Source organism: Aristolochia californica, unplaced genomic scaffold (genome assembly GCF_029961685.1).
Source record: "Aristolochia californica isolate CCGP_79_NKW_82.1479 unplaced genomic scaffold, dmAriCali1.0.hap1 SCAF_14, whole genome shotgun sequence".
NCBI classification, from domain to species: domain Eukaryota; kingdom Viridiplantae; phylum Streptophyta; class Magnoliopsida; order Piperales; family Aristolochiaceae; genus Aristolochia; species Aristolochia californica.
In genome coordinates, this window is record NW_027181815.1 from 12,192,499 (window position 1) to 12,264,587 (window position 72,089).

The 72,089-nt window shown below is 37.9% G+C and overlaps 3 protein-coding genes across 4 annotated transcripts; 1 reads left to right on the plus strand and 2 right to left on the minus strand.

Moving 5' to 3' along the window:
• Positions 1–390: 390 nt before the first annotated feature.
• On the minus strand, positions 391–14,515 carry LOC137950574 (protein trichome berefringence-like 7). 2 transcript variants are annotated; one of them, XM_068797123.1, is made up of 4 exons: positions 13,383–14,515; positions 12,058–12,216; positions 919–1,221; positions 391–729 (listed from the first exon to the last, which is right to left on the minus strand). In XM_068797123.1, exons 1-3 carry the CDS (start codon positions 14,192–14,194, stop codon positions 948–950), a joined length of 1,245 nt encoding a protein of 414 aa, XP_068653224.1. In that variant the 5' UTR covers positions 14,195–14,515; the 3' UTR covers positions 391–729; positions 919–947. The 2 variants fall into 2 exon arrangements, with proteins under 2 accessions (XP_068653224.1, XP_068653225.1); XM_068797124.1 differs by lacking the exons at positions 391–729; positions 919–1,221 and adding an exon at positions 2,422–2,457.
• Positions 14,516–20,976: 6,461 nt separating this feature from the next.
• LOC137949784 (serine carboxypeptidase-like 42) lies at positions 20,977–27,554 on the minus strand. The gene is made up of 10 exons (XM_068795970.1): positions 27,090–27,554; positions 24,967–25,074; positions 24,725–24,817; positions 23,806–23,898; positions 23,634–23,719; positions 22,825–23,103; positions 22,358–22,491; positions 22,099–22,191; positions 21,900–22,017; positions 20,977–21,417 (listed from the first exon to the last, which is right to left on the minus strand). The coding sequence occupies exons 1-10, from the start codon at positions 27,319–27,321 to the stop codon at positions 21,256–21,258; spliced, it is 1,398 nt and encodes a 465-aa protein (XP_068652071.1). The 5' UTR covers positions 27,322–27,554; the 3' UTR covers positions 20,977–21,255.
• A 42,427-nt stretch (positions 27,555–69,981) lies between these two features.
• Positions 69,982–71,049, plus strand: LOC137949399 (purine permease 3-like). The gene has a single exon (XM_068795461.1). The coding sequence runs from the start codon at positions 69,982–69,984 to the stop codon at positions 71,047–71,049; it is 1,068 nt and encodes a 355-aa protein (XP_068651562.1).
• Positions 71,050–72,089: the final 1,040 nt, after the last annotated feature.

The following is a 72,089-nucleotide window of genomic DNA, read 5'->3' on the forward strand; positions in this document are numbered from 1 at the left end:
AGAGTAAGCATTGCATGCCTCTCCCCTCCCTCTGCCTTCACATTGTTGAAGAATCTTCCCTTGTTGTTGAAGTGAATAAGGGGGGAGGGAGGCCCAATCCCCTCTCTTATCTCACCCAAGGACGAGCTTCACCCTCCCCACTGTTGATTGAGGGGATGGCCCCTCTCTTGTCATAAACCCAGTTCACTAAGTTGACAAACCTGGTCTAGTCAACCTCAGTTTTGACCAATGTTTGATATAAAAAATTTAGAATTACATTTAAGATAAGAAACAGTATTCAGAGGGCAAAGAGGAGCGACCATCCTCTCCCTCTTATTCAGGGAAAATCAACCATTATCTAAGAAATTTCTTCACACTGTAATGCAGAGGCAGAAAACAAAAAAAAACTCCTTCAAAAAAGATAATTTCATTATCCGAAATTCCATATCAAGAAAATCTGTACATAAGAATTGCACAAAAATGTTAAGCAGCAAAAACAACTTTCATCACATACACCTTGATAAACGCAGTTGGAAAGAAAAGACAAAAATTGGTACCATACAAAAAGCTACAACTCAGGGACTGAATTTCGGCCCTCTTGAATACATACAAAAAGAATTTCCAAAACTGTAACTGGCGACTCAAAATTCATGCAATTTCAGAAAATAATGCTCCCGGCAGCTGCTGGTGAATAAATAAGAACACCCAGCAACTCGATGTGCCCATCAGCAGTGTTCCACAGCCTACACACTGAAGGAACAAAAAAGAATCAGGAAATGTTTAGGTCATCAGAAAACCTTCTTGATCAGGGCATTGCAAGCCTGAATAATCTGTTCTCTACAATTTCTTTTTTTATTTTCCACAACAGTATAGTTAAACCTCTAAAACAAAAGGAAATGTTAAACAGCAAAATAACTTGACAGGTTTTGAGACACTTACATTATTCATCATCTGAAAATATTTCCTTTCTATGTTAGAAGGTATGAAAACATCAGCTCATTCCAAGCATCAGGTACTCCGGGGAGGCACCAATGACTACAATCAGGTGATGGTGTATCACTCCACTCACCGACATGTGCATCACTTCGATAGGATGACATTGCAGTGACATGAAGAACAGTCACAGGAACCTTCATATATGCTATAACTTCAGAGATTATTGCAGACACCTCATTCCAGTTATTTCCCATGGGCTCTGACAAAGGATACTGAGTAACTTTGCAGGACCGCAAATCTGGATTACTGATGAAGAAATAGAAAAAATAATGTTATTGATTGCAAAAGTCTAATAACACGAGATTTCCCTAGTTTAAACAATTAAAAGAAAAAGAAAAACATTACTTTACAATCAATATTTGCAAGTCTGCACATTCACCCCATATGCTAAAAGGTAATGGTCACCCTGGGATGATAAGATGTTGCTCACTTTAATCAGTTCTCTGTTTCAAATGGTCACTGAATTACTTTTTTAGCTTCTTAGGAGTTAAAATAACCAACAAAAGAGCTGCTCAAGATAGCATATAATAATTGTCTTTTTTGTTTCCCTCTTAATGTCGTTAGGACCAGACACTAGCCCAGAAACCTGAACGAACAGGAACTGAAATCCTCTTTAACTCTTACAGGAAAACCAAACTAAATCCAAACTGAACAAAAAACCATCAGATTCATGATTACACCAAATAATTAAATTAAAATATCTGTTTATCAGTAGGAAATTAATGAATTATGAATGAAGTCCCCTTTTTCCTAATTAAGATTGTTTCCTTTGAGCTTGCATAGATTTTTTTACCCATCAACCTTGTAGACTCTGAGAGTACTCTTTCCTAATCTTCAGTTCCCATTTAAAATTAAGTTCTAGATAGATGAAGCACCTCACAGGACTTTGACTTATCTCAAATAAACTTCATTAAGAGAAGAAGATTGGTGGGAAGAAACAACTGCACTCAAACAACCAAAACCAAACAAAATATAAAACTGAAAAAAAACACAAAAAAGTAAAACAAAAACAAAAATCAAGAGGAAAGACGAATAGAATCTCCAACATCAAGGCATTGTTGGAGAAACCTATTCTTCACAAGGGAATCAACCAACAATTTGGCAGCAAGTTACAAGTTGAATAATTCTGTGAAAACAAAAGTTTAAAAAGCTTGTTGAGTTCTTTTTGCATGTATTCCAATGCATTATCAAAAAAAAAAAAACTAATTATAGTCAAAATTGACTTTAATATGAAGCAAACACCAAAAATCTGAATGGACTAAACTGAAGGAATCTAATCTTATTTGACAGTTGTCCAAAGACATACATCCAAAGATGAGATTTGAGTCAAGAATGGAAGCAGTCTTCTATAGTGAAGGGTGACCAAACCTGAGATGTAACTAATAAAAAGATATTGTCAATTGCAAAGCTGATTGAGTTGGCTGGACTCCTTCCAAATAGTACAATCCTTGTCTTCATGTTTTTTGCCTATTTGTTTGGAGTCTTGGAGAACATAAGAAAATGGAAAGCATAACAAATATGTGCTTTGGTCAGTTGACTAAACAAACAATTAGTTGACAAGAAAATCAGTATGAGAATCACAAAAGAGAATGAAATCAAAAGAGTAGTTTGCACTTCTCCACCTTGAATATTGTGATCCATCAACAGGTATGACAGACAAATAAGATGCAGATTTACATAAGGAAGAGAAAATAGAGAGTTACATGTCATTTGTGTAGAGGCACTAGAGTCGAACACGTGAATCACACCAGTAAAGTAGTTTGCACTACTCCACCTGGAATATTGTGATCCATCAACAGGAATGACAGAAAAATGAGATGCAGATTTACTTGAGGGAGAGAAAATAGCATGGTTACATGTCATTTGTGTAGAGGCACTAGAATCGATAACACGTGAATCACACCAGGAAGTATAAATAAAGTGCAGGAATACCTAACTGCACAACTCGTTGAGTTCACTTATGACTTGGCTGAATGAACTTGGAAAAGTTAGGAATTTCGCCTAGTTTCCATAATGTTTGAACTTTGCAAGAGAGAGTGGGAGAGATTAGGGTATAGAGACCCCTTTTTCCCTATTCATAACTTAAACAATGTTCAAAATTACATTAATGTCTGAACAACCCAAAAACCCTAGGAATCTACTTTTTACAGGGAAACACTTCCTTAGAAAATTAGGAAAACCTAATTAACTCAATATAACTTGTATTACTCCAACTCAAGCTGGAGTATATAGCTTTAGCTTATTATAAAATAGGTGGCATGATTCCCCTTTATAAGCATATAGAAATTCATCAACTTGGTCTTCAAAATCTGTAGGTTGTCATAGCTTTGCGACTTCTACTTATTTGTGGCTTCTGTGCCGTCTTCAGCTTTTGAGTTTGCACGTGTGGATGAATCCAAGGCTAAACTTCATTAGTACTCACACATTGATACTTCTCTGCCCTCAAACTAGGTGACAATGATTCCCAGCTTGATAATAATAGACACTTTTGATATTTCAACATTTTTCTTCTTTCATCTCACCCTAAATAATAGACCATCTCTAAGTGTTCAATTTGACAAAATAGACAAAACAAATATATTGAAGAAAAAGACTCACAATAAATAGATGGCACAACCTAAGCAAATGTAAGTGTTGAAATACAGATGGGCATTTAGGGTTTAGGGTTTAGGGTTTAGGGACTCCTATCCCCGGTCTTGGAAAATTGATGATCTCTGTTTTATCCATATTCATCCCCTGCGGTCTCTGGCTGGAGCGCAATCAAAGAAGATTCAATGCCAAATTCAGTACTCAAGATAGAGTCATTGAAACCATCTCATGCAATATTGCTACTTGGCTTCACTCTCGAAAAGCCTTCACCACTTTCTCGGGATCATCCATCAGAAATAATTGGAGGAGGCTAGCCCAACTCCACATCTCTTCGAAGCCCCCTGTCATCTGCGAATGGACCCTGCCTCCTGCTGGAGTCCTTAAGTTGAATTTTGACGGATCTTCTCTTGGTCATCCTAGCTTAGCCGGTTTCGATAGCTTGATTCGTGATTCTCTTGGGAACCAGATCGTCTCCTTCTTCGGGCCTCTGGGTATTGTTGACTCCACGACGGCTGAGTTTCAAAGTCTTCTTAATGAGCTTCATGTTTTTCGCGATCATTGCTTCGGGGCCGATCTTGATTGAGGGAGACTTTAAAGTGGTGATCAATTGGTGCGAGAATGCCTCTTCACCTTCATGGCGCCATTGGGATGCCTTTTTTGAAATTTTGGATATTGTCAATCTTTTTTATTGTTTTTGGTCTCTCATTCCTAGATCAGCGAATTCTGTGGCTGATGCTTTAGCCAAGCAAGGAACCTCCTTGCAATCTCTTGTTGTCAGGAGTTAGCTCCTTTTTGCTCTCTTAATAAAATCACATTTCATCAAAAAAAATACAGACGGGCATTTTGGTCATTTGACATTGTCATGTAGGTGTCATATTCTTCCAGCATGATAGTTTACATTTCATATACTTGTCTTTCAAATTTCATTAAATCTGATATGTACAGAGAGAGATACAGGGATTATTGAAATCATGGGCATTTCTATCCTTTTAACATGTGATGTATTTAAGAGAATCAGTCTCAATTCCCAAGACTAATCAATGCAGCCTCCACACAGCTACTTTCTTTATTCTCTCTTCTCTCATCAATTTCTCCTCTCTTCTCTCTTATTTTCTCTTAATACTGCATGTTTATCATGGTATCAGAGCAGTAACGTCCATTCATTGGGGAGTTTTCATCAAGCCTGAGTTCTATTCACAGATTTCTCAACTTAGAGGAAGGAATCCACTAGATTTTGGTACTGGTAAGGTAAATGTTCATCCTTTTCCTTTTTTCTACTGCCATAACCGTTTGATTGATGGCTATTGCTACTTATTGAGCAGCTACTATGCCTAACTGTCCATAGAGGACCTTTGCTGAAGCCTTTTTGGCTTCCTTACTATCTGCGCAGTCATTTTTCTAATTGGTGCCAAGCGTGCTGGAATGCCAGACGTTTGGTAATTTCTCCTCCAACCAGGATAAAATTACTATCTGCGCAGCCATTTTAGGGTTTGCCTCATTGTTTGTATGCCTGAGTCATCAATTCATCCTATGGTATTGTGTGTGTCTAGATGTTTGATGACTCAATTGAATAGAAATTGGCATATTGCTACGAGGTTTGAAGTTGGTCTGACCTAATTTGACATGTGGGACCCACATTACCTGATTTTAGGAAAGAGTAAAATCGTTTTATTGAGTTAGAAACTTATTTGGGGTATCTTACTAAGATCATTTGAGGCATATTGCTAAGTTAAGATGACTGAATCCAGCAAAAAGGTGCTGCCCTGAGATAATTTGAGGGGTCTGATAGTAAGGATTCAAATTCCATACAGATAATTTCCATTAAGTTAAATGGATCAAACTATGTGAACTAGCCTCTTTTAGTTCTTACTAAAAGTCAAACAAAAAGCAAAGTACATCAAGGATGATCCTCCTACCCCCATTACTGAAGAGAGGTAGAAGATAATCAAGTCCTAACTTGGTTGGTTAATAGCACGGAGCCCAGATTCAGCGATCAGATTTTGAGTTGTGGAATACCTTGTCTTCAATTTTGTCTCAAGAAAGTAATTTAGAAATTCAGCAATTACTTCAAAGACTAGGTCAATTGACCACAGATACTACTACTGCCTCTACTACTATTGAGTCGGATACCTTTACATTAGCAAGTGTCACGATGGCCAGCACAGGTATGTTAGCACTGCATGTCTCACTCTCCCTCCTTGATCATCTATTCAAGAGCCCTTACTTACATGTCAGGTATGAAGTCATTATTTAAGTCCATTAGTCTTTTAGTCCTTCTTAGTCTTATCATCAGATTATTTTGGCAGATGGCTCTACCTCCCCGATTCAAGGGGAGGGTACTATATAACCCACTTCCGACATGTCACTGAATTCAGTTCTACTTATCCCTAATCTTCTTGTTAATTTACTCTTTGTTAGGCGCATAACTAAATCTCTCAATTGTCCACTAACGTTCTCTCCTACTTGTGTGTTTTAGGACTTGTAAACAAAAAGGACGATTGGTTCAAGAAATGAGACGGGAGGACTTTATTCGTTGGATGAAATACATACTACACTAATTACAAAGGAATCACCACTCCTGTGGCACCTATGGTTGGGGCATCCATCACCAGCAAAACTCCTTAAAGTCCTTTCTATCCTTGTCTACTGACGTTTCTGTTGTTAGGAATTAGACGCCCTAATTCCAAACTAACGAAAACAATAATAATACACACGGGAGAAGGGAAAAATAAAGCACGAAAAAACACAACAAGATTTATACAAGTTCGCCTCAAGATGAGACTACGTCCTATCTTCCGCTACTGCAGTAATCCACTATAAAGATGAAATACTTTACAAGAGAAATCGCACACTTACAAGTGTTTTTCTCTAACCTCTCGGGCTGCAACTCGAGATGTTCCTCGGATTAAGATGATTAAAACCCTAATAGAGGTGCTCCTCCATTATAAAGAGAAAATTAGGGCAACCGCGATACAAGAGTAAAATTCCCAAACTGCCCTTAATGAAATAACAGTTAATATATCGTGGACCGGGCGGGGGCTCCCCGCCCCCCTTCCAACCCCCACGGCGACCTGACCGCGCAAGTCAATCCGCGACCAACTCAACGTAGGGCGTTAATTAGGCTCCACAACTTAACAATCTATATGAGGTCCATGTAGAGTCCCTAGCCCATTTGGTTTTAAGTACTTTGTGTCTTTATAGATGACTTCAGTCTAGTTACATAGATGTATCTTCTAAGAAAAGAATCAAAAGTCTTTCATGTATTTGTGAATTTCTCTAATGAAATAACAAATCAGTTTGGTACACATGTTAATGTTTTTCGTATTGATAATGAGCTTGAATTTCTTAATCAGCAGTTTGCATCTTTTGTGCTTTATGTGGAATTACACATCAAACTACAGTTAGCATCGTGTTATTTGATTAACTACATGTCTCCATCTGTTTACAAAGACGAGCGCCTATGCATATCTTAAAACCCAAGTATAAGTTATTTGATGTTACTCCTCAGGTCTTTGGGTCCACATGTTTTGTCCATTTATTCAGTGCTTCTACTGATAAGTTGTCTCCTCGGGTTGTTAGTGTGTTTTCTTAGGTTATTCACGTCATCAGAAGGGGTATGAATGTTATGATCCAAATACAAGAAAGACATGTTTCCTCCAATGTTATATTTTTGAGAACTCCCTGTACTTTGCACCTTTTATAGGATCTCAATTTTCATTTGAACCTTGTATGGATAAACCCATTCACTTTTAGCTACCTCTCCACCAATCAAGTATATAGTCAATGGTCTCATCGTCTATTACCCCACCAGTGCCTTCTGACATTCCAGCACATGAGCTCGCCTCTCAAGACCAGCCATCCTCCTCTTTTCCTACAGGTCCGCCTTCACCTGATATGAACCTTCCTATTAGCCTTCATAAAGGCAAACAATCTTATACGTCCCATCCTATTTCTCACTTTGTGTGTTGTAATTTCTTGTCCCCTTCATACAAGTCCTTTACAATGTCTTCTATTCCTAGTTCGGTGCAGGATGTTATAGCTTCACTTGAGTGGAAACATGTTATGGATGGGGTGATGGATACTTTAGTAACAAGAGGCACATGAAGTCTCTGTGATCCACCTTCTGGGACAATTGTTGTGGGGAGCTATTGGGTTTACACCATTAAATACAAGGTAGATGGAACTATTGAGAGGTCTAAAGCTAGACTGGTAGCCAAGGGTTATACGCAGACATACGGGATGGATGTGTTGTTTGAAACAAAGTAGTCATTAATTCAGTTAGATGTGAAGAATGTATTTCTATATGGTGAATTAAAAAAGGAAATGTACATAGAACAACCTTCGGGGTATGTTCCTCAAGGGGAGACAACTAAAGTATACCACTATGAACTTAAACAAAGTCGTAGAGCATGGTTTGAAAATTTTCGTAGTGTGGTGATGCAATTTGGTTTTTATAGAAGCCACTGTGATCACTCTGTGTTTGTTCTAAAGAGGAAAGCAAGTATTGTCATTTAAGTTGTATATGTTGATGACATTTATCTTATCTAGAAGTGACCCCAAAATAATTGAGAAAGTGAAAAAGTACTTGCCTACACATTTTCAAACAAAAGATCTAGGACAGTTAAATTATTTCCTATCATTGAAGTGGCTCGGAGTTGTTTCGTCTCAAACAAAATATATTGTACACATGTTGAGAGAGTACGAAATGCTAGGCACTAAGCCAGTGGAGACTCCCATGGAGGTGAATGCTGATATTCATGATTCACATAGTCCTATACTCAAGGATAAGATAAGAGTACAAATATGTAGTAGGAAAATTGATATATGCTATAGTAACTAGGCGTAATATATCCTTTATAGTGGGAGATATGAGTCAACTTATGGAGAATCCGAGAATGGTATATTTCGAAGTCGCTCTGAGAATTTGAAATGTTTGAAAGATGCTCCTAGAAAAGGGCTAATATATACTTAAAAATGCATAGGTTGATGTATTGGAATACTTTGATGCAAATTAAGAGGTCTACTACTGGTTACTATTGCTTTGTTGGAGGCAACCTAGTTAGTTGGAAAAGCAAGAAACAAAATGTAGTGGCAAAATCTAGCATCCAAGACGAATACAGGGCAATGGCTCACATAGTCAGTGAACTTATGTGACGCTAGGTTTGTCCTCGTTGAATTTGGTTTTTCTATTCCAGAATCTATGGTTATGAAGTGTGACAATCAGGTTGCCATTTTAAAGCGAATAACCCAATGTTTCATGAAAGAACAAAACACATTGAGGTAAATTGTCACTTTATTAGAGATGTTGTTATGCAAGATACAGTGATCACTCCATATGTAAAATCTTCAAAGCAACTCAAGAGTTGTGTTTACTAAACCACTTGGAAAGCAAGAACGCTTTGGATATGCAACAAGTAGAGACTCTTTTATATCTACATTGTAGCTCGAGGGGAAGTGTCAAAATACAAATACGGGTATTTTGGTCATTTGACTTTGTCATATAGGTGTCATAATCTTCCAACATGATATTTTACATTTCATATACTTTGTATGTCAAATTTCATTCAAATATGATATGTATAGAGAAAGTTATAGGAATTATTGTAATTAGGGGCATTTTTGTCCTTTTAACCCTAATTACTTAAGTGATGTATTTAAGACAATCAGTTTCGATTCCCAAGACAGGTCAACGCAGCCTCCACACTTCTGTTTTCTCTATTCTCTCTTCTCTCTTACTCTCTCTGAATACTGCATGTTTATCAATAAGACATATGGGTGACACAAATTTTAGAAAAAATTCTAAACCAACACATTGTACAATTTCAAGCATAAAATAGTAATAACAATCACTAAGTAGAAACACCAGTCACTTAAAGAGGGCAGTGAAAAACCCACTAAAGGCAATAAGAAGTTACCCAAACACAACATCACCCATATATAACAAAATAAGAAGACAAACCCAAGGAATTCAAATTAAGGTAGACACTCAATTCCCAAAAGTAGAGGAAAAAGTTTCCCTGACAGAATTTGGTCCGTAGAAAATAACTAAAAGTTTGAAAAGAAATAAAGAGTTCCAACACAACCTATAAGGAATTGATCTTATCAAATAAAAGAAAGTCCACTTCACAATTTCAAGATGGCATGAGAGGTAGAGAGAAGAGAGTATGCACACAATACAAAAAACTTGGGGAGATAATCAATATTGATATAAGTGCATGAAACAAGATTTATCCAAAGTGTGTAATGATATGAGACATCAAAGTAGAACTACCACAATAATAACATCAAAACTGATATTTTTTACCATGAAATTTGATCCAAAGTGCATGATAAAGACATCAACAACAAGACCACCAAAATTAACCAAAATAAAAACTGACTACAAAATTGACCACAAAATCGACCATAAAATGGACCATTACATTGACCATGAAAATTAACCAGAAAACCCACAAAACCAACAGACAAGAACATTGTGACAGAAAAAAGGTGGTCAGGATCTTTTCCCAAAATCTGACCATGGAAATAGAAAAGCGATGGAGAAGAGACAAAAGTAGAGATCTTCATCCGAAAAGAGTTAGACCTACTCTAATAACAATGTAAAGTCAAAAATAGAAAGTAATAATCACTTTTCAAAAACAAAAGTAATAAAGTGATAGAACAATTTGAAGAAACAAAATGATAGAAAGAAAAGGAGAGAAACACTTCTTTTCTTTCCAGAGAGGATGCTAAATTAGGGGAAATTTTCATCTACCCTCCTTCATTAGAAAACCTAACAGGTTACCAAATGTCAAAGTACCACACCAAATAGAAGACAATAAACCCTTTCTCAGTCATATGACAATTTCACCCTACATACATAATTCAGCAATTATAATCATAATAATAAATCAGTGGAGCAAGTGTTTTGAGTAGTAACACATAGCAGAAAATGCTAGTTGGAGATATTGGAGGTTTTAATATTGGAAACTTGTGTTGCTGTTAGAAGTCTTACTTTATTTATGACAATTTTATGTGAAGTTTCTTAGTAAATAAGAGTTAGAAAGTTTACTGTTAGTAGGTTTTGTATAGTAAGGTAATTTCAAAGTTAAAATCTTACTTTTGCAAGACAGTGAGCTTTAGGACTTCCAAATAGTTAATTTTTCTCGAGTGTTTCTGCATTCCCTTTTGAGCTCAAACTTCATTACTGAAGTGCCTATAAAACAGATTGACTGGTGGTTCTGATCCGTTCAAATAACACCTAAAAGCTTCTAGTAATCTAGCTTTGAAAGTGCCCTGTAACAAACATCTGTTAATTTTAACTAGTAAAAAGAAATAATTACCCTTGAAAACTTTTAAATCGTATAAGTGTTAGGTAGGACCAATATCCCAGGTCATGCAGGCTAGGGGGCAGGAACCTTCCCTAATGCTGCTCAGCAAGAGGAGTTCCCCTTCCATCTGCACAGACAGGCAGGGGAAGTTCCCCTGCCTTCATCAGCAGTAAGGAAGCCTGACTCTGTTGAAGCATGTGATGGGGGCCTCCCTCTGCTTGCCTGGCAGGCAGAGGGGGAACTCCTCCCTTCCAAGCAGCATCATGAGAAGTCCCACTGGCGCTTTAACTTTTAACAATTTTTCTAATTTAGCAAGAGTAATCATCGTTTTGTTAGTTTAAATTAAAAGAAATAAGCTAAACGAGTACAAGTGATTCCAATCATATTATAAGGGAATGTAGGCATCAATTTAAACATTAGGGATATGCAGGTATTTTGTCCCTTTTTAGGGATGTAAAGGCAATTAAACCAACTTTTAAATATGTTACTTATACACCATTGTACCAATTCAACGAGTGGATGAAGAGGTTAGGCAGGGTTTAGCCAGAACTGGCCAACCCACAGCTTTTTGGCCTCTCCATTTTCTACAACATTGATTATGCTTCATCCTAAAATACAACTCAAGGAAAAATAAAAGTAAGATGTGCTGTGTCTTACCTTGTTTTTTTTTTTTATGACTTTGATGTTAAACAGTAATTTTATGTATGCATGGACTCTTTGACCTGGACCCATGAATTATCAATTTTTTTAAAATGGGACTCTCATACATTTACAATATACATAAGGGTACAGATTTGCACTCCTGTATAAAACATGGAACAACAAGAATACCCTCATTTAGGTGTATCTTTCAATAATTATTATTTCCGATTAGTGGCTACTGGTATCATGCTGACAGCGGCCAATGTTGTTTTATCCCATGTGGATATCTCTTTGGAGCTTTAAAACCAAAATTTTCATTTCTGATTTATACATATTTATATATATACAAGAGAAACATTTTACTTTGTAACAAGGTTGATGTTTTTCTTATTTTCAATATAATATCTCTAACATTTCTGAGAACACGTGATAGATATCAAGAACCTACTCGCTTTAAATCCACAAGTTTTTTGGTTTTAGAAAATAAATTTTAGAATAAAAATTCTTAATCAGCAATCATATGAAACTGTGGTGTAAATACCTCCAGTGAGAAGGTTCAAATGTCCGAAAGAAGACATGTGTTCTATTGGTGTTGACCATTGTCTCAACCCATGATGCCCAAGTACTTAAAGCAATTCTCAGTCCAGTGGCAATTGGCATTCCTAGCCTCAGTGTTCCATTAACCTGGAAATATAACCCCCTGTGAAGAACATTTTAGAAGCATTTTCTACAAATCATTACATGAGGACAGTGAATGCTGAAGCGAATAAAGAAGCAAAAAGCCATCAATAGTCAAGCTCTTGGCAAGCATGATGATTAATTATTTAAGTTCACAACACATGTCAAATTTAGAATTTGGATACAAACCAAGGAAAGTGAGATTCCACATTAGCAATTGTTTTGCTATAACGGATTTGTAGCCTTTCAAAAAGCTAAATGATTCTCTAAATGGCTCTAGCTACACATTTTTAAGCTTTTTCATTAGATGATGCAGCAGAAAGTTCATGTTTTTAAGTAAGATGTGGCTAATGTCTAAAGAGACAAGGATTTTTCTGTTCAATTTCTTTATTTTTTAATTAATTCCAATGGAAAATTCTTACTATTGATAGTTCTCTAAAAGGCAACATGAAAATGAAAACACAGAACATGAAAAGTTAAACATCACTATATTACATACACTCTCATGTTCATTTACCAACAGATGATCTATACTCTGTCATGTCCAATTGATAATAGGAAAGAAATTAATTCATGATAAACACTATTGTGTAGCATCTCCAATTTAAGCTTTTAAGAAATAGATCAAATAGATGTAATCATGTAAGAAGGTGGAAAAACCTGTTTGGCCTAGTCCTACTTTGATCTTTGTGCTTGTATCAGACTGTTCCTCTTATTGTTCTCTTTATTTTCTCTACTAATAGTTTCAACATAGTCATTTTACTACAGCATGGATTTTAAGCTAATTGGAGGCTGTACAAAGTCTGATGGAGCCTGAATAATGAGGATATATGAATCGAAGCAGTGCCGTAGAAGAACAAAATAAAACAAAGCATCCTAAACAAGCTCATACAGGGCAGAAAACCAACAAGGGATGAAGCTTATAAAATATAATGGAATGCAAAAGAGGGTAACATCAAGACTGATACTTCAAACTCGGTGCATCTAAAGCAGGTCAAAAGGATCATGTCCAAAATATGATTTCAAATTCTGGCACTTAGAATCACATTCCTACAACTATTAGGTAATAAACGGCTGTTGCAAAATTTGACTTAGGGGTTCAGAAACACTTATTTCAAGTGATACAAGAAAGAGCAGTAATTTACAGGGGAAGTCCTATACATTTGTCACTGAAAAGAGGGAACTTACGCATTGAAAAGTTTGCCCGGATTCCACCACTGCCCGGAATTGAAGATAAGGATATCTGAATCAATCCACCTCCTATTTATACTATCCAAAACATCTAACTTGAGGACAGAACGAACTCGCCTTGGTCCATGTTTCGGGGACCTCCCCTCCTGCACCAAAAACACCGATCGGAAAAATTCGATGGTAAGGTTGAACGAGCTGAACCGAATACCCAGAAACCTAATTTGCTTTGTGATCTTATTGTGATTGACTTCGTAAACAGTTCTCTTATCCTCCACCCCAGTCATAAGCAAACAAATCAAAGACTCCCACTGAGTCCTGCTCATTGAATCACCAACAAACACGACCCTTTTCCCACGAAGCCGTTCCAGAATTTCTCGAGCATTGAACCTCGGGATTTCGCAATGGCTAGGCTTCCACCTCCATTTCTGGTAATCATTATCTTCCCGCCCATTGCGCAAGCAATTGAATCCCCGTTCGGCGAAGGGACATTCAGTACTGTTGTATAAAGGATAAGTGTCATCTCGAACCCACTGACCGTCCAAAATGTCGCACTGTCCCACGGCACCCACGAAGTCAGAAACTCCATATCGGTGACCGGCTGAATCACCGAAGTTCGGGAAGACGTAGATATATCCGCATCCCAGAACCATCAGGACTGAAATCACAACCCAAACGATGACAATAACATTGAAATAGCGGGAGATCCAGCTCTTCCGAGGGAGCAGAACCCTTGGGCTGTTAAGAGACGGATTTCTCCGGCAAAAATGGCCGGAATGGCTTCGACTAAAACTGTTCACCATCTCAACCATCGACGCCGAGGAGGGACATCACAACCAAGGCCGACGTCATTACCCAGATCTGCCTCAACCTCCCACTCCCATCAGTCGATTAATCTACGAATAGCTTCTATTAGAATCCACTATTCGGGGGGGAAAAAAAGACTTTCAGCGAATGGGAGCTTGAAGAATAGATCAATTTCTACACTGAGCAAAATGAGATAGCTCAACTGAATGTGAAATTAAAAGAGAGAGGACAAAGAAGTAAAAGAGTGCAGAAGCTCGGGAAGGATCTTCTTTCCGAAAGAAGCAGCTGATGGAGAGCCATTTCGCGTGGCAGCAGGTAGGCAGTCGAATCAGGCCGATGACGGGAGGGGTACTTGGGGAATTTCATTGCCATGTCTGTATTTTGTTAATAGGTTTTATAGCGACTTGCAGGGAGATCTCAGTTTCTGAGAGTAAAAGTCAAGGGGGGGTTTCATTTCGAAGTTCTAAGTGGAAAATTCAGGGGTTCTTTTACCTCTTTCTTGTCCATTTTTTTCCTCCATGAGAAAGGACTAATGACAAATAAATCCTGTCTTTGCCATGGAAAAGTATTGTTAGCAGATCTTTTGCTGTTGTGGTGTTATAATCAGGCTGAAATCAAGCTTTTTGTTTGAGGAAGACAACGAAAAAATGCATGATATGCAAAACAGTATAGAAGCTTAACGTCATAGAATTATGGCTCACAGTCACAGATGATAATACGAGTACAAGGCGTATTATTATGGAATCATGAACTTTGTGTAATCCCAGCAAAAAGCTTTGTACTTCTTCAGCCGTCGGAGGCATGGAAATTTTTCTTTCCTCTTCATCGCCGGCAAAGTTTTGGGAGCCGTAGATCATAAAAATTTATCGTTGACAATCTCTCTGCTGGGGATGCATCTATTTCAATATTTTTTTTTCTAAAAAATAATATTATATGTAAATTATTTTTAAAAATTAAAAAGTAAAAAAAAAAATTGATTTTTTTTTAAATTTGGTAACAAGTCACTAAAGTAGTTTTATTTTGTGCTCCATAAAAATGTAAAAAATGGAATTTGATTAGGACTGAACTAAACTGATATTTTTATCTGCCCTTTGTTGGACTCTAATCATAGCTCCTTAAAATGGAAATAAAAAACTAAATTTGGTGATGAAATTTCATTGATTTGTGTAAACTCATAGAAATCAGTAAGTTTATAGGCATGTGTGCATTAATCACTATAAAAAAATGGTAAATTGTACTAATATTTCATGTTATACATACTTTTATATATCTTCCAAACTTATATAATTTGAGTTAGAAGTCGATTACATAAGTTATCATAACGTTTGTTACATAGAAAGGAAGTGTTATTAAGTATAAGGCTCATAATTTTCCAAAGAGACAACCGTGTTGTTCCCTTGACCAAATGGTAATCACAAATGGGTATAATTAGAAGCTCTCATTAGCAAACTGCAATAGAAAAAAAAAAGTGAAATGAATTTAGTACCTTCATTTAAATATGTCCTTTATTTTTAAAACAAACTTTAAAAATCCTATGTCAATTGAAAGAGCGATGACCTAATTTTAACCTCCGGCAGTGCCTAACAAAAATGAACGAAAAAGATAGGAGTAAATAACTACACATATCTGATATTAAAATAATGATATTGATGTTTGAAGAATAAATTTTCTTCATTTTTTTCTCATAGTCCATAAAGTATGAACTCCTTTCAGTAGTATTAATTCCAAAACCACCATATCTGATATACATAGTCATGAAAAATCCCAAAAATAGCAGTAAGTGAGTAACCATCGTCAAAGGCTTAAGCCCCAGTTTTTAATAGGCTGACACACAATAGTCTCACTTGTTGACATATCATCTAATTAAGTGGTAGTTTTATAAGTGTTTATGTTATGTGACATTTCTCAAAAAACTCTTTTACATTGAATAATTTATACATTCATATGATTCTACAGAGTTAATCATTTAATTGTGATCATTAGGAAGCAGGTTGATACTAGCAAAAATAGGGCAATTTATCGATACTTTTTTTTATGTTAAATGATTGTACATGAAGTGTTAGAAGATGTCATATCATCATACAATATTGTGTGAATATACTTTATAAGACAATGACCACTTGATTGGATAGTTGAGCATTGAGTCTATGATCTCAATCACATTCTTATCTTACTTCTCATATCTTAAGATTTGACTCAACATTTTTGTGAAATGTGCAATTCTTTTAAAGTGGAAACCATCACATAGATAGATTATATAATACATTTAATCATTTTGGAGAATTCATGCATTGTATAGAGTTAGAAGGTTTTTTATTTCAAGAGAATTTCATCCCAAGGGCAAAGTGCAAAACCGTAATTTTGAGAAAGCAATAAAGTTGGAAAATTATTGACTATATTCAAAAATATAGATACTCTAATTCTCATAAGTAGTTTTATAAGGAACAATTTTAAAAATAAATTTATGAATTATTTTTTTTAAATAATTTTTAGTCTAAAACTTTGAGAAAATTGGTTCTAATGGAACCCACTTGTTGGGTGTCAGATTTGGAATCAAACTCAGTTGTTAGACATGTCTCATCTAACTAACATCTAAGTTTGAGTGAGAAGTGGAGATAGATGAAGAATTCTAGAAGTGAGAAAATGAGGACTCCTGGAAGTAGAGATTTTTAGGTCTGACAAGGATAAACTCATAATTTTTTTTTTGAAATCAACCAAAGTTCCTCAACACATAAATAATACGGTAATTTAATGCAAAATCAAATCAATCACAATTAACATGATTTATAGTGGTTCACAACTTAAACTTAGGTTGTTACATTCTCAAAGTGCTTATACCTCATAGCTTAATCCACTATAAATCAATCAAACAACATCTATAATTCCTACACTTGGGACTTACAAACAACAACTAGGAACACTAGCTCAAACTCACAAAGGGATTTTCTGCTTCCAATCAGCTCATACAAAGAAATTGATTAGAATTACAACGCAAATGATACTTACTTTACAAGTCTATCTCAAATTTGTATCCGGAGTAGGTTGATATTACAATACTAGGATAAAGAATGAAATACACCCAATTCTAGGTGATTATACCAGTGCAATAACAGTTCAATTGTAATATGATTTTAAAGATTGTGACCAAATATATGCTACTAAGACTGTTTTCAAATGGAAATCAATCAAATAATGCACCAAAGGTGGCAAGTTGAATAAGAATAAATTGAAAATGTCTAGACATACATCCAACAATCATAACTAAGTATAATATGAAGATTTAATAATCAATAGCACTAAAATACTCGATTTAAATGAGAAAAAAACAAATCAAACCTCCTTTTTTAAAGCTTGGGAAGTACAATTCAATTCAAGTTGAGTGGTAGAGGTTGAAGATACATTAATTGACTGTAGCAATACATTGGAATATTGCTTGGGGTGAAAATCATTTCAATAGAAGTTCCTCCAACATTAAAAAAATGAGTGGTTTTATATAAAAAATGATATTTTATCATCTAAATAAAACTGATAAAAAATTATAAACAATTATAAAAAAAAGTTATAAAAATGTTCATTTTAAGTTGTTGATTACAAAGATAAACATTTATAAATTTTGGAGACTTAAAAAGTCTGGATTGAAAGCTGCAAGATGGAGAATTGGAAATTTTGACCGCTTATAGTTGACTACTAGGTCAATAGTAGTTGTTTGTAGTTTGCTTATAGTTTAAATTGAACTCAGGGATTCAACTACAGGTTTCGAAGTTGAATGTTACTACTTTTCCTAGTGGATGTGCATTTGGTTGAATGCATAAAGGTCAATTATTTGAGAAATTGTAGAACTTACTATTTCACTGGTAGTTGACTGCTAACAGATATGTAGTCGGCTACTTGACATTTTTCTTCATCAAGGTAGTCAATTGCTCCTTTCTGGTGAACTGTTGAAAATTAAAAATAATATCCAATTTATTTTAGTTTACTACTTGCTAGTGTGTAGTTGGCTGCTTAACAATTATATCCATATGGGTAGTGACTACATGTTAGTGAGTAGTCAACTTCTTGGTTGAAGCTTTCTTTCCTAGCACTAAGTCCAAGTGTTGAACCATTCAATTGCTACTTATGTAGTTGACTTCTTGGCCTCTCTAATATCTAAAATTTTATCAGTTCTACAAAAAAGTGAACTCATATGTCATGATTAATTTCTTTATTTTATTATTATCAAAATTTTGGATTAATTAGGATTTTGAGACAACCACACGTCAAAGATAGACGAGGAATCCTCTTTAAAATGTGATAGTAGATGGGATCATGCCGCTCCCAGATAGAGAGAAGCACTTGTTATCAAGGAGAGGGACTTCAAGAAAAGGAGGAGGAATTTCACCAAAGAGGTAAGTGACTTTTAATTTTGTAATTGAAAAATTTTAATTGATTGTAAAGATTCATAAATACTATTAGGATAATAGTAGAGATCATAGCTAAGATTTTATTTTTATTTTTTACTTTCAAATTTTGGTGGGAGCAAGAATGTTTTTATTGGAAATATTTTTATGTATTGATTTGGGTGTTTGATTAAAATACCTATGCATGAAATGAATTTTTCCCCTAAATTTTCAACTAGAATCATAAGTTTTTTTAGAGAACTTTTGCTAACAAAAGTAGATTGGAAGTGAGCAATTGTTGGCTTTGGTAGAGCACAAAGGGCCACAATTTGGCCAAGGACTCAGGCCTCCGCCATGTAGGAAGGTTCATAGATAGGCAACTATGGTCGTGGTTGCAATGCTTAAGCAACTTTGTATGAGGTCTAGCCAAGGCCTATAGATTGAAGCACGTCAAGTTTTTGCATTTAGTTAATGAGGAGATTCAATATGTGGTTGTGGTTGAGGTGAGGGAAGATCATGAGGACTCTTCACCACATATTGGCAACCTCTCCCATGATAGTTGGGCAAGATTTGACAAGCAAAGGAAACCCTAATTAGGGTTTGCCAATTGCATCCGGAGGCTAGAGGTCTACCTCTAAACAATCAAGATAAAAATTTCAAATTGACCAATTCAATTAGGTTCATATTGATTTAATCTTGTAAGCAATTAAGTCCTAAAAATGGTTGTTTCCAACCCTTTACTTCAACCTTGGGCAAAATCTTTTAATCAATTTATTTTAAATTAATTAATCATAAATAAATTACTATCCAAAAATCATGTGCACATAAAAAGTGCATTAAAGTACATACAATTAGGTTTTAAGCTTACCACAATAAGTTAGTTAAGGCTAAAAGAAGGCATTTTGTTTCTTAATTACATGTTTGTGGCTCCTTTTAAAGTTTGTGTAAAATACATTGTCAGCTTGAAGCATCTTTTAGACATTTCTATCATATTGAAGGTATAACAAAATTTTCTAGTACATAATTATTTAGGGATTATTTATTATCATAGGAAAACAAAATAACAAAAAAAAAATCATGTTCTCTTGACCAATTTTCAATCCAAAATTTTTGAAAAATAAGTTTCATCATTTTTTACATTTTTGCCATTATAGTTAACTGGAAAAATAGTTACATTGTTTGCACAACAAAACAAAAAGCTTTTTTTTTTTGTGAATGATTGTATTAAATTGAAATATTTAATTACATTATAACCCTAGTTATGTATTATCTTATTTTTTAAAGAAAATTACCTCATTAACAATTTGATACAAAGAGAGAGGAGATAGTGGAGATATTATCGACCCTTTAGGAGAGATATAGTTGGATGAGTTACATAGTCACAAAAATAGGAAATGTGTTAGGTCCAATGAAGAATAAACTTAGAGGAGGAGGGGGAGAGGGAGCAAATAGGTTTGTTAATTTTGTTGCGATTTCTCGATTCCATTTTTAATTCCTTTCATTTAGCCCTTAAATGTGCTTACACTTTGATTTAATTACATAATGTAAATATTAAAATTAGAGTTCAAGTATGACTATACATACATCACGTGATGAATACATAATGATTTATAGTAGGTCACATTCTTCTTAGTGTATTTCTACTCCACTCTCAAGGTATTATCATTTCAAGATCTAATTCACATATGATGGTTGTCAAACGACTCTTACAATACATTGCTCGTTAGGCCAATTATAATACTACCTACACAACTAACCATGACAACCAATTTATATCCAACCTATGGCCACAAAGAGATTTTCCAATAACTAACTAACTAGTCATACCTAGACCCTCTAGCAACACAGTAGGCACACCAGCCTAGATTCACATGAGGATTTTTAGCATTGCCTGCCTATACAAATATATATAACTCACAACAACAAACAAGACTTGACAACCTTTCCTCTCCAACCATGCAAACCCCTCTTCGACCATGTGAAGATTGTCTTGCTTTGCTACATCTTAACCCAACAATGAAATAGATGCTCACTTACAATTAAACCCAAATATAGAAGATTCAATAAGATTAGAGAGAGAATAGATGTTAAGAGAAGAATTAAGAAAAGAGACTGAAAGTTGGAGAATTCAATTGAATTGATTGGCAGGTGAGAGCGGCTCATGGCAAATTGAAGTTTTTCCTATTTATCAATAACAAAAAGACAACAAAAAATACCTTGTACCCTAATTCTCAAATATAATCAATGACCTAATTATCCTCATTACCAAATTCTCTAGCTCATCAATAGAAAAGATAGGGCAGGTTTGAGAGAGTGTGCACCATAATGATTAAGTGAGAATTATTTTCCCATAGAGAGGTTTTGCATTAACAACGACTAAAAAATATTTAACCTTTAAATGATTCCTTCAGTCTTATTCATAATTTATGATTGCAATCAATTTGAATTCAAGTTCTCCCTTCCAACCAATTACAAGAACCAATTACCTACTACCTTAAAACCATCTTGTAAAAAAAACACTAGTTACAGTTGACATCCTCATGCCATATAACGTTTACCGTGTAAGGGTATTGTGAACTCTTGAAGCAATCCAACACTACCATAGCTTCGATTAACATGTCTACTTATTTTAGTTGCGAGTAAAAGTAAAAACTACCAAGAAAAACATGTTTGGTGGATTGAGAGGTCTCTCAGTCAATAAGATGAGTCGTGTTTGGCAATCTTCTACCACTTACAAATGATCTGAACATGTGTAGGGCTCTTGCAGGCTGTGCATAGGGAACCATGTGAGCAGCACCTCTTACAGTAGCAAAAGTCAGCAAATTCCCATATTCAGTTGCCCAACCAGCAACCTTGAAAGAAAAAGCAAGACAATGAGAAATAGAATGAAACACTAGAAAATACAAAAGAGTCCACTTGGTCAATCCCAATGGTTTCAAAATGCAGGTCCATTTCACTGTGATAGCCTTGAAAAAACCCAACTTTGACAAATTTCAGATTGTTATGGGTGACCTCTAAGTTAGTGATAGCCTGTCAACATCAAGTCTCCAGCTCAATTTTCAAAGATTTTTTTTTTTCAATGGACTTTTCTACCAAATTTTGGCTGAAAACAGATAAAGACATGGACTGGTTATCAAAATACAAGAACCAGAATAACAATGTCATTCTTCTCCACTGAAATAAGTGCAAGTACTACTAGATTGTCCCAAACCATTTTCCAATTGGGATGTTCATATAAGAAATACATAATAGTCACGGAAGAAAAGGTAGGTTGGTTGTGCGATTGCACGTTTTATCAATATCATAAGAAACAAAGAAACTTCAGAGGGTATACCTGTCCTTTGTGAAACCAAGCACCGTAAGGAACAGTAGTCTTGAAGTCTAAATCATGGGCTAGTTCACGAACGAGTGTTCGAGAACCCAATAAAGGGACAACAGAATCTTGATCTCCACTGTAGTTGAAAAGGAGCAGAACTTAAGTTTCAATATCCCCAATAATTGATCCTCTAAACAATTCTCAGAAAAATGCTCACCTGAAAACCAGAACTGGTATATCATGTTGAATAATGGTCTTAAGCAATGGAAGGATGTTGATGTTACCATCTGTATCACTGTAGTTTAAAACACTGCAACATTTGATTGAAGAAAAGGAAACAGTTAACTCATATGAGCAAGCTTCAGTCATTTACTTCACAACAATTATAAAGAAAATGAAGATTTCCAAGAATGGATGAAAGGACTCCATAAACCCTAAACCCTAAACCCTAAACATTAAAGTACTTCAGTACTTACCCGCTGCACATTGACCAGATATATGGTAAGTTTGTTCTGTTTGCATGTAGAGCTTTCTGAACCTCAGGAAGATTGAGGTAGAAACGCCTTTCATAAGTCATGCACACATCAACACCCACACTTTTCTGGGTTGCCTGTCAATAAGGTTGGTTTAGTGATCTGAATAAAAGCGTTAAAAAATCACCAAATAGAACTTCAAAGAACTGGACCCAGAAATGAAAATCAATAACATAATTCTTGTAAGTTACATCTGCAAGTTCTCAACAAACATTTTGTCTTGAGTACACAGATTCTAGGACCACTCAAATAGCTTAATCAGATTCATGGTGCATGTGTGACATTTCAGGACCCACAAGTAAGTGAAATAATGCAAATTATGCAGGGTATATTTTGGACTACCATCCAGTGCTGTTATGCAATCAAAATTGAAACGGCAGAGAACTTTTTTAAATGATATAAGCACTTACATATTTTTTCAATCTCAGCTCTTGCTCCACAATTGATGGGTAGCAAACATCAAGTATGACATCATATGGATTTATGTAATCACCAACCACCTGATTTGCCTCAGCAATTGCATTGTTGCACTTAGTGGTTACGTTATGAGAATTGCTGAAGACATAGTCATCAAAATCGCATTCATTCATTATGACAAGACCAATCTCATCCGAAATCATCCCATGTGACCAAAAGTATTCATAAGTTGAAGGAATATCTCTGTCAAGCTTGAGAAGTGGGTTTCCAATCTATTTCAGCAGCAAAGCAAAAAAAAAAAAAACATTGTGATCAAATTGAGATAAACATACATAATTTGTAACATATTGCACACATACAAGATGGTTTTTAGTAGATTCAATAAGTAAAATGCTGAAAGTGATAATTTTGTCCAAAATTGGGGGGGTGATCTTGTCATGCTTCCATGGAGAAATCCTAATATCTTCTATGTATGGTCAACAACACCCAAAAAAAAAAATAAAGGTATCATAATTTGTTCAGTAAAAGAAAGTTTTTTGAGTGCACATAAAAGCACCTGCATGCCTCAACTACCAAAATATACATTCACATTATACTTGCTCACATGAGTGGATCTACCTCCCTAGGTCCTTGATGTCAAGCAAATCATACATATCAACTTTGGCAAATTAAATTTACGTCAACTTTAATAGATCTTACAGCAGAATTCATGCATTTGCATGCCACACTACAGTTCCTAAAGGTTAATTTCCCTTAGTTATTTATACAATAAAAGTTTCATTAGTTTCACAGAGTTTCTTACAGCTACTCCCTTAATGTTGAACTTGAAGCCAGTTGAATATTTATTGTGGTTCAGCAAAGCTACAGCCAACTGGGGTATATAATGACCTACAAAGATGTCCATGTGTCAGAAAACACTCAAATAGAAACTCAATCAGTTTACAAAATTACATAGCTGATATTGCAACTCTGACCTGCATAGCTTTCTCCTGTTAGAAACAGGTCTTTGGATTTGAACTCGGGAAATTTTTCATACCATCTCATCATAAAAACATGCATGTCATTGGCTGCAAGAATGATGATCGAAACAAGATCAAGATAAACACTTTGTTTTGGAAATTACTTCTTGACTGTAAAACAGGAAGTAGAAAATATGATCCATTTTATGATGGATTTGAGAATATGAAAGACTGACGTTAATTTGGATGGTGTGTGATGGAAACACAACTGGTTCAGACAAGAAGACAAACTATGGGGATTATCTTCTGATGATCTAAACCATCTCATCCGATTGGATTCTTCAAGTATGGGTTATGCCCCAAGAATTCCCAGTGGGACGGGAAGGACCAAACTACCATCACTTTCTTGGCCAAGGGCAAGATTGGCTTGGAGCGAATAATAAGTCATCACATCTGACTATAAAGACTGTACCAGAAAGATCAATGGGTAAATGTCAGAAGGAAGGAGGGTCCACCAATGGGAATCAAATCTCCAGCTTCTTCAAGAGAAACCTTTTTATGTTACTGCCCCTTGCATGAGTTTGGGAAATTTTCAACCATGCCATGAAATCAATACTTCGAAAACATCATTTAATTCCAAAAGCATAGTACTTCCCCCTCAAAGCAGGATTTTTATGTCTGATGGATAACATCTTAGTTCAAAGCAATTTCCTAAGCAATGTAAGTGGAGGACAACTTGATGATCAATTTATTTTGGACTACTTGATGATCAATTTATTTTGGACTACTTGATGCTCAATTACTATTAACAGTGGAATCCATCAACTGACACTTGGCACTCTGGCATGCAAAGAATATTCATATGATTATGTTACTGTATTACCCATTTATAAATGAGTAAGAATGAAAATTGAAAGATCATAGCTTCGGTTACCAGTAGAATCATCTCCACTTGTATAGTCAGATGATCTATTCGAGTAAGACCATCCTACTCCAGCTGGTGATTCGACAAAAAGTAGATTTGATGCTGTCAAAGATACAAGTCACGCATGCTGTCATTTGACTAGAGAAGGAGAATAATAGTTTACTCAATCACTAAAAAAGAAAGGAGATTCTGGAAGACATACTTTATACAAACAGGAGATTGGGAAGACTTCAACATGCTATATCACTCACCTTTATTCCATGATTTTGGGTTTATTCTGAGCCCCCGGCCATCTCCTCTAGGGAAAAATGGACCCAACTCTGTAAAGGCACCCCCACCAATTGATGAACAACCTGGACCTGAAGACAAACACATGCAATGAACAAGGAGTTTGGAAGCACCAAAAACAACTGAAGCAACAGAAATGAATACATCTACCAAAATGACTGACACAAAGAAAAAAAAAGTGGCTGACTAGTAAAAATATTACCCCTAATTAATACCTTTTTTTGGGTACAAGGTACCTTCCTGTTTTAATACTAGAATCTTAAACGGGAGAGTGGACTATTACAATGTGCTGCAACGGAATTAGGATGGACATCAACTACTGCTTCTATTCTTAGAAACTTCTATCCTCTCTTGTCCATCTGATTGATATGTCAAAGTCCAGCTGGATGATCTTCATAATTCGTCCAATTAAGGTGCATTATTCAGGACTGGATTGGTCATAGTAAGCAGGGCAATTCTTAAATACAAGTTCCATCTTTCCTGTCCTTTATTCTGATTCATAGGAAAGATGTGTTTAGTCCTCTATTTCCCTTGATGAAGACACAGTGAACTGTTTAATTTTACCATTGATCAGAAAGTACCTTGTAGGGCACAAACAAACTGTGCATATTGCAAAAAAGAGGATAATACATTGTAATGACCGAAACACCAAGCTGTCAGCTCTCATGAGAGTAGCAGCACTATCCTTTCTAACAATTAAGAAGTTGTGGTGTACTATAGTTTGCTTCAGCCTCTGTAGTGCACAAAATGTCTTCGGCGTGCTTGATACTTAAGTCAGCTGAACAAGCACCATCTTATGCAGTTTTGAGAGAATGTCTCCCAAAAGCAATTTAGACTAGGAGGATACGGGCAGATTGAGGAGGAAGGGCCTAGAGGGGCCATAGCCTCATAACTAGGTTTTTTTTTCTTTATGCATGACCATCTTTCGTAGAAAAAAAAAGACATATACATCAAATAATTATACTGTACTTTCTTTCAAATATTCCAGATTTTCCAGAATACTATTAGGGTCACCAGGAGAGAGTATAAAAAGACCTCTTCAATGTTATAATAGGAACAGAAATATCAAGGCATAGTTTGATAACTCAACATCTAATAAACTTTCTCCTCCTAAACCTTGTAGTTTAAAAGGGAAGTGTAGACCATGAAAAGTAAATTGTTTTGAAATTAATTTTGTACGGTATAACATTTCATGTCTGGTAAGAAAAAAGAAAATTAAGTTGGCAATCTATCCCTGCAATTCCTACTTCATGTTATAATAAGAACAGAAATATCAAGGCATAGTCTGAAGTTGGCCGGTGTCTTCAAAATTACGTTATTTTCAGGAAGTGCTATATATTTGAAGGCAGAAAATAATATACAGTCATACACAACTAATATAGAGGAATCCTACAGGAAGACTTTGACATCGTACGTTCCAATATGTTTGATCTGCCCACCACACTTCAACCACTCAAAATAGATATGCATAATTGGATGGGATCTTTATACGTTACATATTAATTTTTCTTTTTTTTTTTTATCCTTCGTGGAATTTTTAATGATCTTTCTTCCTTGTCACTAAACCAGTCAGTTCACGTCATTCAAGTAGCAAAACATAAAGTTAGTGAACTAAAACAATAAGATGGCGGAACAAAATGAAATCTGGCAGCATAAGAATGCTGAATACAAGCCGAGTTATCTATGCTGCACTGCTGACAAAACGTTTTCGGGCAACGCGATTTCATTTTCCTCTGAAAGACAGGAAGAAAAGTAGAATCACGAAGTTCATGTAGAAGATGAGATGAATTCTCGAAATTGATAGGGAACGTTCAATTTCGAAAAGCTAGCAGAAGAAACAGCGGAACTAATTAATGCAGAGGGAAAAATCGACAGCGGGAAGTTTCTTTCAATAAAAATTCACGTCACAAAATAATCCAGCATACTAGAAAACACTCCTCCGAAGCCAAAGCAACGAACCCAAATGCAGTTTCTTTTCAGAAACGGCAACTATATAAAAAACCGAAAGATGAAGTAATACCAAGTCGTGTACCAAGTCAAAGCAGCCATACTCAAAACAACGCAGCAGCAATTTAAAATGACGAACCTCCATTCAACCAGAGTGTCAGCGGCTTGGTATCTGCATCTCCATATGCTTCTGCGAAGTAGTAAAAGAGACTTCTCCCAGCCTCGTCATCCACGGTAATATAACCAGCAAACTGTCTAAAATTCACCTTGGGCTGGCCAGGTAGCCTCACAACCAGATCCTCAAGAGGGTGGCCAGTAACACCCAAAATCAGCAAGGCCAGAAAACCCACACAAATCGACCGCCTCCCCATCTCTGTTCGACCCTCTTCTACTTTGACGTCCGAGTTGTCGCTTATATCCAGTGTTGGGAAGAAGCGGTATGTTGATCCATACAGAAACGCAACAGAAATTGTTCACAAGTAGCCGGATTTTCTGCGAGGGTCATCACAAGAAGCGTGATTCTGAACGGAGAACACAGATCTTAACTGAAAATAGGAGCTGTTTGGATTCGGGTGGAAAGAGCCGTTACGAGTCCGGCCAGCCTGTTCAGATTTCAGAATATCGACAACAACAAAGCTCTAGATAAGACCCAGAGTCATTTTATGGGTAAGGTGGGACCCGCTAATAATTAGTAGAAGCGTCGGCACGTAGTACGAGATTTCAGTCAGGACGACCGCCCGGACCTTTTCCCACGCGTGACTAAAGTCTAAACCAAGTGGACCCGCGTGGGGCAACAACTTTTGTAACTTTCTCTAACCTTACCAGCCACCCTAAAGAATTCTTTATTTTGGGTTTTACTTAATTATAAGGCTAACAAATAAGGTATCTCCAACTTAATTTAGTCATTAAATCAAAATAATTTAATATTATAAATGATATTTTTAGGTTAATTTAATTTAAATATTTGAGGTTTTTATTTTGATTATTTTTTTATAATATATAGAGATAATCATATTTTTAGGTTAATTGAATTTAAATATTTAAGGGTTTTTTATTTAATCAATTTCTAATTTTTGATAATATATAGAGATAATGATTCAAAAATTTAGAAGAAGGTTTATCAACTTCATAAAGTTTTTGGGATAATGATTCAGTGAAATTACGAGGCCAAAGTTTTTTCCAACCACTACTTTTCTCTTCTACTTTTATTAGCCGAGTTTGAACCATTAATATGTTTGTTGGATGCTCTTAAAGATACTTAAGAAGGATGAGAAACTTTTACAAATCTCGTGAGTATATATACTTATTTTGTTTCAATCGTTTTGAACTTGTCCCCTTCACATAAAACTTTACTTTTACGAAATTATATTTTTGATTCATTGTTAACTGACACTTTCTAAGATGAAAACAAAATTTTCTTTTAAAACAGACCTTTAACAACAAATTTCAATTTTTCATTAAGATGGGTTTTAACGACAAAATTTGTTTAAGAGGGAACCATCTCATGTATTGTGTTTTATTGTTAAGCATATTTTAATTATGAACATCTTGTCAAGAAAAAAAAAATTAACAACCAAATTTGCATAACTCTATAACACTTCAATGTGATAAAATTTACAATAATCTTCCAACTCCCCTTAAACCTTTCAAATCTAGTTTTTATAGGAAAACACTTTCCCAAGCACTTAAAAAAAAAAAACTTAAAATCAAGAGTTCTAACTCCTCCTCCAAAGTTGGAATATATAATTTTGGTTTATTATAAAAAAATTACATAGTTTCTCATTCTGAGCATGAGAAGAGTACAACCAATCACAAATTTAATATTGTATTTTCTAAAGACAAATAATATAGGATGTTGGTGTAAACCAATGTTATCAAAACTAGACCAAACCTGGTGACTTGACCCAGGTGAACCAGAACCAAAGTCTTTTTTAGTACTCAATGCGAAAACCATTTCTAGAAGAAAAAAAAATGGCTATTTATAATATAAAATATACCCAAATAAATATGAAATCACACTAAACCACTATGTTGTGTCTAACTCTCGAGAACTAAGGCATATGTATCCTAAACATAGACAACATCTCTTGTTTTGTTGAACTATTAGTTGAATTCGACCTAATTGGGTGCGACAAATACCACCATCCATGCTAGTAGTGAATAGAAAATAATATCAAAGTCCAAATACACTATTCATTGGGTGACTTCCAAACTCGGCCAAGCCTCACTATAAATAACCATAACCCTAAGCTGGAAATACAATGTCCAACATATTGAAAGAAATAAGTATTTTTATAAAACACTAGCAGATAAAGTATTGAACTCGTAAAGAATTAATGAATGCAAAAGTTTTGAGAAGATTTCATGAAACATAAAAGAAACGAATAATAAACCAATTAAAATTTTATAAAAATAAGAAAAAAATAAAAGACATTCATAATTACTGAAATAGATAATTAAAGTTTAAACTATTCAAGAAATAATCTATAGTAAAATTCATTCACACAAAACACTTAATGAACTTAGAATAATGTATTAACAATACTAAAATTGACTTGATAAACAACTTATTACAAATTGAATACATTAAATTATCAACATATTTGAGCCCCCTTAAAGAAAAATTATTTAGTTACAAGATAGAAAAATCTTAAATTGAAGATTGAACATGAGTATGGAGGATATTCCACTACAATGGCTTGGACTATAGACAATGTCAAGCCTCACATATTAAGAATGGCATTCTTATTGTACATTTGTTAATAAGGCTCTTTATAAAAGGGGACTAAGAGATAACCAAGAGGTTGATAGTAAGGCGGGTATCATAGTTTTTTTGCTTAGGGGATCTTCCTTTTCCCCTAACATCTACTAGCTACAAGTGCAACGTCTTGTTACCAAATCCAATTAAACAAGTCTCAAAATATCATTTCTTTCTTGTGAGGACCCTGCTTTGACCTTGTTAGTAATGTGTTTAACACACATGGGCAAGTGTTAGAATAAAATGATATTGCAATCATACCAGCACTAATGCACTTGATTCCATCAAAATTCCAAAATTAAGTATGCATGGGCGAGAGTAGTACTAGGGGGGGTACCTTTCTGGAAAGTCCTTGTGATGCACTCATTTTATCTGTGACCATGTAATTTTTCTCTTCCTGTATTTGAGAGTGGAGAAAAGAAAGATTGGGTTGGCTATGTGCTTACTGCATTCTAATTCACTATAGCTCACTCTTTTTCGAATGTGGGTGGAGTGGGATCCGTATGTTGACTCTCATCCATATTATGATGATAAAATAACAGGTATTTGGGCTAATATTTTCAAATCAACCATTTCGAATGCAACTCCTTCAAGAGACAAAAAGATCAAGGTCTATAAAAAAAAATCAACAAATTCGAACACAAGACCTCGAGCTATAAAATGTGTCAAGCCATCTTGAAGAAGTACTTTTTGTAAAGATTGAAGACTTGAAGACTAGAGTCTAAGTATCTTAGAAATATCTAAAGAGCTCTACCAATGTATGAGGATAATCACCAAAATCCAAATTTAATGTACATAAGAGCAATGGAGCTTTAAGGTTTAAACATTTTTCAAAACCATGTTTAAATGATGCATATAACTGTTTTAAACTTGCAAACCCTTAGTCTTGTTTCATCATGCTTAAAACCAAAACTACGCTCTGGCATAAGGCATGATTGATCATCCTACTAGGGCATGATCCATCATACAAAATGCAGTGTGGTCGATATATAATGTATGGTCGATTATAAAAAAATGTTGCCAGTTGAGCCTATAAAGTATGATTGATCATACCATATGGAACGATCAATCATACAGAAGTTTGCATTGCCAATATTATAAAGCATGATTGATGACTTGCATAATTTAATATATTTTATCACCTCTTTACTTTAAAACTTAGTTTAATTTTATTTATTTTCATTGATTTTAGGTTTCCTTGTTGTTATTTAAATATTATGTCAGATTTGAAGAAAATAAATACCTAAATTTTACCGATGCAATTTGTGGATAAAGATAAAGTTTGATATTTTTCAAGATGCTAAAGATACGTATACCGAGGCATGAAAATAAGTGGCCCAAGTCGAGCTGACCCACTGAGTTGACTCAGACCGAGTTGGCCCGAGTTAACTTAGTTGACAGGTGCTGATCGACAGCAGCAACAAGGGCAGCCCGGTTCGCTGTTGACCCGGCAAGGTCTGGTCCGAGACTCGGTAGCAGATTGAACCAGAAATTTAAATCAGGTATCCTAACTTAGGAAATCTGATTTTTCATGATCTTCCTCTCCGCAATGCTCGCTCCCGAACAGCGCGGGACAACGAAAATTCGAGACAAACTTGGATTCAGTAAACCAAACTCGGAATTGAATCCATTGAGACTTCCGAAAAATAGCAAGGAGAATCGGAATGGACTGCTGATCAAGCGACGAAAATAACTACGGAAGAGATAGAGATTTCGGGCGATCTGTTTTGGGGAAAAAGAGTCGATGCACTACGAGGAGGCTGAAAAACACTGACGAGAAGAAAGAACAGAGAAGACGGAAGAGAAACAGAGAGCAACTGCGACGCGGGGACTGAGAACGGCAACTGCGAAGACGGAAGAGAAACAGAGCGATTGCGACGCGAGGACTATTTTTTAGTGTTCATTTTCCATCCATTATTCTCAGGATTATGGTGAATTCGTTTATGTTAAATTTAATTTTTAGCACGAACTAAATTTTATTAATTCTAGGAAAACGATGTAATCTAGTTCTGAACTATGCTTGATTTTCGATGCTAATTTAAATTAATTCTTACTTTATTTATCTGATTTATTCTGAGTTTATTGCTTCTAATTTACTGGCCATTAATTAGATAATTATAATCTTATGATTTTCTATTGAAAGAGGGAATTATAAGATAGATCTTGAATATTTCGGCATAGGTAAATATAGAGATCGAAAGACTTGTATGAACCTATGTAGTATTTAAATCATGAGTCTTATTGTTTTTTTGCTTTATTAATTTGCATACTCTTGTGTAAAATGATGAACAAGAATAATTTTGTTAAGCACCTAGTCAATACTACCCAAAAGACCGGCCTGTTAGGAGCAAAAGGCATAGGTACTTAAACCAGGACCATAACAGTACACCCCGCCCTCCCGAGCCGACAACCACGACGGCATTAACACAACGATGAGAGCCTTTGGGGAATGTCTGCGCGGGGAGTTGAACTCAGGACGTAGAGCCTGCTCTAATACCAAATATTAAGCACCTAACCAATACTACCCAAAAGACTGGCCTGTTAGGAGCGGAAGACATAGGTATTTAACCCAGGACCAGGGGTCAATGTGGGCCATAACACCAGTTGTTACGGTCCTAGATCTGACACAAGGATTCGTTGGGAGGATCTTGGATCTGCCACGGGTTACGGGTCTGCCATGCATTACTGTAGGAATAGTAGGAAGACATGGGGAAGAAGATCAATGGAGGATAAGATAATACGTGGGTTTTTTAGGAAAACCCTAACCTCGGGATCAAGAAGGTGATTTCAAGCCTGTTTATGCTAGATTTAACCTAATTCTCAATACTTCAATCCTTCCCTTTCTCATTACTCATACCCCTTAAATAGGGTTCACCATGTTAGGGTTTAAGATAAAATATTATAAAAATACCCCTATAAATAAAATATTCCAAAAATACCCCTATGGCCTAAAACAGAAATAAATAAAGTATATTAAAGAAAACAACTAAAATAATAATGTTATTGCGTGCATAACATTACACCCCCTTGGAAGACGAGCTTGTCCTCAAGCTCGGAAGTAGTGTCTGTATGCCGACGTCTCCATCGGTGCCGAAGTAGCATCTGCGATAGCTATGACCCCCCCTTTGGACGCCCAAAATTGGAGTTTTTTTTTTCCCTGGTCCGAGTTAGCCTGGGCTGACTCGGTTCAGGAACCCCAGTCCGGCGCGTGACTCAGCTTTGTGCGCTGATTAAATTTTCCTAACTTAGGAAAATTTGAATGGGAAGCCAACTTCTTCCTTCGGCAGAAATTTCGTCAACGGGTCTTCGGAAATTGGAACCCTGGCGTATCCTCCTGCCGATCCCGAACATAGCGGCCGTCGGTAAGTGTGGAAACCTTGTCGACAACTGCTCCTTCTCTTAGGGCACCGACGAAGGCAGGAGACGGTCGTCTTCCGTCCACACGACCCCGAATAGGGCGGAAATTTCGCCTATGGATCTTCGAAAATCGGAACCCTGCCGTATCCTCCTGTCGATCCCGAACATAGCGGCCGTCAGTAAGTGCGGGAACCTTGTCGACAACTGCTCCTTCCCTCAAGGCACCGACGAAGGCGGGTGACGGTCATCTTCCGTCCACACGGCCCCGAACAAGGCAGAAATTTCGCCAACGGAGTCTTCTGCTGCTCTTGCGGTGAACAACAGCCCTTGGAGGCTTCGCCGCTTGGAAATTTGCCGAGACAGACTCTCGGAAATATTTCCCGGTCGGAATGGCAGGGAGATATTTTCTCTCCCGTGCGGAACGGAGTGTGGCTGCGTGCATAACAGTGGCTTGCCGTGATCAGGGGAGGACTGATTTCGACGTCTTGGCAGAAAACCCTGCCGAATGCCCCAAATCGTTGTCCCAGCTGTGTGGCTTTGGATCTCCCTGCGGGGAAATTTTGAAAGTTTTCGATGCCTTGCTTTTTTGCTCGTCAGCGTCCTCCTCTGAAGACGGATTATTTGATTTTTCTGGCCATGGGCCGTTCTGCCCGTCCGAGATAGTTTCTGCTACCTCTTGTGCATATATGTGGTCGGAGATTTGAGGTCGTGTGACCTGTTTTGCTACAGCCGCGAGTTCCTCCCTTGCATAACGTTCAATGGAAGCATCTAACCGTGCTCGTATTTTTTCCAATTTCTTACCCATAGCCATCCATCTTTCTTGGGATATAGAATAACCCATTGTGTTCCCGCTCTGATACCCAATGTTAAACACCTAGCCAATACTACCCAAAAGACCGGCTTGTTAGGAGCGGAAGACATAGGTACTTAACCCAGGACCAGGAGTCAATGTGGGCCATAACAAATTTCCAATTGACTATCGAAAGAGGCTTTTGGATGAATTAGAGATTTTCTAATAAAAAAAGAATTAAATTAAATTAGTTAGATGAGTAAAGCATAATGAGGAATTAGGTGAAATTGATTTCCTAGAAGTTTTCTTTCCCATTAATTTGATCTTCAAACATCATTTTTCTTATCCTTTGCGTATTTTTCTTTGAATTGATTTTATTTTGAATTACAATTACAAAACTTTGAGTGACTTCTCTAGATAAAATTAAGATTAATATAATTTTGGTATTTGTCAAAAGTAAGTTACCAATCCCTGAGGACGATACTCTTCTCATCACTTTACTATAAAACTACGATACTGTGCACTTGCAGTTTTGCACCGATCAAGTTTTTGGCGCCGTTGCCGGGGGTACATTTTTCAAAACCATGTTTAAATGATGCATATAACTATTTTAAACTTGCCAAACCCTTAGTCTTGTTTCGTCATGCTTAAAACCAAAACTACCCTCTGGCATAAGGCATGATTGATCATCCTACTAGGGCATGATCCATCATACAAAATGCAGTGTGGTCGATATATAATGTATGGTCGATTATACAAAAATGTTGCCAGTTGAGCCGATAAAGAATGATTGATGATACCATATGGAACGATCAATCATACAGAAGCTTGCTTTGCCAAAATTATAAAGCATGATCGATCAATTGAATTGGGTGATCAATTAGTTTTATGAAAGGTTGAAAACTCGTTGAACGATGCCATGATCGATCAACAAGCTTGGGAAGCCTAAAAGATATAGCTGTTACACATAGTTGATCGATCATACCTTTCCAGTGATCGATGAATACTTATTGCAGCTTGTGGTAAATAGTACAATGGCTTGTTTGCATGGAAAAGCTATAAATAACCTTCCAAACTCATTAGGAATAGTAATGTGAGTATTTATTGATTTTTTTTTGCATTCAACAACCTTATTGACTTGCTATCATTCATAAATCTATTTTGATAGAAATAGAGCTATAGTTCTTGCAAAAACTTCTTTCCCCTGTCAAAATCACTTTGCATTCTGATTCAAGCTCTACTATTCTATCTTTGGTACATTAAAGGAATGGAAGCTTGAAAACACTAGGAGAAGGTTCTCTCCATTCAAAAAGTGCAAGTTTATGTTTTCTTTATGTATTCTCCATTTGTTTTCTCAAAGGTATTCTAGAACCTTGAATCTGGAAAGGAAATCTTACTAGAGTTGTAATCTAGTAATAAAATCTAGGATAGAGATAAATTTCGTGTAATTTGGCATTACATATAGCTTAAAAGAGAGCCAACATCTCTTTGGTGTAAAATTTCAGCAAATAGAACTTATTAGTAAAATTTTTTCTTTTAATTTTTACATATAAACACTGAAATTTTTAACTTTAAATCTCAATTCACCCCCCTCTTGAGAAGCCACCTGAGGCCAACAATTGGTACCAAAGCAGGCCATACCCTGAAATCAAATCCTATTCAATCTCTTTACTCAATTTCAATGGTAACTCAAAACAAATTGTTTCTTCTCGAAGAAAACTTTTCCAGTCGTTCCTAAATTTTTAATGCGATAAATTATGGATCTTGGAAGGTAAGAGTGAAATTCTTCCTTCAATCCATAGACTTGGGCATTTGGCATCTCACCAAACAAGGACCATTTGAACCATTGAAAATGGTTGATGGTCATCTCATCTCCAAGGAGTATGGGGATTTGACTTAGGTAGAGAAAGCCCAACTTAGAACAAATTCAAATGCCATAAACCTTCCCATATGTGCCTTGGGTCCTAATGAGTTCAGTAATGTCTCAACTTGTAAAATCACCAAAGATATTTGGGATAAGTTGGAGGAGACAACTACATTGGTCAAGCACTCTAGGATTAAGACCACTGTTGATTTTCTGGACTCCATGGATTTAGCTCATGGAGAAAAGAGAGAGACACTCATTGGGAGAAAACATGAGGAAGAAGAGGTTATGGATTTATGTCCTAACCCTTTCCCCTGAAGTTCAATTTATAGATTGATAAAAATATAATATTACAATAATACCCAAAGAACTTAAACTAATTACATCAATGCCATCTGTATGAGAAGACTCTTTATTTACCCTCCTGCCATCACTGTGTGGACCTATGGGCCTTCTCCTTAGTTGATGGGCCTTGAACCCATCTTCCACATCTCTTGGATGTGTGGGCCTTCCTTGGTCTTATGGGCTTGAACCCATCTTCTAACACAATTGGATGTATGGGCCTTCCTTGGTCGTGTGAGCTTGGGCCCATCTTACAACACTCCCTCTCAAGCTGGGGGTGAGAGAACATCATGAACGCCCAACTTACTACAAATAATGTATATGATTTTCCCGTATAAAATGATAGTCCACCATATCTTCCAACACTCACCCTCAAGCTGGTTGCCTTTTCCAAGAGGCCTAGCTGGCATAATATAAGTGAGAGTAAAATCACTCATAGCCATAAGATATCACTCCATACTCTAGCCAAATGAGTCATGCTAGATTTTGGGTACACTCCTATCCTCTATAAGTAGTGGGTCTATAGGCATTGTTCAGAAGTTTAGTAATAAACTCCTTCACGGTGTCCCTCCATGGGGCATCGACTCTCAAATGGTAGGAATAAAGATGCCAATTAAGGGGGGTAACAGGTAATCACCCGAAAGATAATATTCTGGAGCCACCATGTGCTTTCTTCTTTATCAGGATAACCAATGTTGACAACAGTCAGCAACAGAGAAGTCCTTCTTCAATAACAATGTCTCAACCAAAGAGACACCATAACAGCAGTTGAAATGGGCTTGGGGCCCAATAACAAGTACCAAATAATAAAAATCCTTAAAAAGGACCCATACAATAATCCGTTGCAAGTCCACAAAAAGGTTGTGCACCAAATAATATGCTGACCCAGGAATAAGTTGCCAATACTTCAAAATAATAATCTAGCTAGAGACAAGGAATTGAGTCAAATAGTAGACATATATAACTTAGTTGCGGAAGAAATATGTATAGAACTTGGGATCTGGACACGTATAACCAAGGCAGAAAAATAAGTGGGCCAAATTAGGTTGACCCAGACCCGAGTTGACTTGGTCTGAGTTGGCTCGACGTAACCCAAGCGGGACAAAAGTAGAAGCAGTTAATCCAAGTGGGTCAATGGTTCGTTGGGTTAACTCGGCTGGATTCAGGTCTCGGTCATAATAGGCTCGGTTCGGGTTTAATCCAACACTCAATTAAATAAGTTTCCTAACTTAGGGAAACATTCAATTTGGCAGTCATTGTTTCTTCTTCCAAACAAAGTGGGACATCGATGAACCAGAGAGTCGATGTGAGAGAAGGAAACCTCCCAAAATATGAATCCAGTCACAAGAGGCGATGACAGAGAAGGAAAAATGCCAACGAAGAGCTTCCAAAATTTCAGAAGATTAAAATCAAACTCGGGTGATAAAGTCGCGGGAACAAAGAACCAAAAACCAGCAACAACCGAATAGGAATAACCTGTAATTCAAGGATAATTTGATGTGGCTGTAATTCTAGGATGATTGTTGTCAGCGAAAAACTTCCTGAAATAAATCAGTCAGCTGATTGCTGGCTGAGCATGTGTTTATCGTAGCACTAGCAACCGAAACAGTTCAACATGCCTAAGATCTTCTTCTTTTCATGATGAGAAAATTGTTGGAAGATAAGGCCCAAGCCCACATGACCAAGGAAGACCCACATATCCAAGTGAGTAGGAAGATGGCTCAAACCCATAAGACCAAGGAAGGCCCACACATCCAAGAGATATAGAAGATGGGCTCAAGGCCCACAGATCAAAGAGAAGGCCCATAGGCCCACATATAATGATGGCAAGATGGTAAATAAAGATTCATCTCATAGAGATGACATTGATGTAATTAGATTAAATTTTCAGGGTTAAAACCCTAAACTCGAAACCCTATGTTCAGGGGTATTATTGTAATATAGTAGTTTTATTAATTTATAAATAGAGCTTCAGGGGTAGGGTTAGGAGATCAAGTCCATAACCTCTTCTTTCTCTGGTTTCATCCCAATAGGTCTCTCTCTCTTTTTCTCAATGAGCTAAATCTATGGAGTCCTAAAAATCAACACCAGAAATACCTCCAAGTTAAGAGGCATCTTAAGTTTCTGAACAAGCCTGTTGTGGCCACATCGGCGACGGTGCTTCAACGACCCTTTAGAGGTAAGGATCCAGTTGGATTCGTTATTTCACTAGCCACATTATTGCTCTCATCGGAAATATTATCAAAGAAGATGACTTCTTCTCGGCATGCGGCAAGCTGAAGAGCTGGAGGAAGCTTCACGAAATCTTTCAGGCGAGGCCGGTCTTCTCATTGTCCCACAAATCTGTCCGTTCTCTGCTCATTAACGAAAGTTCTCTGCTTAGACTGTATCGTCGTCTTCTCCAGAATCTATCGAATGATCAGGCACCGCCATTGTTTCCAGAGTTATTTCTTATTTCAGAAAAATGATCTGCCATTATTGCTGTTCTTCAACGACCTCTTTTTCGACATAACCTCCATGGCCTACGATAGCTCTACCATCAAGCTCTAGAGAGGCATTTTTTGGTTTGTGTATCATCGTTCCAGCAGATGAATCCTCAGTTCTAAACTGAATGCTCAACTCTTATTTCTAGAAAATAATTGCCATATGTGGACGTCGCTCTGACAACAACACCAGCGCTCTGTTCAGCGCCGAGAGGAAGAAGAAGGCACTGTTGCCTTCTCCATTGCTGTTGCCAATTAATCTGCTGGATTGATTTTTATTCGGAAAGTTTCCTTTGGATGTATCACTGTCGAGCTTCCCGAGTGCTAGTACATGATTGCCGTTTCTGGACGAATGAGGTTTTTTGACTCTATTCGGCCGAGGAAGAAGACACTATAGAAAAATTAGATGTTTCCTAAGTTAGGAAACCAAAATTAATCAGCACCGGGCCGGGCTGTTCTACCACAACTCGGATCGGGCCAAGTTCACCCATCAACGGTTCTGGTAACCCGAGGATCTCTTGCTTCTGTTCATGACCGAGTCAACTTAGTCTGGGTCAACCTGAATCGGGCCACTTATTTTTTGCCTTGGTATACATGTCTAGACCAAAGCTTATACATATTTCTGTAGCGACTTGGATATATTGGTCTACTATTTGACTCGATACAACTCGGTAAATTTTTCTCTGGCTGGATTATTATTTTGAAGAATTGATAGATTATTCCTTGGTACGCATATTATTTGGTATAAATATTTGCATTAGATTATTTCATGGGTCAATTTTACAAGGATTTTTGGTTCGAATTATATGGGCCCAAACCCATTTCAGCAGTTGCTATTGTGTCTCTTTGGATGAGAATTATTATTAAAGAAGAGGTGGCCTCATTACTTTTTCTCATACCACAATTTATTTGACTCTCAAAAATATCACGGTTGGGACACCATGAGAGTTGGTGCCCGGATTGGGACACCATCATTTATTTAACTCTAAAAAATATCACGTGGGAACACCATGAGAGTCGGTGTCTGGATTGGGACACCGTGATAAATAAGCCCACTCCCCCCCCATTAATGTCATTTATTGTTCCTACCACTTGAGAGACGTTGTTTTATGGAGGGACATGATGATGGAGGAATTTTTTTTTTATTATCCTTCAGTGTATAGACCCACTACTTACATTAATAGGATTGACACTACCTACAAAAGATAGGAGTGTGTTGTACATCTAGCATGAGTTATTTGATTGGATTCTGGAGCAATGTCATATGACTTGAAGTGATGCTACTCTCCCTTATGTTATGCCAGCTGGGCCTTATGAACGAGAGCACCAGCGTGAGGGTGAGTGTTGGAAGATGTGCTATTTTATACAAAAAAAAATTTATACATCATTTACAACAAGCTGGAAGTTCATGCTGTTCTCTCACCCCCAACTTGAAGGGGAGTGAGATGGGCTCAAGCCCATAAGACCAAAAACGACCCCTACATCCAAGAGATATAGAAGATGGGGTCAAGGCCAACAGATCAAGGAGAAGGCCCATAGGCCCATATACAATGATGGCAGGATGGTAAATAAAGAGTCATCTCATAGAGATGACATTGATGTAATTAGATTAAAGTTCCAGGGTAAAAACCCTAAACCCTAAGTTTAGGGGTATTATTGTAATACAATAGTTTCATTAATCTATATATAGAGCTTCAGAGGCAGGGTTAGGAGATCAAGTCCATAACCTCTTCTTCCTCTGATTTTCTCCCAATGGGTCTCTCTCCCTTTTCTCCATGAGGTAAATCCATGGAGTCTTGAAAATCGACAAAAATGTTTGCAAGTGTTGGATCCGATCGTGCAACTACAAAAACCATGTGGGTCTCTTCAAATTTGTTGACAACAAGATCCTCAAAAGAACCCATCATCTGTGTCATCCACCATATCTTGAACCAGAAAAGACACAAGAATCACAAGACATCAAGTTTTCCAATGGGAAAGACTCTGCGACTTCCAACTTGATTTGATCTTACACCAATAAAAACTCCATAGACCACATCATCACCGGCAACTAGAGTTGAAAAGATGTTCTCATCAACATTGGCCAATATGGGTGATCCCAAGACCTTCAAGTTACCATCTATGACAGAGATACCCACTCCGACCGTCCTGTTAGGAGATTCCACTGAAGCTAAAGAGCCAAAATAATCATGGAGCTGAAGGATATGACACCAAACTGAAGGCTTTCAACAGTAGTTCCTGTATCGAATTCATATGCTGAAAATCCAAACAAAAGAAATAAAACTGAAACGAAATGTTTTTTCCCAACAAAAGAATGTCTAAACTCTTAACAAGTAATCAAACACTCTAAAAGTTTCTAAGAACTATAAAAAAATGAACCATCAATATGACAAAGAAAAAAAAAGGGTTTCTGGAATCTTGAAAACCATAGCTACGAGTCCTAAAAATCAATGCTCTAATACCGTGTCGATTTCCAGGACTCCATGTATTTAGCTCATGGAGAAAAAGAGAGAGACACCCATTGGGAGAAAATAGAAGGAAGAAGAGGTTATGAACTTATGTCCTAACGCTCCCCTTGAAGATAAATTTATTGATTGATAAAACAACAATATCATAATAATACCCCTAAAACTTAAACTAATTACATCAATGCCATCTATATGAGATAACTTTTTATTTATCATCTTGCCATCACTGTGTGAGCCTATGGGCCTTCTCCATGGTCGATGGGGCTTAAGCCCATCTTCCACATCTCTTGGATGTGTGGGCCTTCCTTCGTCTTATGGGCTTAAGCCCATATTCTAACACACTTGGATGTGTGGGCCTTCCTTGGTCGTGTGGGCTTGGGCCCATCTTCCAACAACCGCCATTCACGAAAAATGCAAATTTTAGGACCATTAGCTTAGAAGAACTATTAGGCATCCTTCTTACCTATGAGATGGAACTAGAAAAAAGGGAGAAGAGTAACTCAAAAGGGAGAAAAATATTTTATTAAGGCAAAATCTGATGAAGACTAATAAAGAAAGCTCCGATAAGGTGAGATTCATTACTAGATATCTTCAAAAAAAAGTATAGGAAGAAAAAAAAAAACTTTAGAAGAGGTCAATTCAAAGGAAATAATATAAACTATTTGAAAATAACTGACATTTGTTTTGAGTGTGGTAAATCATGGTGTTGGAAGATGTTGTGGACTCAATAGCACACCGAGTCACACAACGAAGAAGACAACAACAACTCACTCAATAGGATTTAATTCTTATATTTCTTTGAATAGGATTTATTTCTTATATTGTTTTAAGTAGGAGTTATTTTTAATTACTTTATATGTAAGGACATTATGGGAAATTATTGTAACCCTAACCCTAAAACTCCTTGACGTGACCTATTTAAAGGAAAGGTATAAATGAAATAGGTAAGCTTTAAGATTTTAGAATAACCTAGTCTAAACAGGTTGAGATCACCTCTTGATCTCGAGTTTAGGGTTTACTCCAAAAATCCAACCTATCCTTCACCCCCCATTGCCATCCATATTCAGCCAAATTCATCCTTCATCATCCATACTAAGAAGAGGAGCTTCCTGCCCCTTTTCCAAGTCCAAAGAGAGGGTTCTCCCTCTTTATCAATGTCAGCCACCATCAAGGGGTCTAACCCTCTTGACAAGTAGCAATTGGGGGAGTTTTCTGGTCATTCACGTAAAGAGATTAATTGATGTTCCTAAACTTGGAGCCAGCAAGGAAAGAGAGGGTAATCATTCATGCACGTGGGCCAAGGCTTGCTACAAGCCAGGTGTACATAGCTTGACTTGCTACAACCAAATCAGGTTTGAAACCCTGATTTCTGTGAGAAAAAAAAGGTATTCTCCTTACTTTATTTTGGTCAACATTGATGGCTTAATTTCATATATTTAGCAATCAAGATATTGTATCCATCAAGTCTTGTCCACATGAGAGAAAACTAGCAGGGAAGGTTTTTTGTTTACCCTCATACCGAGTCCAGTAACTCAGTACCAGTGCTGGATTCACAAATCCCACGCCGTGTTACATGATCCATGACTCGAGACCGTAACAACTTGGTATCAGAGCAGGGTAACATGGGGGATAATATCAGCAATGAAGAAATCCAAATCAGGATACAAAAGATAGAAGATAGCCTTGAAATAGCACAACCAGTATTGGGAAAGGTTTGTGGTTTGGAAGAAGAGATGAGCCGAGTCATCAGCATGCTATAGGAGTTGAAAACAGAGTGACATCAGAGTCCAGAGGTGAGAGAGGTTGCTCAACCATATCACAGAAGAGGGGAGTAGTGGCCTGGGCGCACTGCTGTCCAAGGACCTCAACATGGAGGCACAGTCCCAAGGTACACTAAGTTGGAGTTTCCCTCTTTCAATGGTTCTTTGGATCCCTTAATTTGGTTGCATAGATGTGAAATTTTTTTTTTTTTTGAACCTAGGGACTACTGAATGAGATAAGGTGCAACTAGCCTCTTTCCATATGACAGATGAAGCCATGTTATGGGTTACTCAAGTCGAGAAAGAGAGATCGGGAATGACTTGGAGAGAATTTAAAAATCTATGCACAGTTAGATTTGGGCCTCCCGCTAACAGCAACCCCCTGGGAGAGTTAGTCCTATTGCGACAAACGGGTTCTGTGGAACAATATAAAAAACTATTCCAGGAAAAGTTGGCTCGTGCTGGTGAGAGGGTATTGGTTGACCAGTAGGTCTCCTTATTCACAGCAGGTCTCAATGAGTATTTACGGCTAGAGGTAGAACTCTTTAGGCCCATGGATTTAGCTCATGCCATGAATATGGCCCGAGCAATGGAACAACGACAACAGCTGCAGCAACGTAAGCCGGGTTGGTCGAGTGAGAGGAACACTTCCTCCACGTGGCAAGGGCGCCGCTATAATTCCTCTAAAGGAGCAGCTACAATAGCACTATCCAAACACACTCCGACTACGACTCGGGTAACCGATCCCCGCCCTGGTAATTCCCTACCGAGCTTTATAAAAATATTGACGAGTGCGGAGATGGCAGATAGACGGTCCAAAAATCTCTGTTATAATTGCGATGAGCAGTATCGGGTCGGACACCAATGTAAACGATTATTTTGGCTCGAGGTGGAGGATTCAGAGGATCCAGAGGAACCAGAGGATATTATCGAGGAGGAACCACCAGAGATATCCTTGCATGCTATTACTGGGCAGAAATCGCCTACTACAATGCAAGTCCAAGCTCATGTCATTGACCGAGAACTGGTGGGACTAGTCGACTCGGGGATACACACAATTTTCTGAGTTTGACAGCCGCACAGCATCTCCAGCTCCAAATACACACTCATCTGACAGCCACCATCTCAGTGGCCAATGGCGTGAAGGTCCCTAGCTATGGGATTAGTAAGGCGGTAACTTTTTCCATTGGATTTACTTCATTTAATGCGGAATTTTTTGTTATTTCCCTGGCGGGATTTGATATGGTTTTAGGCATTAAATGGTTACAAACGTTGGGGCCCATTCTGTGGGACTTTTCGGCTTTAACCATGAGCTTTGATTTGGCCGAAAGTCGGGTGCTCTTACAAGGCTGTCAGGTGGACAGGGCCCACCGCATACACACTTTACAGACAGAGGATCAGCCTGATAGTACTAGTGATGGTCTGGTTGAGGAGTTCTCTGACCTCTTCCAGGAGCCTTCGGGGTTACCTCCCATGAGGCACTGTGACCACATGATCTGTCTGAAACCAGGATCTGAGGTAGTGGTCGTGCGACCATACCGTTACCCACACCTCAGAAGGACGAGATAGAGCGTCAGTGCCATGAGATGTTGAAACAGGGTCTTATTCATCCCAGCCGCTCCCCGTTCTCTTCACCCGTCTGACTTGTGAAGAAACATGATGGGACATGGAGGTTCTGTGTGGATTATCGGGAGTTGAACGTGCAGACAGTAAAAGACAAGTTCCCGATTCCGGTAGTGGATGAACTTCTGGATGAGTTACATGGGTCGTGGCTATTCACTAAACTCGACCTCCGTTCGGGATATCATCAGGTCCGGATGCACCCCTCTGATATCGAGAAGACGGCGTTCCGCACGCACCATGGCCACTTTGAGTTCGTCGTCATGCCGTTCAGGTTATCCAATGCACCCTCCACTTTTCAAGCTTTGATGAACGAGGTATTTAGCCCCTATCTTCGAAAATTTGTTCTTGTATTTTTCGATGATATTTTGATATATAGCAAGTCGGTTGAGGAGCACTTGGCACACTTGAGGATTGTTTTCGACTTGTTAAGAGCACATAAGCTCTATTTGAAACATTCCAAGTGTTCTTTTGCGTCTTCACATGTGGGGTATCTGGGACACATTATCTCACATGAGGGGGTTACGGTGGATCCTGAGAAGATCCGAGCTATTCACGGGTGGCTGCAACCACAGTCGTGTTCTGCATTATGGGGTTTTTTGGGTCTTGCGGTCTACTACCGCAAATTTATTCAGAACTATGGGCCAGTGGCAGCACCATTGACGAGTTTACTCAAGAAAAATTTCTTTATTTGGAATGAGGGGGCCACCATGTCGTTTGTGGCACTCAAAGCTGCCCTTGCATCCGCGCCAGTATTGCAACTTCCCAACTTCGACGAATTGTTCGTGGTAGAGTGCGACGCTTCGGGCGTGGGCTTGGGGGCCGTTTTATAGCAGCTGGGCCATCCTATTGGGTACTTTAGCAGACAGTTGGCAGCCCGCCATCACAAGCTGGGAGCCTATGAGCGCAAATTGATTGGGTTGGCCAAAGCGGTCCAACATTGGAGGCTTTATCTCTGGGGCCGGGCTTTTCTCATACGCACGGATCACTACAGCCTTAAATTCCTACTAGAACAGGGTTTGATGACGTCGCCACAACAGCACTGGATCAGTAAGATGTTGGGGTTTGACTTCTCGGTGGAGTATCATGCGGGGAGATTAAATAAGGTGGCAGATGCCTTGTCACGGTGTTTTGAAGATCAACAGTCGGTCTATTCTATCAGCCAGCTGAGATTTCTCATTATGGACTTGGTGCAAGAGGCACATGCCACTAACCCTGTACTGCAGGAACTACATCAGAAGATCTCGGAAGGGACAATGAATGTGAAGTGGTCCATCTAGGATTCACTTATTTATTACAAGCAACGGATTTTCCTTCCACCTGAGTCCGAGTTGATTCTAGCTATTCTCTCGGCCTACCATGATAGTACACAAGAGGGGATCCAGAAGACCTTGCACAGAATTCGAGTTGCCTTTTACTGGCAAGCCATGAAACCCTCTATTGCGACTTATGTGGGCGACTGTCAGGTATGCCAGCGCAATGAAGCTGAGCACTTGAGTCCAGCCGGTCTTCTCCAGCCTTTGGCCCTTCCTACGCAGGTTTGGGCTGACATTTCAATGGATTTTGTGGAAGGCCTACTCCTGTCAGCAGGCAAATTCGTACTTTTTGTAGTGGTTGATGGATTCTCCAAGTACGGGCATTTTATACCGATGGCTCATCCGTATACAGTAACATGGGTTGCTTAGACTTTCCTGGAGCAGATAGTCCACTTACATGGCATTCCAGAATCCATTGTGAGTGACAGAGATGCAGTTTTCACGAGCACCTTTTGGCGGGAACTGTTTTGCTTGAGTGAGACGAAATTGAAGTTCTCCTCGCCTATCATCCACAGACAGAAGGGCAGACTGAGGTGGTGAACCGCACCATCGAGATATATCTACGGTGCTTGTTGGGGGATCGTCCGCGGCAATGGGTTCAATGGCTTCCGTGGGCCAAATACTGTTACAACACTTCATTTGACTCTGCATTGCAATCCACTCCTTTTCAGGTTATACTTGGCCGGGATCCACCTCGCCTTCTCTCGTACAACCCAGGGTCCACCCGCGTGGACACGATTGATCAGGCACTCATAGACAGGGATCTACTGCTACAAAATATCACAAAACGGCTTCAACGCGCCCAAGCTCGGATGAAGGATGTATATGATAGAGGCCACCGTGAGGTCTCTTTTGAGGTTGGGAAGTATGTGTGGCTACGGCTCCAGCCCTACCGTCAGCAGTCTCTTGTGGGACCTCCATGGCATAAGCTCTCACCCAGATTTTTTGGGCCGTTTCCCATTCTTCGACGCGTGGGACCAGTCGCCTATCAACTCAAATTACTGGACACAACCAGAATTCACGATGTGTTTCATGTATCTCTTTTGAAATCACATTCTGTAGCACAACTTACATCAGCTCCATTCCTACCACCGGTTGATCATGGCGAGGTTATTCTTAACCCAACCGCGGTGTTACGCGCACGGCTGACCAATGACCATTGGGAGATTCTCGTTCAGTGGACGGACACTGACCTTGACGCTGCAACATGGGAACGTGTGGACATCTTCAAACAAGTCTACCCAGCTTTTGAGCTTGAGGACAAGCTCTTTCTCCATGGGGAGGCAGATGTTGTGGACTCAATAGCACACCGAGTCACACAACGAAAAAGACAACAACAACTCACTCAATAGGATTTAATTCTTATATTTCTTTGAGTAGGATTTATTTTTTATATTGTTTTAAGTAGGAGTTATTTCTAATTACTTTATATGTAAGGGCATTATGGGAAATTATTGTAACCCTAACCCTAAAACTCCTTGACGTGACCTATTTAAAGGAATGGTATGAATGAAATAGGTAAGCTTTCAGATTTTAGAATAACCTAGTCTAAACAGGTTGAGATCACCTCTTGATCTCGAGTTTAGGGTTTACTCCAAAAATCCAACCTATCCTTCACCCCCCATTGCCATCCATATTCAGCCAAATTCATCCTTCATCATCCATACTAAGAAGAGGAGCTTCCTGCCCCTTTTCCAAGCCCAAAGAGAGGGTTCTCCCTCTTTATCAACGTCAGCCACCATCAAGGGGTCTAACCCTCTTGACGAGCAGCAATTGGGGGAGTTTTCTGGTCATTCACGTAAAGAGATTAATTGTTGTTCCTAAGCTTGGAGCCAGCAAGGAAAGAGAGGGTAATCATTCATGCACGTGGGCCAAGGCTTGCTACAAGCCAGGTGTACATAGCTTGACTTGCTACAACCAAATCATGTTTGAAACCCTGATTTCCGTGAGAAAAAAAAGGTATTCTCCTTACCTTATTTTGGTCAACATTGATGGCTTAATTTCATATATTTAGCAATCAAGATATTGTATCCATCAAGTCTTGTCTACGTGAGAGAAAACCAGCAAGGAAGGTTTTTTGTTTACCCTCATACCGAGTCCAGCAACTCAGTACCAGTGCTGGATTCACAAATCCCAAGCCATGTTACACGATCCATGACTCGGGACCGTAACAGAAGAGGGGCCCAAGCCCACATGATTAAGGAAGCCTCACATATCTCAGAGTTTTGGAAGATGGGCCCAAGCTCATAAGATATGGATCCACAAAAGATGGGCTCAAGCCCACACGACCAAGGTAGACCCACATACCTAAGAATGTTGGAAGATGGGCCCAAACCCATAAGATATCGACCCACAGAAGAGTTTCAGTTTAAATGTGTTTTAGTCATGTTAATCTTCTATTTATTTTGGATTATTTAATTATGCTAGGACTTATCTTTAAGTGTTAGAGTTTGGGTGCAATTGGGACAAATGCAGTTTTATTGTAATTGGACTCTACTACTTTCCTCTATTATAAATAGAGGTTCATGTACTCTGATTATAATCAGTCAATGAAGTAATTTTCTTTTTCATAAATTCAACATAATATCAGAGCAGGTTCTGTGAGTACACTTGGTCAGCCCACAAAGATAATGAGATCCTTTTTCTCTAAACCCTAAGTCTAGGTTCATATTTTTTTTAGTCCCTACATCTGTAGAATTCTTTGCATTTTTCACCTCTATACTGAGCTTTTGATATTGAAAATTATATATTGCGGAGATATATTTGAGTCTACTTTCCAAATAAAATTTAGTTTTTCCAATCGGAGTTATCTACAAAGATAAAACAATATTTGAATGAGAAAAGGTCAAATTGCAAAAGAGGTTCGAGCAATAGCAGAAACCTTCAACTTTTGAGGTACTTTATTCTATCAATAACGAGACTTTATGTGAAGAAATATATATCAAAAGATATATATGTAAGTCTATTCTCTTAAATATTCAACCAATTTTCAATCAGAGTTATCTACAAAGAGAAATAGATATTTTAAATAGAAGGTCAAATTGAAAAAAAGGTTCGAGCACCAGCAAAAAGTTTCAACTTTCAAGTATTTTATGCTCTCACGAACTAGACTTTATAAGGGGAATTATATATCAATAGAATTATCTATAAGTCTATTTTCATACCTATTAAACCAATTCTTGATCTGAGTTTTTTATAATGAGATATTGATCTTGGAAGAGTCAATGGTCATGTTGGGAAAAAAAGGTAAAACAATGCTTAGTTCCACTAGATGATAGAGATCGAAATCTATCAGATTATTTATCTTATGATAATTATATTTTATAATGAGAACTTATACTTGGATGAAATTTAATTAAGTCTATTTTTATAAGGAAATTTTTTTATGTCATTCTAATCTATATTTAAAGATATATTCACATTGGAAGAATCACAGGTCATGCAGGTATTCCGTTGCATTGGAAAATCCGAATTTTAGATCATTATTTTGCGTCACTTTTTGAGTTGATATATCAGGAAAATATCTCACTTCTCCTGGTTTGAGGGCTTATTTATACATCTCTGTTATTTGGGCTTATTGCTACATCTATGATATTTGGTTCAAGTTGGGATCACTGCCATTACCTCCCAGCTTGAGGGGGAGAAGTAGAAGAAGTACAAGAAAGAAGTATTTTATTCCTTATGTTGTGGATAAGTTTATGTGACCAAAATATTCAAGCAAGGGGGAGGACAAATGAATCTTGTGCATCTAAAAAGAAATTTTTATATCGGATTATTTCATGGGTTCTTTTACAAAGTTTATTATATGTTTTTGAAAATGGTCATGCAGCTATTATGTCTCTTTGGATGAGACATTATTATTGAAGAAGAGGTGGCCTTAGTATCCTTTCTCATACCGTTATTTATAATACCCCATAAAAAATATCAATGGTTAGGATTCCATGACGGAAGAACTTAATACTTTGTAAAAAATATCAACGGTTGGGATTCCATGACAGAGGAACTTAATACCCCATTAAAAATATCAACGATTGGGATTCCATGTTGGAGGAACTTAATACCCCGTAAAAAATATCAACGATTGGGATTCCATGATGGACGAACTTTATACCCCCAAAAAATATCAATGGTTGGGATTCCATGATGGAGGAACTTAATACCCCGTTAAAAATATCAATGGTTGGGATACCATGACAGAGGAACTTAATAGCCCTTAAAAAATATCAACGGTTGGGATTCCATAACAGAGGAACTTTATACCCTATATAAAATATCAACGATTGGGGTTCCATGATGGAGGAACTTTATACCCTGTAAAAAATATCAACGTTTAGGACACCATGACGGAGGAACTTAAAAATATCAACGGTTGGGACTGTAACGGAGGAACTTGATACCTCGTAAAAAATATCTATAAGTGAGAGTTGGTGCCCAGATTGGGACACCATGATGGATGAGATTATTATTACATCTATGTTATACCCCCTCTGAATTGGCCAGTTGGGCCTGTTGGAAGAGAGCACCAGCGGGAGGGGGAGTGTTAGAAGATGTGGAGGACTGCTATTTTATACAAAAAGATTTTACACTACATTTACAAGAAGCTGGGAGTTCATGATGTTCTCTTACCTATCTATGTTATACCCCCTCTGAATTGGCCAGTTGGGCCTCTTGGAAGAGAGCACCAGCGGGAGGGGGAGTGTTAGAAGATGTGGAGGACTGCTATTTTATACAAAAAGATTTTACACTACATTTACAACTAGCTGGGAGTTCATGATGTTCTCTTACCTCCAGTTTGAGGGGGATATTGGAAGATGGGCCCAAGCCCACATGACCAAGGAAGGCCCACATATCTAAGAGTGTTAGAAGATGGGCCCAAGCCCATAAGATATGGATCCATAGAAGATGGGCTCAAGCCCACATGACTAAGGAAGACCCACATACCTAAGAATGTTGGAAGATGGGTCCAAGCCCATAAGATATAGACCCACAGAAGAGTTTCAGTTTAAAGGTGTTTTAGTCATGTTAGTCTTCTATTTATTTTGGGTTATTTAATTGTGCTAAGACTTATCTTTAAGTGTTAGAGTTTGGGTGTAATTGGGACAAAGGTAGTTTTATTATAATTGGATTCTACTACTTTCCTCTATTATAAATAAAAGTTCATGTACTCTGATTATAATAAGTCAATGAAGTAATTCTATTTTCCATAAATTCAACACAAGGAATAAAAGGAACAAATGCCCAAATCTAGAAGGAAGAACCTCATGCTCAAGAAAGGATCCCAAGAAGAAGAAGAAGAAGAAGGTGTTGATCTTAACTTGGGATGCAGTTGAGGAAGAATCCAACCAATCCAAAGAAGTGAGTGACGTGGTAATCTACTACTTCGAAAGAGGTAAGTGATTCGTACTATGAGAATGAACTCAAAATTTTACTTGAAAAATCAATTCATAGGCTAAATAAATATAAGGAAGAATACAATGCCCAAAAACATGAGATAGCCAAGCTGAAAAGTGAGTTATCTGCATTGAAGGAAGTAAATGAAAGCCACATGGTTAATGCTTCAAAGAAGCAAGGTGTGCTTGAAAACTATGTTGTGATAGATTAAATTTTGAAAGGAAAAGTATTGAACTAAAATAACAACTCAAAATCTTGTTGAATTTATGATCCCTTTTCCAATATTCTGAGCAAGGAAAGAGAGAAATAAAAATGAGAAAAGGGGAAGAAGGCTCTTGGGTAGAGAGAAGAAGAGAAGAGGAACAAGGTGAATTGTCGAACTTGATAGGAGAGAGAGATTTACTTAAGAGTGAATTGTCGAACTTGATTAATTCCGAATTACAACACCTCTATATATAGTAGAGGAAGTGATAGAGTCCTTATACAATTAACCTTTAAATCTCCTAATTATATTCCAACTCTAACTCTATAAGATACTTCTATCATGAAAGGATAACACAATCTAATAGAGTTCTAATATAAGTTGAACTATAACTGTTCTTCAAGAACGTGGACATATGGGAGGAGGCCAGCTTGTGGCCTTATCCTTGTGGGTCCCACATGATCTTCTAGTTCATATTGATAAGATTCCAGCTCATGGTATCTTTGTCGGTCCCACTTGATCTTCAAGTCTTCTAACTCATTTCAACTTGTGCTTTTTATCTTCTTAACTCGTGCTAGCTTGGGTGAGAACTCTTCTTGGCATCCCACGTCCTCATGGTGGGTCCCACCAGATCGTGTACGATGGTGGGTCCCACATTGTAACACTCCCCTTCAAGTTGGAGGTGAGAAAACATCGTAGATGCCCAACTTCTTTCAGATGGTAGACATAATCTTGAGTGACCGGCTTGGTGAGAATATCTGCAACTTGACTTGTGATGATATATGCTTTAGAGATAAAGACCCGCTTGGAACTTTTCTTGTATAAAATGGCTATCCACTTCAATGTGCTTTTTTCTTTCATAGAAGATTGGATTCGATGTAATGTGTATTGCTGCTTGATTATCACAATATAGATCCATCAAAGCTTCTTTATAGAATCCCAATTCAGTGAGAAGAGATCTTATCCATAGGAGTTCACTAATAGTGTGTGCCATGACTTTGTATTCTGCTTATGCACTAGACCGTGCTACTACATTTTGCTTCTTGCTTCTCCATGTAACCAAATTCCCTCCAAAAATCGTACAAAATCCCAAAGTAGATTTCCTGTCATCCGGGGATCCAGCCTAGTCTACATCTGAGAATCCTTCGATGTTGAAGTGACCATGATTTTTATAGAGAAGCCCTCTTCCTAGAGCTCCTTTCAGATATCGTAATATCCTTTCAAGTGTTTGCCAATGACTAAGTTGTGGTTTGTGCATGTATTGACTCACCAAACTTACTGTATATGATATATTTGGCCTTGTTACACACAGGTAAATAAGTTTTCCCACTAGTCTCTGATATTTTCTGATATCTACATCTTCTCTAGTACCTGTACATAATTTCGTATTTGAGTCCATAGGAGTGTCTACTGGTTTGCATCCCAACATTCCTGTCTCCTTCAGTAGATCAAGGACTTGGCATGTCTGGATTGTAATACTTCAATTCCTAGAAAATATTTGAGTAGTCCAAGATCCTTTGTCTTGAATTCAGCACATACTTTTTCTTTTGTTTCCTGGATGCCCTCGGAATCACTACCAGTTAAAATGATATCATCAACATATACCCTTTTGTGTATGGAGAGTCTTCAAAAAATGTGACATCCCTAGACACAAGTAAACGTTGAAGAGTGGGATTATAACAAAGATAACCCTTTTGTGTACGAGAGTATCCTAGAAAGATACACTTGATAGATTTAGGATCAAGTTTACTGTGTTTTGGGGAGGAAATATGGACAAAACATTGACACCCAAAGATTTTCAAAGGCAGTGAAAACGGATCATCATTTGGTAACAATGTAGAGTATGAAGATTTATTACCAAGAATAGAAGATGGTAGATGATTTATAAGAAAGCATGCTGTAAGGATTGTATAAGGCCAATAAAAGTATGGAACTTTCATGACATATAATAAACCTCGAGCTACCTCAAGGAACCCTATTTAAGGGGCAAGAGTAATGAGAAAGGGAAGTATTGATTTTAGGTTAAACAGGGTTTTGAGTTTTCCTCAACGAGCTCAGGGGTGTGTGTTCTCCTTAATGAACCTACGGTTTTCAAGCTTCCCTTTGGCTTTATTTTTATCTTCCTTTTCTTCCTCCCTACAAATCCATGTGTCAGATTCGAGACCATAACAACTGGTATCAGAGTGGGAACACAATGAGCTATTTTATCTAGGATATTCGATATCCCAAAAAAAATTGAAGGTCATGCGCAAAGAATTGAAAGAAATACGCGCATTGTTAGCAGCTTCCATTGAACGTTCTTCAACGGAGTAACTCGCTGCCGTAGAAGGTCATACGACCTAAATTCTTCGCGCACGAAAAATTCACGGAACGAGAGGCAACAAACACTCTCTCGGATGGGAATCCTAACTCGTTGCGATAGATAAAATCGCTGCCACATTCGTTGGAGACGCTGTCTCGGACAGGCTGGAGATGGAAGAAATCAAAGAGCCCTCTGTCTCTCCAGCGGCGGCGAAATCCAAAATTGGGGACTCAGAAATTCCTTCATCGAAAAATCCGGAATGGGGTTCGGCATGAAACCCTTTCTCACGGGAAGACATACGTCTTCCACAGGCGACGCACACTACTCCGAGACACCTCCCTCTCAGAAAATCGACAAGCAGAGAAGCCCTAAAGAGGTGTTGTTCGCCGTCGAAAAAAGCCCAGCAGACGACCAACTGCAACGCCTTTCCGCCTGTGTCAGTCATTCCGGCAGCCGGCATGGCGAGGAGAGAAAAGAAGAAAGGGCGACGGGAGAAAGGGGAGCCAGAACGCCTCTCTGACCATGAGACTGAAAATCCCCCATCGGAGAAGCCATGATGTCCTCCTGCTCTTCGCCATTGGAAATTGAGGAGGCTCCATCGGCGCCGTCGGAAACAAGTTCGGTGGGATTTGAGTTCCGGCCACCACCTCCCACTCGCAATCCACCTCTCGGCAGAACAAAAGGAACCAATTTTCAAATTGGGTGGGGTAAGTATCGGCAACCTCAATTTTGTATTCAATCGAACAACATAGATGATGAGAAGCTGAAGAAGGTTTTGAGTGAAAACTCAAAGGGACCTCTTAATATTGAATGTTTGATGGATGAGAAGGATGTAAAGGGATTCATCGAAAGGGATGAATTTGTACAAATTAGTGTTCCTATTTTGGAGAGGGTTAAGGGCCCGCTTGAAAAGGCCTTGTTGGAAGTTGAACTTACTGCTGAAAGCATTAATTTTGTTGAAGTAGTAGGATCAGGATCCGTATTCTAGCGATTACTAGGATAATAACCGAGTTTTTTGGAAAGGAGCCAAGGCGTACTAGGAATGCTAGTGAGTGTGTTGCCCAAGGGTGTGCACTTCAATGTGCTATTCTTTGTCCAACTTTTAAAATCAGAGAATTTCAGGTCAGTGAGAGTTTCCCGTATTCAATTGCTCTGTCCTGGAAAGGTTTTGGCCCTGATTCACAAAAAGACTCTGGAGACAAGCCCGTTCAGATGGAAACTAATACTAAGGTGGAAGCCCAAAAAAAGAAGGTGATGAAAACCACAATACCTATTGCAGAGTTGGTGTATGGTGCAATGCAGCCAGGAGATTTGAGATGGCTTTGCATGACAACGTGATGGAAGAAACCAAAGAGAAGAAGAATGTTGTTGAAGCTTATGTTTATGACATGAAACACAAGCTTCATGACAAGTATCATGAATTTTCTGTAAAACTCCAGCAAGTGGAAGACTGGCTGTATGAAGAAGGTGAAGATGAGACCAAGGGTGTGTATGTTGCCAAGCTTGAGGAGATGGCAAAACAGCAGGTGATGAATCCTATCGCATTGTCTCGTGTCCTTCCTATCTGTTCCCCACCCATTGATTTTTTCTTGGGCAGGTTAAGACATAATTACACGATCAAGAATGGTTTTGAATCTAATGTTTTTGTATCCAATGGATTGATTAATATGAATGCAAATTGGGTTGGGAAAGAGAGGAGACAAGAGGAAGCTGTTGGTTTTACAACGCTTGGGGTTCTTCCACAAATGGTTTTGTTCTGCTGTTGTGGGACTGCAGCAACCAGTGCTGCCACAAGTGGCACTACTGAAACCAATGCTGCCAGCTAGCCAAGCGAACAATGCTGCGGTGGCAGTCCAACATACATTGCTGCTAGGCAGCCAAACCAAGGTCCTTCTTGAGGATGCAGATGGCTATTTTCATGCAACCTAGGCACTAAAACAGAGTGATGGAAAAGGGAAGTATGATTCCAGTGGTGATGAATCTAGTGCTTATGCATCGGGGGTGACACTTGAACCACTTGTAGGAACTCTTACATTAGCAGGTGCTGAAGTTGATCACTAAGTGATTGGCATATTGTATTTTTTCTGCTCATGGTCTGGATTGGAAACATCAAAGGTGAGTCCCCTACTTAGTACTGTTAATGAGAGGATGATGCAATTTGTGTAGGATTTCATGGGTGAAGCACAATTACTTGAACAAGGCGGATCCAGCCAGTTCACACCTCACTACATAACTTGGTACTGTCCTCAGGCATTCACAATTAGCAAGCAATGCCAATCACAGTGTATTAATCATGGGAGATATTGTGCACCTGATCCTGAACAAGATTTTAGTCAAGGATATGAAGGGCAAGACGTGGTTATTGAGAACTTGAGATAGTTATGTGTTTTTAAGGTTGCAAATGAGTCCAAAGGATCGTGGGTATGGTGGGATTATGTGATAGAATTTACCAGTTTGGCACAGGTGATCGTTCAACTTGTTGTTCGGTTCCTTATTCGTATTGGGGTAGGCTACAGAAAGTGAAGCTGGCAGTGTAAAAAAAAAAACCAAATTGCTTCTTTTGTTGGATGCTCCAGTTTTGTAGTCCAGAGGGCTGACACAGATACCACGGTTGATACTTGAGAATGGATGGAGATGTTGGCACAGGCAAGCAGATTCTACCTTCGAGCTTGAGGACAAACTCTTTCTTCTAGGGGGTGTAATGTTATGTACGCAATAAAATTATTATTTTAATAATTTTTCTTTAATTTACTTTATTTTATTTCAGTTTAAGCTACAGAGCTATTTTTGGGATATTTCATTTATATGAGTATTTTTGTAATAATTTATCTTAAACCTTGTAAGGGTGAACCCTATTTAAGGGGTAAGAGTAATGAGAAAGGGAAGCATTGATTTTAGGTTAAACAGGGTTTTGAGTTCTCCTCAACGAGTTCAGGGGTGTGCGTTCTCCTTAACGAACCTAGGGTTTTCAAGTTTCCCTTTGGCTTAATTTTCGTCTTCCTTTTCTTCCTCCCTATGAATCCATGTGTCAGATCCGGGACCATAGCACATTACCCTATTAATTACATTAAATTTTTTATTAATTTAAAATTTTAAAAACTCGATGAGGCCCAAGTTCTCTCTCTTTTATCTTTTTAGGGAGACTGAGGTGTTGTGATTCTATTTCTACATAGAGGACAATGAACCTTGTCTCTTCTCTTGAGTTGCGGGGAGATTAGAGATGAGGAGGGGGAGAAGTTAAACTCTTTCTTATTTTTAAATAATTTTAAATTTATAATTTATATTAATTACTTTACCCACAAACTAATTAGTGCTTCTTATTTTTTGCACCTTAGATCCAACTTTCAACTAGAATATTCCATTCAAATTACATTTCCACTATACAAATGCAATGAAACCAAACCATCTTAGCTACATAAAATGGATCCAATTGTAACTAGATGGGCTCATGAAAAGAAATAAATAAAATCCGTGCATCGAAAAATGGATATTTGGGTCTATTCACGAAAGCAAAAAAAAAAAAAAAAGGTGCAAACAAAAGAAACTGATGCCATTTTACGTTTGAAAAACATAAAATACTACATTTTAGACAATCTTATTTATTAAACCTAATTTGAATTAAGATCAATCAATATTAGAAAATACTACATTTAGACAAATCTTATTAAGTCACCAACTAATTAGTTCACTTGGTACCTTATCCTCCATGGCTAACCCAACGATCCCCATTATAACTATGTGTATTATTTGAAGAAAAAATGAGAGAAGTCATGCACCTAGAACTGGATTTTTTGTACATATTGATACAACTACTTAACATAGTAAGGGTTGGTTGTGCCACCATAAAAAATAAAAAATGACTAAAATTTTATTTTTATTTAATTAATTTTTTCATTGAAAAATATTTCCATTGGAAAAAAAATACTATGATTGGTTTTCTTGGGTATGTGTTGTCATAGGAAACAATGAGAAAACTAATTAGAGTGTCTATCTACATAATAAACAAAATATTCGGTTTAGTAAATATTAAAAATAGATAGAGGAGATTAATTTTTAATCCACTTCACATTTAAAAAAAAAAACTTTACTCCATCCCAAAAAAATTACTCAAACACTAGAAATTTTTTATCAAATGAAAAATATTTTGCTAGTCATTTATTCCTATAGTTTCTTATCGGTATGAAAACACCCTTGAAAATCCTTACATTGTTATATTGATTAAAACAAGCAAAATAAAAGCCAAATACAAAATGGAAAAAACATTATTGGAGGCTGCAAAACACAAACAATTCTCTCTAGCATCACCATCATTTGGCATTTTTTCTTCTTTTTGTTTTTTCCTAAACTTGAGGGTATTTCTTTTTCAGTCCCATCAAGCTATTTTTCTTGGTCCTCTTCCTCTTGGCAACTAGCCAGTGAGAATTCTGATCGGTTCTCCTTGATTTTGTTTTCTTTTGTGGAAAATTGGCCTTTATGGAAGAGACCTAGAGGGAATGTCCTTTTTCAAGCATTTAAAGAGGAAGAAAGTTGAGGTGCGGAGTAAGACTGCCGTTCCCCATGTCTACCAACTTGTCCCCGTTATTGGAAATGTTCCCTTTGTTGGCCAATTAACGAGTAGCTTCTCCTTAAATGCAACGATCAATCAATTCCAACTCCTATTTTTCATTGGAAAAGAGGGTTTGAGAAGTTGTAAGTATAAAATTAGATCTGGTATAACAAAGAAGTTTATGACACCATTAATTTGTACTTTGGATAGATTAGATATTTTTTTGAAAATTCCTGGAATTTGTCTGTTGTATTTTGGTTTTTACTTTTAATCTTTTTATAGAATAAAATATAGAGTACTGATTTAATACGAAAAACAATTTGGTGCGATACATGTGAAATATTATCTCAGTTATTCAATCATGATCAACGGTTATTTCAATCATCCGATAAATGGCTATCTGAGTTGTTTGATTAATAGATCGAACTACTGAAATACCCATTTCCCATGTTGATCAGCCATGATAAAACATATACTTATATATATGCCTCTACAACATCCCACGTGAGTTTTTTAGGAGAAAAAATTTCCGATCTATACAACATCCCACGTGAGGTTTATAAGAGAATCCATTCTGAGCATCCCATCATTAAGTTCTTCTTGTTTTTCTCTTGAGGTTAACGAGTCCGCCATTGATGAACTTTGGTAGTATTTTGCCACGGTCGTGTTCGTTTTTAAAACGACAAAACAGCCGTTTGTTCTTGTCATCTACCTAACTCCTTTTCGGCGAACGACTGGAGCCGCCTTAGACTTGGAGTTGGTTCATTGTTGATTCTCCCTGCTCCTGCTCAAACTTACTCATAAGAGTGATGATATAGTCAGGGTAGTAGCTTTAAAATAGTTTTATTTCATCAGATTTACAGTTTCGTTACCATTTTCAATTTCAAAGCAGCCTGCGTGTTGGAATTTTATTCGTATCTCTATTAATTTATTTTGTCTCAAGTACTTTCCGTTCTGCGTCAATGTCTTAACTGCACTTGATGAAACCCCTTCTTCCTCGAAATTACAAGGTTTCAACCACGTGGAAAGACTAATGGGCTCATCCTTTGACCGAGGGTCTAAAGTTCAATTCCCATGATAGCCAAGTTTCACACAACCCACTCTTTGTCTTGACATGATTAGATCGATACATGTGGGATAATGTTAAACAAGGTTTATTGCACAAACTTGAACTTGGGTTGCTACTCTTAGGGCATCCTCTAGCGAGAAAAGCCAAGGTTCATTTTAGCATTGAGTATATGATATAGGGCACGTTTTTAAAAGTTTTCCCAATAAGTAGAGTTTGTTGTGTGTTTTCGATCGTAGAACTTTTGCCAATGAAACTATGATTTCCGTATATTGAAACCAATGCGCTAAAAGGCTCGAACCTATTAGGAAAACAACCCTACGGATCTTATACAAGGACTGACCCGGTCGATACAAACAAATATTCCAACACCGTAAAAAAATGAAACCTTAGCTAACAAAATAAAGTTTTCATTGGCAAAATAATATTTTACTAATAAAAATATCATTTTATTGGTAAAAATAGAAATACTTTGCTGCCGAAATACAATGGAGAATACCTCTATTGCTCTACACGTAACTATAGAAAGAATTAGCGCATCTCACCATGTTCAATTTCAAAGTCTATAATTGATGGACATGTTCATCGCGCTCATGTCATAAAGATTGATTGGACCTCCTAGAAGAGGCAATTGACCTTTACCTAAACCCTTGATGTACCCAAATTTGTGACCGCGGACAAATTGCATATCACTAACTCATCTATGTGGGTATGAATTGTAGTCATTTCTTCCACCATCCGCTGCATCTCGTTCTATTAAAGATAGCATAATAAATAATATATTTCACTTCAATAAGAATAATCTTTTGAATAATTGATTACTACAAAATATACTCATATATTTTTCCTCATCTCTTGCATCTCTCTTATATATAGAGCCCCATGAGGGTACCAATTGTCAACAGATCATGATATTATTCAGATTCGATCTGGATTTGGATCGGCAAGTTTGGATATTATATTGATATTCGATTTTGTTGAGATTTCTTCCCTTACGAAGAAATATACTCTTACCTTATTAGTACATATTACGTAATCTCTGTAATTATGTGATTTTTTAATCTCGTTAATCACTCTTAAACTCTCCATTTATAGTTTATAAAACGGTTATTTAAGTCGACAATGTGAATGAGAATACAACACAAAAATTGAAGTTTTATTCTTGACTTGGTTTCGTAGCAGGAGAATTTTTTCTCCTTCTAGTCACCGAAGATTAGAGTCAGTGCTCCCGTATTCATCTTTGTCGCCAGTAGAAGTCGCTAAAAAAATAGAGCAGAAGATCTTTGTTTTTCTGCTTTGGCCCATCCAGTCGCCGAACCACCTTTTAGTGCTCCTGTATTCATCACTGCCGCCACCAGAACTCCGGCGGAACTTCTGAAGGCCGCCGACGAATTGTAATTGAACCACCTTCTGGAGACCTACACTAGCGTTGCCAATGGAGAAGACCAAGGTGCAATTGTGTTATTTTTTCATGTTACTCTCAATCATTGCTATAACACCAAATTGCCGCTACACGAACTCCGATGGGACTCCCAGAAGTCGTCGAAAAATCGCCAACGAAACACCGATCGGCTTTCCAGCTCAACACTAGCTTGCCGAAGAAGGAGAGTCTACTCTGTCGTCACAGTGAACAGAACCACCATTAGAGAAGACCGGTGGAATTTCCGAACGTCGCCACCGCTCGGCCTCCCAACAAACCACACCACCAGCTGGTTGGCAAAGAAGGAGAAGCTTTGTCTCCACACTGTCTCGACGAAGACAAAGGTACAAAAAAAATCTCTGCTTAACTGAGGTCCGTTTGTTTATTATTTGTCGAGCGACCCGGTTTCGGACTGGACAACGATCAAAGGCCCAAACCTAGTCAACCCAACGAACAAAAATCTGATCGGACCAGTTCTCGAATCGAACCAGAATTAGAGACCCAAACCGAGTCAACCCAGAGGTAGGAAGCGGACCGAACCAATATTTTTGGGTGATCTTATTCTGATCATCATTGATCTTCTTACATCATGTCGAAGGAATAAAAACCAGAGCGTATTTGTACTCGTTGTGGTGAGATTGGGCATACAAAGTCAAAATGCTATGAACTTATTGGGTATCCAAAATGGTGGGATCCTACCAAAGTGCCTAGTAAATGAAACTCTAAACTAAATAATCATGCTTCTGTTGCAATAGTAGAATCATCAGTTTTAATTGCCACATTTGGTAAGGTTCTTAATACTTTCTCTCCTAGTAGAAATAGTGAATAGATAATTGATTCTAGTGCTACTGATCATATGACATTTGACAACCATCATGTTAAAATTATGAAACCATCTAAATAGCATATCGTATCTACAAAAAATGATATTCCCTCTGACATTATTGGAAACGATTCCATCACCCGCATTGAAAATCTGAGTCTTGATTCTGTATTAGTTGTTCCAACACTCAATCATAATTTATTATCAGTGGCTCAAATAACTCGTACTCTGCGTTGTATTGTGATTTTTTGGCATAACTGTTGTGTTTTTAAAGACATTCAAACTCGGAAGACAATTGGTTATGGTACTCGAAGGGGGAAGCTCTATTACCTTGATATGAAGCCAGAGAGTTCTCATCAGTTAGCTCAAGCATTCTCCATGAATAAATCAGCAAATTCTGAGATTTGGTTATGGCATATCACTAATCCTTTGGTTATTTAAAGAATTTTTTTCCAAAACTCTTTGTTAGATTATATGTTTCAGATTTTAAGTGTAAGGTATGTGAATTGACTAAAAGCCATCATGTTCCATTTCAAATAAGCATAAATAGGAGTCCAACACCCTTTATGATTATCCACTGTTATGTATGGGGTCCAGCAAATATAGCCTCTCTTAGGAATAAACGGTTGTTTGTTTCCTTTATTGATGATCAAACCCGTATGACTTGGATTGGCTTAATGAAATCAAAAAGTGTAGTTAGTTCATTGTTCAAACAATTTTACATAATGATAGCCACTCAGTACCATTCTACAATACAAACTCTCTGCAGTGACAATGGTGGAGAATTTGTTAATCAAGGTTTGAAAGAATATCTAGATGATCATGATATTACTCATCAAACTACTTGTCTGTACACCCCTCAGAAAAGTGGGGTTGCAGAGCGAAAGAACAGCCACCTTCTTGAGGTTGTTTGTGCTTCCTTCTTTGAAGCTCATATGCCAGCTAGTTACTGGGGTGAAGCCATTACAACTGCAGCTTATCTTATCAATCGTATACCCTCAAGTGCATTATAATTTCAGATTCCCTTGAGTGTTTTTCATGAAACCATAAGTTCACCTGCTGTGCCGAATCTGCTACCTAGAGTTTTTGGGTGTGTAGCCCTTGTTCATCTCCATAAGCCATTGAAAAATAAATTGAAACCCCAAGTTTTCCAATGTGTCTTTGTTGGCTATGCTCAATATCAGAAAGGCTATCGTTGTTATCATCCTCCCTCTCGCAAATTGTATGTAACTTTTGATATGGTATTTTACGAAGATAACATGTATTATTCTACTCCCGAATCTTCAATTTAGGAGGAGAACATGATTGAATTGCAAACCTTTAATCATCATTTGGACACCTTGGATACTACAAGTGGAAAGTATTCAAATTACAACAATGAACATCAAAATGATACAAATGAGTATGATTCACAGGATGGAGACAGTCAAGATCAGATGGAAGTGATGCAACCAGAGTCTCAGATGACATCTTCCCCCCTTCATAATGTACCGGTGGATCAATTGCTTTCTGAGTCTGAGTCCATGTTTGAGCCTCAACTAATTTCTAAAACTCAACTAAGAGTGCTACCTCATCGAACCACAAGAGGAAAACCTAGATTTAATTATGAACCTCTTCTCACCTCTAAATCTCAGTATCTCATGCATAATTTTGTGTCTTATCATAGATTGTCAATGGCAAATGAAATATTTGTGAATCAATTATCTGGTATATCTATTTATAAAGTGTGCAGGAAACTTTGAAAGATCCTAAGTGTAAAGAAGTTATGAATGAAGAAATGAGGTATCTCCAAAAGAATTCAACATCGGAAGTGGTTGACCTACATGTAGGAAAGAAACCAGTCGAATGCAGGTGGGTATTTACCATTAAATATAAAGTTGATGACACCACTGAAAGGTTCAAATCAAGGCTTATCGTCAAAGGATATACTGAAATCTACGGGGTGGGGTTGATTACATGGAGACATTCACACGAGTGGCCAAAATCAATACTGTTCGAATTCTACTATCTCTGGTTGTGAATCTTGACTGGCCTTTCTATCAGTTTGATGTTAAAAATGCATTTTTGCATGGAGATCTCCAAGAAGAAGTATATATAGAATTACCTCCTAGATGTATTATGCAAACGAGTATGTAAACTAAGGAAGTCCCTATATGGTATGAAGCAGTCCCCAAGGGCGTGGTTTGGAAGGTTTACTAATTTTACGAAATCTATCGGATACGAGCAAAGCAGCTCAGATCATACTCTCTTCCTGAAATCTAACAAGGAAGCAATCACAACTTTTATTGTGTATGTTGATGATATGATAGTAATTGAGAATGATCCAGAAGAAAATAAAGCATTGCAAAGTCATCTTGCCAGAGAGTTTGAAATGAAAGATCTTGGCTACTTGAAATATTTTCTTGGTATTGAAGTATCAAGATTGAAGGAAGAAATTTTTCTATCTCAACAAAAATATGTTTTGGACTTGTTGAAAGAAATTGGTATGACAACATGTAGTCCAGTCAGTACTCCCATAAAAGAAAATCTAAAACTGGGAATACATTCAAATCAAGTCCTTGCTAACAATGAATGTTATCAGAGACTAGTCGGGAGGTTAATGTATCTTGTACATACCAGACCAGATTTAACTTATGAACTAAGTGTGGTTAGTCAATTTATGCACTCTCTGAGTGAAGAACATATGAAAGCCATCAACCATATCTTGTGCTACTTGAAATCATCTCCAGGGAAATGAATTTTATTTAAAAAAGGAAGCGACTTGAAAATTGAAGGTTATACCGATGCGGATTGGGCTGGGTCAATAGAGGATCGATGATCTATAAGAGGTGGTGGCTAGATCGTCAGTTGAAGCCAAATACAGGGGAATGGCCAATGCAATATGTGAAATATTATGGATAAAAAATCTCATACAAGAAATACTCATTGAGTAAACAAGTCCTATAAAATTATACTGTGATAGTAAGGCAACATGTGATATTGCCCACAACCCAGTCATACATGATAGAACTAAACTCGTTGAAGTTATAGGCACTTTATCAAGGAAAATCTAGAAGTAATAATCATTGAAGCCTCTCATGTTTGGTCTCAAGATCAGCTAGCCGATGTGCTGACCAAGGTACTGTCTTACCTAGTTTCTAACAATTGTCTCAACAAGTTTGGACATGAGTGATATCAATGCACCAACTTGAGGGGGAGTGTTGAAATTTCTTCCCTTACGAAGAAATATACTCTTGCCTTCTCAATACATATTATGTAATCTCTGTAATTATGTGATTTTGTAATCCCGTTAACCACTCTTAAACTATTCATGTATAGTTTGTAAAAAGCCTATTTAGGCCAACAACGTGAATGAGAATACAACACAAAAATTGAAGTCTTATTCTTGACTGATTTACTTTCGAATTGGAATAAAAAAATTAGGGATCCTAATCTGATAAATAACCAAATTTAAAATATCCCTATAGGTATCCCTCCAAAGTTTTAAAATTTTAAATTTTAACTAACTTTTAATTTAACAATATTTATTTTTTTAGTTAGCCTGGTAGGGAAATCCTTTGCCTAATAGCGAAGCAATCTCCCACTTTCACTAGTTGTCATTTCATCTTCTTCTTTGGTAAATGGTAAGCAGGTGCATGATTCTATTCTATATGATTTTGGTTCTACCACTTTGGTCATTTGGTAAGTTTCGTTCTTGATCTCCTCTCTCTAGTCGAGTCGTCTTTGAGCTATCTCTGTAAAGTCTCAACATCTCTATCTCAAATCCCTTCGCTCTCAGCCTCTTGGCCCCTCTTTCAATCGCTCTCTTTTTGCTTTCTTCTTTTCTTATTTTGTTTCCTCTCTCTCAATCCCTTTAGTCTCTTTCTCTGCATCTCTTCGTCTCTAGATGATTTTTTTTCTCTTGCCTCTCTCTGTCTCTCTCAGCCCTTATTCTTCACCTTTTTTATTTTTCAAATTTTTTTGTTTATTTTGTAATCGTTGTTAATATAGAACTAGATAAAAGAATAATTTTCTGATGTATGTCTTTCATTGATACAATTATTTATAGGTACATAATGATAAGAGGATTTACATGATTGTAGAGTTACAAGTGTACATGACTATAGAGTTACAAGTTGAAACAATCTCAACTTCTCTTATCCTTATCTTCTTTATCTCTGTCATGCCATGGCTAGATTCCAATCTTGGTCTTCAAAAGGAGAAAGTGTGTTCGGGGAAGCGGTTTAGAAAGAACATCTGCTAATTGATCAGCAAATGATGCATGAGTTCGTGAGTGAAAAACTAGCTTGGAGCATAAATTGACAACACCTTTATTGTCAAAATAAAGGACCAGTTGTTCTAGAAGAAAAACACCAAGGTCAGTGAGAAGAGAGCAAATTCAACGAATCTCAGTTGCAGTGGTTGTAGCAGATCGATATTTCGCCTAGGTAGAGGATCGAGCCACAGTCCATTGCTTCTTAGAACTCCAAGAGATAGGATTACAACCGAGGTAAACAATATAGGCACCGGTTGAAGTGAAATCATCTTTGTTACCTGCCCAATCAGCATCAGAGAACACATGAAGGGAAAGAGAAGATTGTTGATGTAAGATGATACCATGATCCAGAGTCCCACAAAGATATCGTAACAAACACTTGACAGCATCCCAGTGATCAGTAGTGGGACAATGCATAAACTAAAATAACTTATTGACCACATAAGCAATGTCAGGGTGAGTGAGAGACAAATATTGTAGACTTCCAACAACAGTTCAATGTTCAGATGCATCAGAGAGTGTCATGCTAGACTGAAGTGTGAGTGTAGAAGATGTGGCAAGGGGTGTAGCAACAGGTTTTGCATTGGTCATACGTGTGTGAGCAAGGAGATCACAGATATACTGGCGTTGAGACAAAATGAGGCCTTGAGAATGAGGAACAACTTCAATACCGAGAAAATAAGCCAAGGGGCCAAGATCCTTCAGTGAGAATCTCTGAGCAAGTTGGTGGATGAATGTCGCCATAGATTGATCATTGTTTTCTATAATAATAATGTCATCAACATAGACCAGAATATACAACACGACTGAACCTGTGTGTGAGATAAATAGAGATGAGTTTGCATGAGAGTTGGTGAAGCCCAAGATAATGAAAAACTGGCGCAACTCATGATACCAAACACGAGGTGCTTGCTTAACACCGTAGCGAGCCTTGTGAAGTTTGCAGACGTGATTCAGATTATCACGGTCAATGAAACCCAGTGGTTGTGTCATAAATACATCCTCAAATAGAGTGCCTTGGAGAAATGCATTATTGACATCAAGTTGGCGAAGTGACCAGCCATGACTTACTACAAGGCTAAGAACAATGCAAATAGTGGTAGGCTTGACAACAGGACTTAATGTTTCATGATAATCAACTCTAGGGCACTGGTGAAATAATTTGTCAACTAAATGAGCCTTGTACATGTCAATGGAGTCATCAAAAAGATATTTAGTACAAAAAATTCATTTGCAACCAACCAAATTTTGCGAAGGATCCGAGGGAACAAGTTCCCGTGTACCATTCTAAACAAGAGCATCATACTCATCAGACATAGCCTGACGCCATTTGGGATTGGTGAGATCTTGAGTTATAGATGTGGATTCACGGTTGGCAGATGCAGGAACTTTGGTTATGAGGTTTCGTTTTTGGATGGGTTTGTAAATGTTGTTTTTGGATTTGGTGACAATAACACGCGGAGGTGAGGAAGTAGATATGGATGATGGGTGCGGGTCATCCAAAGTGGGTATGTGGTTTGGAGTGGGGAGTGGGGAGTGGTGATGGGGAGGGCTGAGGAGGGAAATCATTAACGAGGCTGGCTGGGGACGTAGGGATCGAAGCTGCAAATGATGTGCCAGTAGCCGAGAGGAAGGACTCAGAGGAACACCAATGGGAGAGTGTGTCAAATGAGGGGTGGTTAAGATGAGACTGAAGTGAAGTGAAGGGGAAGATAGACTCAACAAATTTAATATGACGCGACACATAAAGACGAGATGTAGTGGGATCATGACATAGATAGGCACTTTGAGTAGTAGAATACCCTAAAAAGACACACGGAGAGGAACGAGGATTGAGTTTGTGAGAAAAGTATGGCCGGAGCCACGGATAAAAAAGACAACCAAAACTGCGTAGTTTAGAATAGTTAGGAGGATTGCCAAAAAGTGTGGGATAGGGTGACAGAAGACTTAGTGTGGGTTGGAAGCTGGTTGATGAGTTAGACAACAGTGGAGAAGGCATATGACCAGTAAGATAGAGGTATAGAAGCATGCGAAAGAAGAGACAAACCTGTTTCAACAATGTGACGATCTCGCTGTTCAGAATACCTATTATGTTCAGGTGTATGAGGAGGAGACATAAGATGAGAGATACCATTGGTCGCTAGAAAAGAAGAGGAGTGAGCTGGAAATGGAGAGGAATGAGCTTGTTGAACACATAGCGAGACTTCTTTGTTGATGAGTTTTTCATACAACTCATTAAAAGAGATTGGCATATCACAACCATTGATATTATCAATAAGTGGTTTATACTCATCATCGAGCCCATCAAGAATTGTCTCAGTGAGATCCTCTTGATCCATGGGTTTGCCTAGGGCCGCAAGTTCATCAGCTCGTGTTTTAATATACTGCATATACTCAAAAATTGATTGAGATCCCTTAGTGGTATGTTTGAGTTGCTCCTTGATCTGTTTGATGTGGCCTCACAAGGGCCGAGCATATGTACTAGCCAAAATTGTCTAGGCTTCATGAGAGGTGCTTGAGTGAGTGATAAGTGGAATAATGGATGGCATGAGAGTACCGATAAGAGCACCAAAAATTAGCTGATCCTGACGAAGCCACGTAATGTGTTCGGGATTCAAAACGACATGATTATTGATCATCTTTGTGGCAGAAGACAGAGAATAAGAACCATCAACAAACTTGAGGAGATCATAACAAAAAAGAATAGCCTCTATCTGAGCTTTCCAACTAAAATAATTTGTGGAAGTGAGTTTGACCGAGTTGTGGATGTGGAGTATCGTCAGTAGTGTGGTTGGGTCATGAGCATTGGGAATAGTAATACGAGAATCTTCAAAAACCATGAGTAGAAACTAGTTGTTTTTTCTTCGTACGTGTGAAGATCACATGTGTGAGTCTTCTCTTCTTCTTCCCGAAATTAATTCGGACCTCAGATTAAACCAAAGGTCGCTGGAAAAAAAATCGGGAAGAAGAATACCAGTGGCTCACTACGGCGACGACGGCGAGTGGCAGTGGCACGGCGAGCTTCCGGTTCTGACTTGGTAGGGGCTGATCACTTAGCAACGGCGTGCAGTTGTGAGTTACAAAAGTGTGAGCGGCGACGGCATGTGGCTGGTCACTTAGCAACATTGATGACTGTTGGTTGCAGGGTTTCTTAGGACTGTCAACAGGCTCTGCAGAAACTCTGAGCAAAGTAGAGTTACGGGACTTTGTTGCGGTGACGACGACGGAATCATCGGTGGCACATGGTGGCACGGTATACGATAGCACGCTACTGTCTACGGCTGTTGTGGTAGGCTTGATGGTGCAAAACCGTCAAACGAATGGGCGTCGTAGAAAGTTGTGGGGCTTTGCAGAGAGGGACCAGAGGCTGAGCTCGGTGTCGGGAGGCCGAGGCTCAAGTGCCAATGGTCAACGGTGGCGGCAGAGAGAAGAAATCAGATCTTTAAATCTGATACCATATAGAACCAGATAAAAGAATAATTTCCTGATGTATTACTTTTAGTGATACTGTTATTTATAGGTACAAAAAGATAAGAGGATTTACATGATTGTAGAGTTACAAGTGTACATGACTACAGAGTTACAAGTTGAGATAATCTCAACTTCTCTTATTCTTATCTTCTTTATCTCTATTAGTTAAGCCTGCCTTAGTTTAGATAGCATCACTCCCGTTTTTGTCGGAAACTGCTTCACTGTTCATAATCACCACTTAGCTATTTTAAAAGAATTAGAGTGGCTTATTTGGTTTCAACGGGACCAAGAAAATGAATCCAAAGTATTTTTGGCACTTCTTGAATGGAGATATTTTTTTTGTGTGTGCAAGAGATAGCCATGAGATCCTTGCTGTATTCGGTAGTTCAGATGGCAATTCATCTTGGCAGAAAACTCTACCGCGGTAGACGTATTTCGAAATTTGATCACCAATAGCAACATTCACCTTTTAGAAATCGCTCAATTATTCAATAATTAACTGACTGTAGTTCCATGTTTGATCTTGATGGAAGGTGATGCATGGTCCTGTCGTCTTGTTATTTTCACAAAGCATTTTGCTTACAGTCAAGGACGACTGCTGCTAGTTTGACTGCTAAATAAGGAGAAATTTCGCAGTGGGTAGATTAAAGTGAAGCTGAACGCAATATAAATAATTAGCTCCTCTCTGCGTCCTTCCCCATCCATCAAGATCAGATAATTACAGTCGGGACTAGAGATTTCACTGAAAACTCCCCCATCTTTCTCCTTGTTCAGAAACTGAAGCTTTGGCCGTGGAAATGGAAAGGAGCTTGGAGGAAGGATCTCTCAGTCCCGAAAACAAGAATACCGACATGGATGTGGCACCAAAACGCCATGTCAACTGGTGGATCCTCCTTCTCAACGTTGCTTTTGCGGCTGTGGGAACCATTGGAGGGCCTTTGCTGATAAGGCTTTACTATCTCCATGGAGGGAACAGAAAATGGATTGCGAGCTGGGTTCAGACGGCCGGATTTCCGATTTTTCTGATCCCACTCTCTGTTCTATTCTCTCGAAGTAAGCTTGCAGGAGCCCCGTTCTGGGCAGAGCCAAAGCTTCTAATTTCCAGTGCAGTCATTGGTCTTCTCATCGGCCTTGACAACTTTATGTACTCGCTAGGCTTGTCGTACCTTCCCGTCTCGACCTCTTCCTTACTCTTCTCCACCCAGCTCGCTTTCACAGCTTTCTTCGCTCTCATCATCGTCAGGCAGAAATTCACTCCTTATTCCACTAACGCCGTCGTGTTGATGACCCTCGGAGCTATCCTTCTGGGTATCAGGAAGAATGGAGACAGACCTCCCCACGTTACCAACAGTGAGTACTTGTTGGGATTCGTCATAACACTGGGAGCGGCTTCACTGTTGGGATTTCTTCTGCCTTGCATCGAGACTTGCTTCGCCAAGGCAAGCAGAGCCATTACGTACCCAGTGGTGATGCAGTTTCAGTTCGGCACCACCTTCTTTGCCACTGTTTTCTGCACGATTGGGATGCTGATAAACAACGATTTCTCAGCCATGGCAAGGGAAGCTAGAGTCTATGAGCTGGGAGAAGTCAAGTATTACGTAGTCTTGGCTTGCTGTGCAGTAATGTTTCAGTTTCTTTTCATGGGGATGTTAGGAGTTGTCTTCTGCACATCCTCTCTTTTCTCAGGTGTGCTTACTGCTACTCTCCTTCCAATGACTGAGGTAGCTGCTATTATATTCTACCATGAAAAGTTCACAGGAGAGAAGGGAATGGCACTGGCTCTCTGCATCTGGGGTTTCACCTCTTACTTCTACGGATCCTATAGAAGCGTGAAGAAGCAGGAGAAACAAGCTGAATCTAAGTAAAAAATCTGTAAATTTTTCTCAAACAGGCAGATTTGTATTTTGAGCTTACAGAAATTCTTCAGATAGTCTTTCGTAAAGGGTCTGAGATATTGCATTGCGTCAATTGTTTTGCTTGTTGTTGGCTCCTCTTCTTTGTATTCAAATGTAAGAATCTCTCAGAAGAAATAAAGAATTTGCTGTTGATAAGTTGATAGCTTAACCGGGTGAGTTGGTCGTCTTGACTCTTTGGATCCTTGCCTTCATCATTTTGCTGTATTTTTTTTTCTTCACGAATCTTGACGATTGCATTTGGAAGCAAGTCCAGTCTAACTGCATACGCCATCAACCTCTGAAATAAGTACCTCCTTTGAATTGTATAGGCATAAGACAACCAAAGGTGCTTTCTAATGCCCATTGCTCACTGGTGATGGGAACTTAAAACCTTTTCCAGATTGATCATACCCATTAAACAAATTAATTATAAGAGAAAATTTCAATTCAATCTTTCTTGTCTCTAAAGAAACAAAACAACTCGTACATCCCCTCCCTCCCTTCTCCTAGAAAGTCTCCTTCACTTCTTCCTCTCTACAACTCATGGATCTTGTTAATTTGTCCCTCTTCCTCCTCTGTATAAATTCCTTCAATTACAGCACTCACTCTATATTATCCACCTAGCCGAGGTGAGATTCGAAACAAAGGAGGAGAGTAAACCAAAACAAGAAAATGAATTGTAAACCAGAGATGAGGAAAGGAAAAAAATTTAAAACAAAAGAAAACAGAGAATAAAAAGGAATGAACCAGGCAGCTAAAAACTCGCAAGATTTAAAAGGTATGAACAGTAAAAAAAAGAGAGAGATTCACAAGATTGATGAGAAAAAACGTTGTCTTTGCAAATTGACAAGATATCAATTTATATACCCAAATTGTTAGTTTGAGTTTCCCTCTTATGAGGAAGATGGCCTATTTTTGTGAAGCCCATGTGGGGTTAAAGCTCACAGAAAGAAAGTGGGATTCTTGGCTCGACCCATTTCTATGAGGGTTGAGTAAACCCTAAAAGATCT

Coding starts and splice junctions, on each gene's coding strand:
- LOC137949399 (XM_068795461.1), top strand. CDS start 69,982: ATGGAAAGGAGCTTGGAGGAAGGATCTCTCAGTCCCGAAAACAAGAAT.
- LOC137950574 (XM_068797123.1), bottom strand. CDS start 14,194: ATGGTTGAGATGGTGAACAGTTTTAGTCGAAGCCATTCCGGCCATTTT. Junction 12,217..13,382: donor CCGGGCAAACTTTTCAATGC/GTAAGTTCCCTC, acceptor TGTTCTTCACAG/GGGGTTATATTTCCAGGTTA. Junction 1,222..12,057: donor TTTGAACCTTCTCACTGGAG/GTATTTACACCA, acceptor TTTCTTCATCAG/TAATCCAGATTTGCGGTCCT.
- LOC137949784 (XM_068795970.1), bottom strand. CDS start 27,321: ATGGGGAGGCGGTCGATTTGTGTGGGTTTTCTGGCCTTGCTGATTTTG. Junction 24,818..24,966: donor CCCAAAATCATGGAATAAAG/GTGAGTGATATA, acceptor TATCTTTGACAG/CATCAAATCTACTTTTTGTC. Junction 22,492..22,824: donor AGCTGAGATTGAAAAAATAT/GTAAGTGCTTAT, acceptor CCTTATTGACAG/GCAACCCAGAAAAGTGTGGG.